Source organism: Ammospiza caudacuta, chromosome 6 (assembly GCF_027887145.1).
Source record: "Ammospiza caudacuta isolate bAmmCau1 chromosome 6, bAmmCau1.pri, whole genome shotgun sequence".
NCBI lineage: Eukaryota > Metazoa > Chordata > Aves > Passeriformes > Passerellidae > Ammospiza > Ammospiza caudacuta.
Genome location: NC_080598.1, coordinates 7,685,618 through 7,757,706, shown reverse-complemented (window position 1 = coordinate 7,757,706; position 72,089 = coordinate 7,685,618). Strand labels below are relative to the sequence as shown.

The 72,089-nt window shown below is 40.2% G+C and overlaps 1 protein-coding gene across 3 annotated transcripts; it reads left to right on the top strand.

Annotated features, from left to right (window-relative positions):
* The first annotated feature begins 37,163 nt into the window (after positions 1–37,163).
* Positions 37,164–70,910, top strand: FAR1 (fatty acyl-CoA reductase 1). Of its 3 annotated transcripts, none has more exons than XM_058806396.1 (12): positions 37,164–37,268; positions 47,694–47,888; positions 51,248–51,423; positions 52,760–52,939; positions 55,072–55,249; positions 55,799–55,843; positions 55,951–56,069; positions 56,547–56,614; positions 58,131–58,302; positions 64,448–64,577; positions 65,850–65,977; positions 67,954–70,910. In XM_058806396.1, the coding sequence occupies exons 2-12, from the start codon at positions 47,700–47,702 to the stop codon at positions 68,114–68,116; spliced, it is 1,548 nt and encodes a 515-aa protein (XP_058662379.1). In that variant the 5' UTR covers positions 37,164–37,268; positions 47,694–47,699; the 3' UTR covers positions 68,117–70,910. The 3 variants fall into 3 exon arrangements, with proteins under 3 accessions (XP_058662379.1, XP_058662380.1, XP_058662381.1); XM_058806397.1 differs by lacking the exon at positions 37,164–37,268 and adding an exon at positions 39,292–39,506; XM_058806398.1 differs by lacking the exon at positions 37,164–37,268 and adding an exon at positions 47,553–47,571.
* Positions 70,911–72,089: the final 1,179 nt, after the last annotated feature.

Genomic DNA, 72,089 nt, shown 5'->3' with positions numbered 1-72,089 from the left:
TGCAGCACAGGGGAAATGTAAGTCACTGTGCTGCAGCACCAAGCAACACAAGCTCTTAATCTAGCACCCAAAGAGCTGAGAATATTTTAGGAGTTAAGGTAGACTCAATGGATGCTGATGACTGGAATCACTGCTGCTGAATGGAGGACTTCAGGTGCCCTCCATCCCCTCCAATATTCCAGATGCAATTTCAGCTTTGGCAGCCTTCTCACTGTAATTCTATGCATACTCACTTGTGTTCAGGACTATGTCAGAGCAGATGTAATACAATTTCTTCTGCAATGAAGATTCCAGGGCAGGATTTTGAAATGCAGTCCATTATTATCTCTTGGGATCCCAAGATACTCCATCCCAATTCTATTTAAATTACACTGAAATTAAAATTATTTCAATGAGTCCGCTTATTTTAACGAGAGCCACATGATAAAGTGTTCACCAAGAGCTGAACAAAGTCCTACAAAGACTTTTACAGAAGTCAAACAGTCTGACTCATGTAATGGCCCACTGGAGCAAATACAATTACTTAAATGTATGAAAATATGTATGTACATAATGACTTGTGGGATTGCATATACTGCTACTGAGACACAGAGAATGCAGCAGCTTTTACAGTAAGAGTGGAAGCTAAGGTACGTATTAGTATGTTTTATCTTAAGCCTTTGTCACAAACAAAGGAAATTAGAATACTGAAAGGGTTCTTCCTTAAAACCAGCACCAATCATATTGTGATCATCAGATATCTAAATGTCATAACAGCCTGCAGTAAATTTCTAGAAGTTGGAACAGGCAAATGGATATAAAATTATTAAAAGCTATGAAGGCCAGCAGGGTAAGCTATCTGATATATTTATCTTAAAATATGTTTTGCACAGATTTGATCGCAAAAACTCTTCTGCACATTTTCTGGAACAAATAATCTCATATTTTGTATTGTGCTAGTATGTAGAGCAGTTTGAGGAAAATAAACACAAGCTTGTTTCTCAGAGACAAGTTTTTCCTTATATTGGTTGCATTTATATGATCGTCAAAACATCCCTCAAATCTGAATATGTTCTGTTTTCATTACTCAAGTAAAAGGAAAAGGGAAGCAAGTATGGAACAATTCTTACAGCTTTCTCTTTCAACTCCTCACCCCTTTAAAGCACACAAAACCAAATCCAGTTCTTGGAATACATTTGCACATATATTAGATTGCCTCTTCCAATATTTTTCATGAAACTACCCTTGTTGTTAGACATTTCATACTGTAGTACATTTATAATTATTTATCCTCTCTGCATTCAAAATATAAACTAATAAAATGTCTATTTTGGCCTATCAGATATCATAGGCTGCTTGCTCTGCTCAAGAAATTAAGTGCAGTTGAACTGAATGCCTGATGGCTGATTAGGCTCAGGTTTCACAATTTATTGAAATAAATAGAAGAGAAGGAAAATATAAAAAAATTCAATTTAATTCTAAGAACAACAAGTTTATACAGATATAACAATAAAACCATAGTAACATAAAAAGCATAATTAAACTATAGGTGGAAAGTCTGATACTATTTTCAATTATTAGAAGGGGCACCAAGCCTAGAATGGAGGCTGTAATTTTGACAAACTTTGATACCAGTTACTCTCACTTATTATTAAATAGCAAGCTTTACTAGACCTTTTGTAAGTTAAAAAAAAAAGAAGACAACAACTATGAAATCACAGAAAAATAAGAAAGGGATTTACATTAAATCACATTTCACTTCTTGTAGTGAGATTGCTACACTGTATCACTCTTTATCTCCCCTTTGAGTCTGATTAATCCCACATTTAACATCCTTAAACTCTGTCATTCATTCTCAGTGAGCTTGGGATAGAACCTTAATTGCTAAAGCAACAAACCTTGGAAGCCTTCACAGCCAATAATGAAATTTGCAAGAACGGGACTGGTTTGTCAGCATAAAGTGTTTAAATTGCTTCCCAGATAAGAGCCACAATACTTCCTTGAGTCAGAACATGGCAGCAAACACATTCCAATTAAAACCAAGCAAATAAAAAAATAGAAAAGTGCTATCATTAGAGTGCAAGGGTTCCATATTACCAGAGTTTTGCACCTCCTTGATGTTTCTCATAGGCAGCTCCTCTAGGCACTGACTCATCCTTGTCCTCACAGGAGCCAACTGACTGCAGTACCCTCAACCAACCAACCAACCCACTCTTTTGTGACACTCTTCTTATTGGCTACAGGTGCAGCCTGCTAAAATCAGGCCTGCTCCTAATCCTGAATAATTGGCTCAGCTGTAACTCTTTAGGGGCAAGATTACTTTCTATACGACCTTTATTTACTTATGTTCTATCCCCCTAGAGAAAAGAAAAAAAAAATTAAAAGAAAATTGGATATAAAGGAAATTTAAAATATGGGCGTACAGAAACATGGACACAAACAAAAGGGAAAATACAAAACCTCTCAGAGGCTGTCAAAAGCAGAGAGAAGAACTATACCACAGGGTCTGTGTGAACTTGGGCATTGTTGCTCTGAGTGCTCTGAAACAATGGTGACCAATTAATTTACTTTCCATGGAATCACTGAATGCCTGAGGTAGGGAGAGCCTCTGGAAATCTTGTTGTCACCTGTTTGCTCAAGCAGGGCCACCTGGAAAAGGCTGCACAGCACCATGTCCAGCTTTGGAGTATCCTCTAAAATGGAGACTCCACAACCTCTTGAGGTAACCTGTGCCAGTTCTCAGTCACCCACTGTCTATTTAAATTAAAATTTCATATTAATGCAGAGGAATGTTTCTTACTGACTGTATGGTTAACATTGCTTTGTGTGAATGAACAGGAAATGTTTCTTTAAAAAAAAAAATAGCAAAAAACCAATACATGTTCTTAAACATTCCCACTTGCAATCAAAGTTTTTAATATTTATAGAAAAATAGATGTCATAATTTTTCCTGAATTATTACCCTAAAGCAAGAAATCACATTAAAAAAATTTGACTGTCATCAAATCAGAGAACCTCTGGATGCTGGGGTCCTGTGAATATGCATTTTCAATTAATAATATATTAAAAAAGAAAATTGTTAAAATCTTAATATTAACATCTTTCATTAAGAGGCCGCAGGAAAAGAAGAAAAAAGTTCACAGGAAATATTCTGAACACATCTAGACCAAGTCAAGGACACTCTCTTTACAACTCAGATCCACAATTCTCGTGGCACCTCCTCTCCAGGCAGTGTGCTCACATTCTACAGCAAGGACTTTTCAAAAGGTGAGAGTGGCCATTAGTTAAGCTTGGCTTCTCTTCCTTATTTCTTCATGCTCAGAGTAATTTCCACCATTTCCTCCCGAATTTCACATTCCCTTTACCATATTGGAAATAGTCTAACCCAATTGGTTTAGTCTCTTCATAGACACTCTCCATGAACATCATCTGTGGAGGTTTGGCTTTGTCCCAAAGTCTCTGCAAATTTTGTGCCCTGCTGGAAGATTATTTGGTGTCTCTTATCCCCTCAGCTATAGGAAATATTTCAGTTTTTATTTATATTGTGTCCTTTAGGTTAGCACACTCAAAATATGGGCTTAGGATTGTACTTTCACAAGTTTTCTACTTATGATAAAGCATTTACATGCCTATTTATTCAAAATCCATGTTAAATTACAAATGCATACATTGAAGTAAAAGGCTTTTTCATAAACAGAAAAATCCTTATATTCATCTCCTGTTTTTCTGATCTGCATCTCAAATTGAGTAACTGTGAAAAAATCATTTCACCCAATACAAAATCCTACTTAAGTTGCAGTACCCATCTTACTTTACTGTGCTGCTTATCTGCTTACCTGCTGCTAAAAGAAAGGTTTGCTCAACCTAATCCTCTCATCTTTGAATCATGACAGGATACCAAATATCAAACCAGTCAGTTGAAAACCTGAAATAATTTATAATTGAAAATGCTTCTCTGCACACGCAAATTTTTCCTCAGAGATCAAGGAAAGACAAGCAGAAAGCCACCCTTGTTTCTAAGCAATTCTGTCCAAACTAACAGAACTCAAATGATCTCTCTACGGGGCACACTGTGTGGGGTTTCTTATTTGTATTTCTGGAGTGAAGAGGACACAATATTTTTTAACAGGAGCTTAATATTTGCAAAAACATTGGTGCATGTTTTTGCAAAGCCAAAAAAGGTAAAAAAGATGTCAACAAAAGATGTCAACAAAAATGCTGTTTCTTAAAACCTTGAACCTACAACATCAGCAGTTACGTCAATGAGGAGGGACAATTTTTACATTTTTTAACCAAAATGCATGAACTCAGAAGAAGTATGCAACTGCTGACTTAAAGCACACTTGTTTAAATAATAATCCAATTTTAGAAACCTCCCTTTCTAACCTAGGGACGGCTTCACAGCTTCCTGCTTTACTGGGTTTAAGATTCCCTTGGTTGTAAAGATTTCTTTAAGCTGCTTCTCTTCATGAACAATGGACTACAGTGAAATCATTTCTCTGCAGTATTTTCTCAGTGAAAAGGTCCACAAAATGATTTTTCACCCTTTGCCCTCCCTTTCAAGATACAAATTCAAATCTAAACATGGCAGACTATCACTGACAGTATATACATCTTTTCCCTCCAGTGACTTCATAAAAAGGCAACATATACAAAGTATTAGACATCCATTGATAATGGATAAAACCTACATGGAAAACTTAGAGAAACATTGTGAGCTTTCATAAAAATTTCAAATAAAACCTCTACAAATCTTGAATGAGAGCCCACTATACTAAAGTGGGAAGATTGAAAGTATTTCCTCCCTCTGAAAATTATAAAAGGAATTAAATCTTCTGTTCTATGGGAATCCAAAACAACAAAAAAAAAAACCATTTCACAACCATATTGTTAACATTTCAAGATTTATAAAAATCTTCTTGCACTGCGCACGTTCCATACTCAAAATACATCATCCTGCCCCTGTATTACAGGAAAGAGTGCAAGCTGGGAGAAAACCAGGGCATAAACTATTAAAACACTTCATAAATTTAAAGAAATTCCTTGAATGACACCTTGAGATGAAGCCCACAGGTAGAGTACATTCCCTCCAGGAAAAGTACCTGTAACTGTCAGCTGCATTCTGCTGAACTTCCTGACTGCAGCCTGGAGAGCTGATAAAATCTGGGAATGAAATGTCTATTTTTAAGCTAAAGAGCTATGACAACAAAATGCTTGGAGATATTTTCAAAATGCATGACGTCTTCAAAAACAGAACCATTTTTATTCAAAAGCAAAACCCACCACATTTAGTTATGGATGACTGACATCTGATACTTTATTTTAAGGTAAGTGTAAAAGGCAAATTAAGTTTCTATGTTATTTTGCATAAGACTTTTATGGCATAAAAGACATCCCCATTTTATGTAGCTCTGAGCATCATCCTAGCAAAGGTGAGCTGAAAATTGGCACTGTGCTTGTTGGGGTAGAGATGGACACAGGACAAACACACACACTTGTGCAGCCACAGCAATGGCTTCTCTTTTATTACAAGCTGTTCTTAAGTTTTATACCCCTAACAAAGCGTGATCTTAAGTCATTAGCTTCATCAAAGCAGTTCATTATATTGATTGGACAAAACAATAGCTTACTGTATTTTACTGGTACAAAGCAATTAACGCCAAGAATTAATTGGCAAGAGTTTGCAACAAATTATTAAGCCACATATGCTGCTCACTAAGGCACCTATGCTCTAATTGCAAATACACTTGTGTGTCTGTTTTATTGGTTTCCATGCTAACAGCCTTGCTTTCTTCTGTGCTATGGATAAACCCATATTTTATCAATTTCTTCTTCTGCTAGCTCAGTTGTTTGGCCTGCAGACCAGCTGCTAAGCCTGTCTCACTGTGATTTTGGCCAGGTCATTCTTCCTTGAAGAGTGACTGAACCCACTTGCAAAAAATGAGGTCACAATAAACAAATATTTGACATTAAAGGGAATTGGTGTGACTCAGTATAGCATTTGAAAAGCCATTTTCAGTTCTAGAGCATTTAGCAAATGCTAAGTCCCATTCTTTTCTTGTTCAGAACATGAAGGGGTGACCTGCAGTACTTGTGAAGAGAAATAAGTGAGGCCACAGCTGTGGGCACCCACAGCTTCAAAAATATCACGTGCCATAAATAACTATAAGTGGCACTTTGCATCTTTTTGACCTCCTCTTTTTCCACTTGATATTCCAAATGGTTCCTTGCCTCAAGAAGAGCGTCTATTTGTAATTTGGAGTTTGCTGAAATATCTTCTGATTGCAGCAGCCTGACGTGGTCTGAGTTCAGCAAATTTTACAATATGACACTTTATTAAGCTGAAATACCCCAGTCATTTCAAACATTCATTTTCATAAGCTAAAGATTGGATTCTATACAGGTTTTTTTCAAGATTGAGCATTTGCATATTTATTAATCTTAGATCAGAATTTAGAGCTCTGTCTGAACTCCAAGCTGTCAATCCTTTGATACACAGTAAAGAGCTCTTTGGTCTCTTCATTCTTTGAACTGCAACAGCAAAATTGAAGATTTCACTGGGATAATTCCTTCCTTTCCTCTTTGACATTAGAAAGTTATTTCAAAACTTGCCCATTTTTTTTAGTTTTTGAGGTTTTTTAGTCCTTATTTTTCTTTAAAGCTACCATGCATTTCATTAAGAAAACATTGATTTTGTTTGAATGCTGATTCCCCTTGAAATACGTCTCCCAGCAGAGAAATACCATAAGAATAGCGTTAAACATTTTTCATTGTGAATTAGGAAAATTATTGCAACTGTATCTGCTGTCTTTTAAACATCCTACACCTTGTGGGGATACATATCCTTTCTGGCATATAAACCAATAAATACAGAATTCCAAAATGGAAAGATTATACAGTGTTCCTTTCATAGACTATTAAATTAACATTGTGATACTCACTTGCCTGCCACCAAATTCTACTTTGACATTTCCTTGTTATTAAATGTTGACAGTACTCTAGAGAGCAATCCAAATTTCTGCGACTGCTTTCAAAAGTTTAAGGCCCCTGTGCACTGAGGCTCCCAAAAGGCTGTCTGGTTTCCACATTTCAAGCCTTTGGGAACAGATGTATGACCCTTTATGAAATATTTAGCGTTCCTTTAGTTCTGGCCCAAGATTCTGATGGGAACAGCAACCATACACATGGAGGAGCCTTGCACACACTTCCCTTCACTTTGCTAGTGCACTGCCTCATTCAGATTTCTCTTTTGGTGGCAAACCTCAGCAGCCAAACCTATGCATTATTAATAGATTCCCTGTGGTTTCTGCAATATCACTGGATGCCAGTAATTGCCCAATCTACAGCAGTAGATGTCTTAAAATACCATGAGTCCCCCTGTTATCTAATTATTTACCTGGAGCCAAGTTCTGCTGTTAAACCCATGAAAACATTTTCCCAGTACTGATTTTCACCTTACTCATTTTCATTTACTTCCTGTGGCAAATAACCAAGCTGCTGATCTTTACTTCCACTCCCCACTATCAATTGTCTTGACTCCAGGACAACAAAGGCTGTGATTCAGAGGCAAGTGGAGCATGTTAAAAACATGCAGAAAGCCTGTTTTAAAGCATGTTCTCACACCAATACTCTATACCCAAGCATTATTTTAATCAGGTGAGAAAAGGAGAAAAAAGAAGGAGGTTTGTTTGACCAATTAGAATTAACTAACACTTTTCAGTGTTAGTTATTGAATGGTAGTTGCTGTACATTGAAAAGTTTAAAAATCAGACCTTATTCCTGGATATAGGTAATTGCTATTGAAAAATTGCTAATTTCAGGGAAATACTGCACTTCTGCCAAGTGCAGAACAAGACAAATGAGGTTACAATAACTAGCTATAGGGTAAAGTGTGAATTATTTACCAAACTTTATTCAAATTCATAATTCTTAACAGACAAGCATGCAAATCAGATCAGACAATTCCACACAATCATATAATTACTAATTTCATACCCAATTACTTCATCAGTGTCTGTAATTGTATTATTTAGAGCTACAGATCTGATAATATTCTTGTTTGCATATTTTACAGACAGCTAGGACATTTTTGGAGCCTATGTAGATACTCAGCATAGAATTTTAAACCCCAATTTTTATACTTCAGATATAAAGATAAGGCCATATGCTCATAACAAATATTTTCATCTAACTGTAGAAGAATATCTAAAACTTCTATCTTTCTCTGGTTTGGAAGGCACAAACTGTACTCTGTTACAAATCAGAGTGATTTTTTCAATGGCAGAAAACATAATTCAGTATTTGTTTGATAGAAGGCAGACAGAAAATACAGAGCAGCCTTTTACTTAAGCAGTAACCATTGCTGCCATTAAGCCTTAAGTAACAATCAACTTGCTGCTGCTATACTTGACAGATTCAGGTAGAAACTTAAGAAAATTCTATTCAATATTCAGAATTTCTACTGATGGCTATCTTCAACACACTGTTCTAATTTGCAGTTTCTATGACAACTGGAGCAGCACTAATTTCTTCAAATCAAAAGGAAACATAATTCAATTTTTATATTTAAACAAGAACAGGCACAATTTTCTTTGAAAGCTGTTCCAGCAGATTGAGCATATATACATCTACATATATATCTCCATTTTAATGCAAAAACCATAGCCAAATATATTCCATTCCAAAGATTTACCAAAGCAGAGAAAAGAGAAATCTGTTTGAGCAACCTATTTTTTATGCAACATTAGGAAATTTTAGTCAGTACTGAAAGAATTGTACTTTTAATTGTACTTTTACCTTTTAAAAATATTCACTACAAACCATGTGAATTTCTTTAGTTAGATGGAATAAAACAATGGAAAAAGCAGCATAAATACTGTGTTTCTTTGTCAAAGGGTTTCCTATACATCCTATATGATTATGAGGCATAGGATTTTTTTTCCCCTACACCTGTTGCTTAAGTTGAACTCTCTGAACTTGACAAAGAGAAGCACAAACATCTATACAGCTATTGTAAGATTATGACTCAGTGTATTGATTTCACTGAAATCACTCCTAAAACAGGTCTGGGCAAGCTAAAAGAAAAAAAAATTTAAAATTTTGGGAATGGATAAAAATAAGAATGTTTGTTGGGAAACAAAGAAAAGCAAAACTCAAATATGTTACAAGAACCTGTATTTGTACTTAAGACCTTCCATCCACGTTAATGGTAAATGCTTCAGACCAAGTAGCCTAAATTTTATCTATTTTTGGCAAAATTAATATAAAACTCCTCTTACATTCTTCTCCCTTCTGCCATCTCTCCATCATTTAATACCCAAAACCAAGAGTAGGCTATATGATTATGGTCCACCTTTTCCTCTCATGTGCTACTTCCCACTTGGTGATGATGAGATAACATTCAATTGATTCTTTTTTCTCTGTCTGCTTTAATGAACAGAAAACTTGGCAAGTGCATTGGAACATTCTCTCCCCTTTATCATGTCCATCCATCAGCATTATTCCAACTAAAATGGAAAAGCAGCATTTAGCAAGAATCATCCATAAAGTCTTGCCCCCTTCTGTAGCTGCTTGGAGAAGAAACTCTCTGCAAGTGACATTTGTAACCACAGTGTGTCAGAACTACACACTAAACCACAGTGTGAGTCACCATAGCCTCCACAGACAATGAAGTATTTTTTTCCAACAAAACCAGAAAAAATAGCTTAATGATGGAATTTCCACGATTTTACAGATTATTATCAATATATACTTATGCTACCATCAAGAACAATCAAAATATGTAAGTATATCTGCACATGAAGACAGAGTTAATATGGCCATTAAGACTTAAATATTAATACTTTTCCCCTGTGTAATTCATAGCAAAATCCACACCTTTCACACCACATACTTTGAGCTTTGGAGCCTCAATCCAGCAAACATCTGTTTACAACAGAGGAATTGTCCCATTGATTTTTAGGTACACACATTAAATATTTTTATTGGATTGGAAACTTGTTACTTACTTTTGTCGGCAAAATCCATTTCACTGGTTATCAAATAGCTCTTGGATCTGGCAGTTCTTTGGAGAATGAATCAGATAAGGGTTATTACTTGTTCTGGGGAAGAAGGCTGCTGGTTTTGCCTGTATGATGGGTAATACATGAACTCCGTTAAGACCATTCTAATTATGTTTCCAAGATACACACAAATATTTTGTTAGCATGGGCTTATCTCTGGCTCAAGGCCTAAATATAATTAAGGCTCTAGGCCAGAAATGGAATAGCTGTCTTTGAGCATTGCAATGGAAACACAATGAAGAAGATGGCAGAAATCTTGACAAATATGAAATACAAGGACTAGTCAAGCAATGTTGTAAAGCACGATGTGATTTGTTTATATAACTTTTTATACAGGTTTTATACAGCTAAGTCCCTTCCTCAGGAGTCAACAATAATAAAACTGACTACTGATTAGAATTTGCCACCATAGAAATCAAAATAAAGTAATGTGAAAAGCACAAGTGTTATTAGTTACAGTAAAAAGTAACTAAATGTGTAATTTCTGAGATCAATCTAATAAAGGTGATGCTACACTTTATGCTAAACAAATCCTTAAATTCTCCCCATTTCATTATAAAACTTCATACTGGAATTTCATAGTCAGGGAAACCCATGACTGTTCAGGAGAGGCAGAGACAAAAATTGAAATTTAAGTAAAGAAACAGGGAAGTGCTTGCCTTTTTCCTAGGCACTGTCAGTGCTTGTCAAAAAGAAACACACGATGGCACTGTCTGCTCTTAAATGAGAGAAACACAGCCAGCCCAGCTCAGAAACACAGCGAGTGCAGAGCCCAGTTGCAAACGTCTCAGCTCTCAAATCTATTGTGCAGAAAAAAATATTTCTCTGCTCTTCCCCTTCTAAATGCATACTCTTCTTTACACCACATGCAAAGAAAAAAATGAACTCCTTTGCCTTAACAAGTATTTTCGCCCCAAGTCTGCTAACAGACTTGAAGATATCGGGCAAAAACAGAGCTCACAAAAGTGCCAGCTGAGAAAGATGCTTGCTGCCTACAGTTTCAACTGCACCCATTTGTGACCATGGTCACAAGGGTTTGCAGGTGAAGAGAGAACGTTGATTTCATGTTCAGAAAGCTTGATTTATTATTTTATGATATATATATACTACATTATAACTATACTAAAAAGAAATAGAAGGAAAAAGTTCTCAGAAGGCTAGCTAAGCTAAGAATAGAAAAGAATGATATCAAAGGAGCTCTCTCCGACTCTGTCCCAGAGAGAGCTTGGTCCTTGATTTGCCATTAATTATACACATCCAACATAGGCCGATCACAGGTGCACCTGTTGCATTCCACAGCAGCAGATAACCAATGTTTACATTCTTTCTCTAGGCTTCCTAGAAGGGAAAATCCTAAAGAAAGGATTTTTACTGAAAAAGATGTCTGCGACACCCATTAAACTCCGAGCACACGCCTGCTATGGGCACTTTCCTTCTCAGCCCTCGGTATTGTCCTAAGCTTTCAGTTTCACACAGTCAGGATCCAAACAGAACAGCAAGAGAGAAGGCTCACACATGGAAGTTTAATTCTTCTCCATATGTGATCTGGACAGCACTGAAGCCCAGCTTTGCTGCTTCTCAGCACGTCTACTCTACAGAACTACTGTGTTTTGTGCACGGTTTTTCCTCAGCTCTAGGTACACTCGTGTGTTTTCTGCAGAGCCCAAGCTCTCCTTGGAGCTTTCACTCAGCAAAATGTGGCAGGAGCAAAGCACATGCTGGATGAGTGGTTCTGTGTCTGAGGCATTCAACACAGCACCAGAATCAGCAAAAGGACTATGAAAGACAGCAGTGGCTTTTCACTGTTGTAAGACTTTAAAAAAAAAAGTTTCCCTTTTTTTGCGATAGAACTCTCTTGCAGTCTTTTCAGTCTCTCAGAGCCCACTAGCAAACATGAAAACTTCAGGCAAAAACGGTGTCGCAGACATCTTTTTGTGAAAATCCTTTTCTTGGGATTTTTTCTTCCTGAGAAGCTGAGAGGCTTCAGGAACAAAATGTAAACAATGGTTATCTGCTGCTGTGGAATGCAACAGGTGTATCTGTGATTGGTCTCATCTACTTGTTTCTAATTAATGGACAATCACAGCAGAGGTGACTTGGAGAGGGAGTCTGAGGCAGCTGCCTTTGTTATCATTCTTTTTCTTTCTATTCTTAGCTTAGCTAGCCTTCTGAGATGAAACTTTTCCTTCCATTCTTTTTAGTATAGTTTTAATGTAATATATATGATAAAATAATAAATCAAGCCTTCTGAACATAGAGTGAACATTCTCGTCTCTTCCCTCACCTGAAAACCCTTGTGAACACTTACAAAAGTGCCAGCTAAGGAACATCTTGCTGCCTACAATTTCAACCGCACTCACAAAACTGCAAGCACACACCTGCTATGGGCACTTTCCTTCTCAGCTCTAGGCAGTGTCCTAAGCTTTCAGTTTTGCACAGTCAGGATCCAAAAGGAATGGCACCACTCACTAATGTTTCATTCTTCTCCGTCTGTGATCTGCCCAGCACTGAAGTCCAGCTTCAGAGGCCTGTGGCCCGGAGTGGCTGGCTGGCTCCTGAAATTCCACGATACACAGGATGCCTCCCAGACCCAAGGTGGCACCAGTGCCAAGTCGGGCTGGTTTGACAGTGCCAAGTGGCTCCTGCAATCTGCCATCCAGAACTGAGGCAGGTGAGTTTTGTTTGCCAGGGAAAAGGGCCGAGGTTTGTGTTCAGGGCCTGTGGCCGGGAGTGGCCGGCTGGCTCCTGAAATAGTGCAATACGTAGAATAGAAATAACCTCTGTTCCAGGGGACAGTGAGCAGGTTGCATCTCTCTTTGAAAAAGGCTGTTTGGGTAATCTGGTGTGTTATACAACACTCAGATTTATTTAGGTACATTGGTTGCCTGAATAATTAAAATGGAAACCACTGCAAGAATAACAAACATAAACAAAGGAGTTTCTGCCTCACTCATCTCTCAGAATTATTTGAACATGCTAATAAGTGGCAGACAGAGAAGAAGGATCTTGAATATGACCTGATTTATAAATTTCTGTATTCCTAAGAATATCACATGTCAAGAGGTATCATCCACCCGTGCATGAGTTTCCTTCAGGGATTTTGTTCCCTCACTTTCTATTTTCATCAGAAAAGGAATCCAGACGTGGAAAAAAATTTTACATGAAAGTATTTATGTAAAGAACACTTGTGCATTTAAACAGCTTTTCCATCAATGTGTTTTACCCCATTTAGGATTTTTATCATGTATTACTTTGGCTGTAAGTTGGCTTTGGCAAGTTTCATAGAAAACTACTGCAGCTCAAGGAGTTTCAGCAAGCACTGGCAAAACATTTGGACACAAAAGCTTTTGAAAATCTGATGTATTAGCAGCATCTCAACAACAAGTGCTCCATTATAATTAAAATAATGCCATTAGTCATGAATATTTGCAATCAAGGGCGGATCTGATTAGGTGAAGGTATCACAAAGGTCTTTTTTTGCCTACCATGCCCTTTTCTTGCCTCATCTTATCATTACATCTGTACATCTAATTGATTTTTCCAGATATCTCCTTCAGAACCAGAAAAACAAAGCAAAAGGACAAAAGATTATGCGGGAGGAGGTGCAGTTTGAATTTATCACACCAAATCACACACGCAACAAGGAGAAGCAGCCCTTTGTAATGCTTCTCTCTTTGCTCAGTGTATGCACACAGTGCCTGAAATGTTCAATAATTGTTTGCTGACCCAAAACAACTGTGACAACACTTCCAAGAGCTCAGTGGCAGTGGCTTCCTTCAGTGTACATTCAATGGACCAGATTTTCCAGGGTGGTTCTTGAAACCAGACTGCCAGGGTGTTGGGGTTTTTTATTGGTACAGTTTTAAACAGACTCTTGTGTGAGGTTCCACTGCTCCCACAAGCCAAACGTTCTTGCTGGGAAATGTTCTCTGTGCCAGTGATCTCAGAAGGAGAATCTGGCCCACAGATCAAATTCCCCAGCTCCCAGCTTTCTGTTTTGGGAGCAGAGCAGGCATTCCCTAGTAAAGACAGTTCTTTAAATGCTGCAGAGGCAGGGGTGCACAGCAGGAGCTCAGCCTCAGCAAAGGAAGTTTTTTATTAAATCCTGATATCTGCTGTGAGTGTATTGATGTCATCAATGGACTCACATTGTTCAAAACCACACAAGTTTAAATTTAATAAAAGGCCTATAAATTGTGTCCCTGAGGAGCTGGTGACATTTTAGGGAGGACACGGGTTTCTAAGAAACTTCCTCTAACTCTTATATCTATAAAGTTCTGGAACTTAGGGTTTAACTGATGTTTGGCCTAGGGACCTTCTTTTCAATGGTTGTTTCTTTTGATGACATCCACAATAAAAGTTACAAGAATCCCATCCTACCAACAAGGATGGGGGTTTAATTGCTGGGGAAATGAGGAAGAATGGTAAGAATCTTGAGGGGAAATTGCCTATCAGCTTTACATGGGTATTCGTCAATCCTTGAATACATTACAAAGATATTTTTCTATCACTGCTGCCCTCTCCTGGGCACGGGGGACCAGCAGGTGCACAATGAATGGGTTTGCTTCTGCTGCTGAAAACTGGTAATATTGGGTTTCTTATTCATGCCATTGAGAAACAAATCTCTCACATTTCTGAGAACAAAACAGCCCAAAACCCTATTCCTAAGAAAAAAAGAATCTGAGCAATCTGCTCAAATAATACAGAATACAGAATTATAGAATCGTAGTATGGGTTGGGTTGGAAGGGACTTGTATAGGTCTCTAATCCAAGAGCCCAGCCAAGACAGTGACACTTTCTACTATCACAGGTTGCTCTGTGCCCCATCCAACCTGGCCCTGAGCACTTCCAAGGATGGGCAGCACCAGCTTCTGTGGGGAACCTGTGCCAGTGCCTCACCACCCTCACAGGCAGGAATTTCTCCCTAACATGCAATCAAACCCTGCCCTTTTCCAGTTTGAAGCCATTCCCTGTGTCCTGTAAATATTCTTTCCCCACCTTTCTTGCAGGCTCCCTTCAGGTACTGGAGCAGCCCTGCAGGCGGGGTCACCTCTCAGCCTGGGAGCCCAGATTTAAGGCTTGATTTTTGGATGCAGCCCTGCAGGTGGGGTCACCTCTCAAAGCTGGAGCAGCCCTGCAGTGGGGTCACCTCTCAGCCTGGGAGCCCAGATTTAAGGCTTGATTTTTGGATGCAGCCCTGCAGGCGGGGTCACCTCTCAGAGCTGGAGCAGCCCAGATTTAAGGCTTGATTTTTGGATGCAGCCCTGCAGGTGGGGTCACCTCTCAAAGCTGGAGCAGCCCTGCAGTGGGGTCACCTCTCAGCCTGGGAGCCCAGATTTAAGGCTTGATTTTTGGATGCAGCCCTGCAGGCGGGGTCACCTCTCAGAGCTGGAGCAGCCCAGATTTAAGGCTTGATTTATGGATGCAGCCCTGCAGGCGGGGTCACCTCTCAGCGTGGGAGCCCAGATTTAAGGCTTGATTTTTGGATGCAGCCCTGCAGGCGGGGTCACCTCTCAGCCTGGGAGCCCAGATTTAAGGCTTGATTTTTGGATGCAGCCCTGCAGGCGGGGTCACCTCTCAGCCTGCTGCTCTCGCTGCCTGTGGTGCAGCCCAGGTGTGACAGAACCTTCCCACAGTCACTGTGACAACAAAGGGAAACTGGGCCAGGTTCACCCTGCAGGAATCCTGATGGAGCCAATGAGCTGTGGTTGCACAAAGGCTCAATCTGGACTGAGATGTGGCTGATCTCTTGTTCAATTGAAGGGTTGACAGGTGAACTCCTATGGATTTAGAAAGAGTGCTTCGGGATGTTACCACCTTCCTGTTGATTTCTCCTCCCATACCACAAATACTGAGCTGCACTAATCAAGCACAGGAGTATTTCTAATCAGCTGCAGAGCAAAGACTGACAGATTCCTGGACAGAAAAATCCAGCAGAAACTGGGCCTGTATGAAAATTGTGTAAGTGTTTGAGAGAAATCAGATGTAAGGAGCAAGATGCAGTGGTAGTGATTCACACAGTGCCTTACACAATAGCACTTACATCAGGATTCTGATGCGGTAGTGAAGCCTTAACCTCAGAAATCAGCAATGTCCAAAGATCTGTTCAGTCTGAAACAGATTGTGCCAAACTGTTCCTAATTCACAACTGTCACATGGTTTTTGTAAAAATATAACTTTTAATACTTTTAAAGCAAGCAACTGACAAGCTTTTGAAAATGTTTTTTTCTCCACTTTCTCATGACTTGAGCTATATAATTTGATGCAATGTAGAAAACTTGAGAGCCACTGATCTATGTTAAAGTATTTTTCCCACTTTCTTCTTAGTTCTTCCTTAGTTCCAGTAGAAAAACCATCCCCTAAAACCCAAGGCATGCAGAAAACAAATACCCTGACAGTTTTTGTTTCCCAGTAAGAATAAAATTTTAGTTCAGCTGGAGTAGAGTTAATGTTCTTTGCAGTGGCTGCTGTGGGGCTGTGTTTGGATTTGTGCTGAACACAGGGCTGGTCACACAGAGATGGTTTTGTTGTGGTTGTTGCACAGAGCCAAGGCCTTCTCTGCTGTCTGTGAGCCCCATGGTGAGGGAGCTGGGGGTGCCTGGAGGGGACACAGACAGGACAGGGGACCCACTGACCACAGGGACATTCCAGACCATGTGGTGTCATGGGCAGTGGATAAAGTGGGGGGAAGAGTAAGGACAAGGGGGACATTTGCAGTGATGGTGTTTGTCCTTCCCAAGTCACCTTTACTCATGACAGAGTCTTGATCTCCTGGGGAAGGCTGAACTCCTGCCTGTCCATGGCAATCAGGGAATAATTCCCTGTTTTGCTTTGCTTTGTGTGCATGGCTGCTCCTTTCCCCATTAAAGTGTCCTTATCTCAGCCCATGATTTTTGTAGCTTTTACCCTTCTGATTTACCCCCCAGTCCCACTGGTGTGGGAGTGAGCAAGGAGCTGTGTGGGGCTGGGCTGCCAGCTGGGCTTAAACCATGACAAACTTTTATGTTGGTTTCCCTGTGGAGAGCCACAGAGATCCTCAGGGATAAAATCTGATCCTTGGAAAATCACAGAGTGTCCTGGGTTGGAATGGGCCTTAAAGATCATCCAGTTCCACCTTCCACCAGACCAGGCTGCTCAGAGCCCCATCCAGCCTGGCCTTGAACATTTCCAGGGATGAGGCAGCACCAACTCCTCTGGGCAGCCTGTGCCAGTGCCTCACCACCCTCCCAGCAAGGAATTTCTTTGTAATATCTAATCAGAACCTACTCTCTTTCAGTTTGAAGCCACCCCTCCTTGTTCTGTCACTGCATGCTCTTGAAACAGTCCCTTCCAATCTGTTTTGTACTGGAGACCCTTGGTTTCAGTGATCTTCTGGTATCCTCAGACCTGGAATTATCCTTCAAACCTGGAATTATCCTTCAAGTAAATTGCAACTGCCATCCCAGAAAATGCCTAAATCTCCTGCAACAGTCAAAGTTAATTTTGTTCTCTGCTGGAATTACCAGGAGTGGGGACAAGTGCATGTTGTGACATTTGTCAGGTGATGTTTGTTCCTAGCACAGGAAGTTAAATCCAGTTTAGCCACATATTGAGCTACATCTTCAATCCTCTGCAGGTACTGTGTGCAGGTCACAGGATTTCCAGGCACAAAACCTAAGAGAAAAAGAAATCCATGACCACTTAGATCTTATCCTCCTTAGCAAACACTAAGGAAGCACTAGAAATACAAAGTGTAAATACTTTAATAATCGTATTAAGACCTTTCCTACCTTAGGATTACTACATTACTTTGTGATGGCAGAAAAGGAGATACTGACATGCAGAGGATGGAAACAAGAGGCTCAATAATTCATCCCCCTGATTTAGAGAAATCTTCAAAACCACTGAGAAATGCTGTATCAGTGTCAGTGGGAACACTGAGTTTATAAAGCAGACTGTAATGCCATAAAATGTATATCTAAGGTATCTCTGCACAGCTAGGTGAAGCTGCAAAAGCAAAAAAGCTTCATTAAATAATCCAGCTACTGAATAAAGAGGCATGGTGAAGGCCTTGTGGCACGAGCTTTACCATGCTGACAGCTAAAAAAAAGATCTCCTCAGATGTTCCTATTGATGCCAGGATGGCTTGGGCCAATCATTCTAGCTGGTGTGGATGAACATACCAAGCTGAAATGATCCTTTCTCTGCCTGGATAGCTGTAGGTAACTGGCTAACTGCAAACCTCAAACAGCATTGTAATGGCTTGAGAGTGCTTTTCAATTTGGGATTATTTATTAAAAGCTTATTGAACATAATTCTGAAAGTCCCTAGAATTCTGGAGGAAAACATAATTACCTAAGGAATTAGTACAGATTTATGCTACAGTTTATGTAATTTGCCTCTAGATGGTGCTGTCACGTCGAGATGAAACAGCTTTTTATCACAACTCTCAAAATTAATGAATAATAGCTAAAGATTTCTCTCAAAGTCAAAACGGCCAACGTTTTCAAAAGAGCAAGGAAACAAAACTTGCTGGAATGCATATGGGTGTGCTATATGGTAGTTTCAGATCACTGGTGTCCCCCACATGGCTTGAGGAAGGGTTTTTAATTCTAGGAAAACCAGCACTAAAGCCACACAATACTTCATAAAAAAGGTAAAAAGTCTTAAAAAATTTAAACATTTGTCAAACAATATCTTTATGGTTAAATACCATCATTCCAAATGGGTGATCATCCAGCGTTACAAACTGGGGTTTAGCTGTGAAGCTCAATGTTTTACTGTAAGGACAAAGCCCACTGTTCCCTGTGTGGTTTGTGCATATTTCTACTCAACATTGCCCTTCACATGATGGAAGCATTATGGCAGAAAGTAGAGGTGATTTATGTGTCTCAGAGATTTCTCACCATGCCCATTGTGTTTGAGCAGGAGGCAAGGTTTTACATCATTTATAAATGATGAGGATTCTTCTGGACCCTTTTCTATTTTCAACAAGCAAGTCACCTCACTCGTGCACATTCCTTTCCAGGTGTCCTTCACCAGTAAGAGGCTCTCTCAGTTCCACCATTTGCTCCCTAATTCCTCTGCCACGTGTAGCTGTGACACACACAGGAGCATTTTGGTTAACATTGAAACAGAGGAACATTTTGGAGGCCAGCACTGTCTTGCTGATGACTCTGAAATTGAAATGACTCTTACAGAGTGAGAACTTTTCCCTGCCTTTTGTAGTTACTTAATATCCACCCTAAACTCTTTTTTTTGCCCTCCCAGCCCTGTATAGACAATTATGCAGGGCTCCTCTGGTTACTTTCCTCGCAGATTTGATCTGGTTCCTTTCCTTCTAGGGCCACATTAGACTAAGCCCTATTGAGACACACCATTCTTTATTCCTTTGCTTCTTTTCCTGGATTTAAGCTTCTGTTCCAGTTCTAGGTAAAAAAGAACACTCAATTGCTTTTGATGAAGACCAGGATGTGGCTGTCACTGTTTCCACACAAAAAGAGTCTATTTGTTTTCAGACAGCACAAGATCAGAGCTGTGAATTATACAAAGCTGGCATTTACTGTGCCCTTTACCTTTAATACACAAATGCATTGAACAAAAGCAACAGAGACTCCAGTCTGTGCTAACCCTGGTTAATAAAGAAAAGAAAGATGAAACTTGAAGATTGTGAGAGATTCTAGAAAATACTGTATGAAATTATTTCCTTTGTGAGAAATCCAGGCTCACGAGCTGCTCTTCTTACTCTGCATGACACTGCTGGTGAATAAAGATGTACAGAGAGAATGCTCAGGAATATTTGTTCCCTATGGCTCTAGGATTGAATTTTTTTGCTGTGTGACCTGACCTCAGGAATAATTTAACTTCTGTTCTCCAGTATCTGCTCCACTAGCCACTTTTCAAATCAATCACTTTACAGAAAATCGTGGAATCATCATAGGGTATCCTGAGCTGGATCAAGATCATCAAGTTCAACCTCTTCTCCCTGAAATAATTCAAAACACTAAATCACCTCAACATAGTAGAATTGTGAAAGCATTCCCAGCAAAGCCCCAGACAAAGTTCTGGCACAAGAAAAAATTGTATGCTTCTTGCAAAGATAAAAGACATCTTAAATCATGACATCAAATCTTTTTCATCTTTCGGAAGTCAAACACATCAGGAAATCAATGCACACAGAATTGTGAAAATCCATGTTCCAATAATAATATTCCGTGGTGACTTTGATGTTGGAGCAGCTACTATCCTGAATTCTTTGTTTGAAAAGAAAAATAAAATGGAAGGTACAGGTCTGTTGAAACATTTCCACTCCTCATACAGTCTCATCTGTAGAATTACAGATCTCATTAACTAAATTTTTTTTTTAATTAAACTTCACTAGGAATAAGAGGTACTGATTAGATTTTTTTTTTTTTTTAACAGGAATATCTTTAGCATATCTTCAGTCCACCCATGACTCCCAGCCGCAATAGAAGGGCCAACCCCCGTATCCGCCTTACTCCACTCCAGCACAAAAGTAGTTGCCACAATTTTCCTACTCATCCCAACCCACCCTCTATTCAACAATAACCAAACCACCCTAACTCTATGCCTCTGCCCAGGAGCTTTATCCACACTATTTGCAGCAATGTATCGCAGTATCCTCAATAACAGAAATTTTATTTCTCTTTCAGAAATGGTTCAATAGCTTTCTGTGCATGTAGAACTGAGGCGGCAGATAGCACTCATTGTGCAGGGGGAGAGAGCAGGAGAAAGGGAGCAGAGGTGAGAGTGAAAAGCCAGGAGAAGCAAGGCTGTGCAGCTGCCCTTGCACTCTCTCCCCACACTGACAGGCTCAGAGCTGTAATCCCCTCCCTGTGGCACACGGAGCTCACACAGACAGGGGGAATGATGACTTGCAGGTTTAAGGTGCAGCAAACACGGGCAGAAAGCACTAATGAGCAGAGCTCAGCTGGAGCTGCTCCTGCAGCTCCTTGCCTTGAGGGATCACACTGCGCGCAATGTGCGCCTTTCTCTGGGTCAGGGCACTGTGGTTAGCGCTGCCAGGGGCAGTTTCTGGTGGTAAACTGCTCTTAGGCTAATGAGGTGGTTTGAAGGCAGTGGGAATGAAGGAGCTGAGGCCTGTAAACCACGTCAAGAATTGCATGAACATGCTTTATGACATGCACAGTCATTTTCTGAGTCAGCTTTGTGAATTGAATGGCATTTCTTTCCTCCTTTCTAAGAATGAGCTTCATTGTTTCCCTGAGAAGCATAACCTTAGTTTAGCATGACTCTGACAAATATTGGCGCATCCATTTCAGTGAATTCTGTTTTCTAGGGTCAGTACATAGCACAGAGCATCCTTGATTGTCATAAACATCAATTTTTTCATCAGTAACAATCTCACACATGCACTTTGCTCTGCTTGTGGGTGGCTCATCACAAATATGACATGATATTCCCTTATGTGGATGGCTTTATTAAGTATACAACTTCTTGTCGACAATAAATTGGATGGAGCAAAATGAATTAAAGAAAACTGACATTTCAGCTACTTTTCTGCTCTCTGGACAAAACCTGCCCAGCACTGTCACTGTTTGCTGGGAGACAATAAATTTTTCCAAAAAGAGTCACCTTTCAGACTGAGGCTAACAAAAAATACATATCTTGTGTGAGAGGACACAAGGTCAGTTTTGATTCCACAGAGCAGAACCAACTCAAGTGCCCTACTACCTCCACAAAAGAGTCCTTAAACTACTGCAATTCTTGAATAAGTATGCTACACACATTTCTTTCTTCTAAATACAACTTCTCTCCAAGGCTGTAGGACTTTCAGCTGCAGCCTTTCCGTGTTTTCAGCTTTTCAGGATTCATGGCTCCATTAGCTAAAGCCTTTAGGTAAACTTAATGCTCTAATGTTTTTATATGTATGTAGGACAGAGTCAGATTCAGTTTGGCTTAGAAAGAAGAGCAGCAGCTGTGGGTTTAGCAGCCTGAATCTTATTCTTCCCAGGCTGCTTAGTCTTCAGCTGTGAAATTCCCTGTACCTCAGCTTTACTACCAGTAAAACTGAAATATGAACCTCATGTTATTGAGTCCAAGGACCCAAACCTACCAGAAAGGATGAAGATTTGCAAGCAGGTATGTGCTGGCCATTGCAATGAATGACACTCTCCTCAACCTGTGATCCTGTCCAGCCCATTCCTTCAATGTGAGCAAACCAGCACGCTCAGAAAAGGAATTTCATACTTTTCCACTTGTCTTCCAGTGAGTGTTCACTCTTTACTATTGAATGAGCAGAGATGGCAAGTGGGATTGTACAGAAACACAAACACAAACACACTCACATCTGTGACTGTGGCCTTGTTTGTATCAGCCAGTGCCATGGCACAGCAGAAAGGGATCTGTGAGCAAAACTGCTCATTCTGAGCCTGATTTCATTTCATTTGTCTTGGGAACCTATAAGTCACATGCCATCAGCCTCCAAGTTATGAAATTAGTCTGCAGCTCTTATTAGGAAAGTGGGCTTGCAGGCATCAGAAAGCAAAGAGCTGAGTTCTAGCACACCATGAGCAAATCTTAGTGAAGCTCCAAATGTGTTTTGGCTCTTGGATTACCTTCAGTTCAGACTCTGCAACACAGCTTTGGATGTGGCATATAGGATCCTTTCTGACTCAGTTTTGATATTTATCTTTTTCTTCCTGGCAGAAATAATCAGCTTACTCTTATTTTCTAACATTTCAAGCCTGCCAGGAAAACAAGGATCTGAGTCCTCCCTAACATTGTCACTTCTTCCCTCACAGAAGGGCTTAAACACAGAGGAAACATTCTGTGAACCAAAAACTGCCTCATCCTCATAGAAAAACTAGAAATACCTAAAAAACCCCCAAGTTCCAGCAGCTCTGTGGGCTCTGTTATTGTTTAGAGCTTCCTGTACCAATTGTTCTCCCCAGAGCACTCTGTGGCAGTTACATTTGTACACCTTCCCTCTGTACCTAGAAACACTGAGAATTTCTCTCCAAGTTTTCTTTCTCACACCTAAAAGCAACTTCTCTGCATTTCCCTCAGAGTGTGCTGATTCCATCACAAAACCATTAGCAAGAAAATACATCCTGACCCATGACATTTTCCTAAAGGATTAAAATCCTAATGGATTTTACAAGAAAATTAGATCAGCTATTTTATTGAGCTTTTTCTTTTGTTTATTAAGGATTATGAAAGAATTCATAATTGGAGTTTTCCTTCTAGAGAACTCCACTCTACAGTGATGAATTCTGTATTTTTTGAGATATTTCTATCAACAAAATTACTGGTTTCACCCAAAATTATCTCTTTAATATTTACCAAAGTGTGCCAAGTAACAACTTTCTGAAGCATCTGTCACACTCAAAGAACAAGATTCTCTGTTTCAAGGCAATAGTGCTTTATTTAACACCAGCAGCCATCTGGAGTATTCCAACAACAATTTTACACTTTCAAATCAAATTTTCACTGTCACAATCAGTTTCAAAACACAGCATTTTCATTTCACTCAGGTGAACCATCACTGTCAAAGTTTTACAAGAAGAAATCAGAGTAAATATGATCCAGATGGGGGTTTTCTAGACACAAGTTTTAACAAATGGGGGAATCAGCATAAATGCTTCTCTAATGCATTTTAAAATGTCAGTGGGAACAAATGAATATTTTATTACTTGAAATATGAACTCTTCAGCATTCAGCTGGCATTTTATAACTTTAAATTGCATCCAAGACCAAGTCTCCCACCACTAGAAAGGTGGAAAGGTAGAAAGGACAGGCCCTGAATCCCAAAAGCACGACATTGCCCATCATGAGGAAACCACAGTCAGAAAGGGTTCAGGACCTGCAAATGCAGTGGGTTTATAAACAACACAGCATTGTGGAGAAAGCCCTGCAATAATCAGCCTCCAGTATGCAAGAATCTATGAAATTCAGATGGACACAGCTCTGGAATAACATAACATCCCAGAGAATCTGAGGGTGGCAGCTCAGGAAAGGACAGAGGATGCTGATGGGTGTAGTGGGATTATTCCAGAGACTGGAGTAAATGAACTTGTGAGGGTTGGGTGTTAGTCATTTGGGTAACCTGGAAAACACTGCCAAGTGAGGCTGACTTGGTACTAAGGAGCAGGGCTGCACTAATCAAACCCAGCAGCCTGCAGCAGAAAACTCCTATTGCACCAAAAGGGTGAATACAGCCAAGTCCAGCAAGGCAGACCTTCTAAAATGAATGCCCTGCAAAACCCTTGCAGAACTTCAAAAGCATTTGCTGAAGAGATAAGCTGTGGCCCTAAACATAAATTATGAAGAAGATTAGCCTGCCCAAAAAATAACATAATAATAAACACGAGCAATAGCATGTTTGACTGGATGGCAACACGGAGCACTCATGAAGAAATATTGTCCCAGTATGTCTGGGATAAAGAGCAACTGCAAGCTGTCCCAAAAGAAGATTAAAGAGCTACATGAAAGAGAAGATGGGTAAAACTGTATGTTGCATATGATAGGTGAAAGCTAAAATGAAAATAACCCTAACCAACACACAAACATTTTTCAGCCTGATAAAGCTGAGGTCATCTAACAGAAACTCACTGTGTTTTGCATTAGAGCAGGGTTAAAAATAAGCTCTATCGTGTTAAAAGATGGTCTCACATGTTTAAATAAGGAAAGAAGGATAAACACAGGTTTTCTCTTTATTTCTTTGTACAATTTTGGGTACATGAGACTAGAAGTAGGCTTTCATATGTGTTCTGGACAACAAAATTAGTCAAAAAATTTTGAAAGAACTGATACATAGGAATGAAAATGTTAAAAAACACATAGGGGAAAAGCCAAGGAGACTGTTCCAGATGTCTTGAAGATGTGCACGTGGTGGAGCTCAGAGCTCCTGCCCACTGACTGCACAGACAGAGAAGCTAGAGAGAGCTGCAGTCTCACATCTGTGCTGTTGGGTCCAAAGGCATTCCCAGACCATCCATCCCCATGGATGGGGATACTGAAGAGCAGCCAAACCCTCCAGCAGCTTGACCAGTGGAGAAAGCCTGTCACTGTTACTTAGCTCCAGTATGAGTAAACTTTCGTTACCTGATTTTTTCCTAGATTCCGTCATGTTGAAGAGAAAACGTGACTTTGTCTGGACTTTCAACTCTTGACTGTTTCTGCCGCAGCATTTACAATTAAAAGACAGATAAAACTGTTTTGTTTCAGACTTCCAGAAAAAAAAGGCACTCCTTTGAGTTAAAAACTGTGAGGAGAGATAATTAGGCCAGCATCCCTTAGAAGGTGCCTGTCTGTGTGCGCTGCAGAGCCTGAGCTATCGGGTAGCCCAGCCAGCTGTGCTAACCCTGGGACTGGAGTTGGTGTCGCTGCACCCTCGTGGCACTGCACTCAAACTAATTACTTGGGTGATGAGAGATGAGGCTTCTTCAGCTTGCCAGGTGGTCTAGAACATATTGCACATTAGGCTGCTCTGCTCTGCTCCACTCTGCTCTCCCCTGAGCCTTTCCCCTGCTGGAGCCTGCCCAGGGGTCTCTGTGAGGGGTCCCTGAGCAGGCACCCCAGGGACAGGGACAGGGACAGGGACAGGGACAGTCCTGCAGTGGGCAAAGGGCTCTTAGAAGAACAGTGAGGAGAGCACAGCTCTGCCTGGGCCTCAGACTGGAGGCACAGTGCTGTTTAGTGGCATTCCTAAGGGGAAGAAGCAGACATTGCTGTGCCTGTGGCTCCCCACACAGCTGGCTGATGTGCCCTAACTCTGACAAGCATTTGACCCTAGCAACAAAGCCACCAGGTCATGCTTTGAGAACTGTCTGCAGCCTTATCTTCCTCCCATCAGTGATGTAGCACACAGAGGCATTTCATGCTTCACCATGGAAGAGATCCCAAACCCTGAAGTGTCGTTACTGCCACTCCCCTGATTTCTGCCTGGTGTCACCACTGACACCCAGAGCTGTGTTGGTCTATCAGGACATAGTTTGTTTCTCTATTTTTCTGAGCTTTCTTGTTTTGTAATGCTTGGATTGAGTATTCATTTCAATATCTCTGTAATATATTTTGTCCTAAGTTAGTGCTGCATGCTCTTACCTGCATTGTAACATAGGGCTTAGAAATTCCAGAAGCCACAGAGGTATAGCTGTACACGAGCCTGTGCTCACAGAAGCTCATCAGAACTCACCACCTACACACAGAGGCAAAGAACAAAACTAAACATTTGGGCTCTGTGCTTGCAGTGTCTAGTTAATGCCCAAACAACTACAGCTCCTTTCTCATGCATTAGCACTTACAGAAACAATAGATGGGATCAGTGTAAATCAGAGGAGCAGAAGGAGGGGGGTTTGCAGCCACAGAAAACAGATTTTTTGAAGTTGGTCAAAGCTTGGGGTTGCTTCTGCTTTCGGGGGGTCTCAAACCAGATGAGGTCCCTTCCAACTAAATTTTCTCTGTGATTTTAAGAGATTCCAAGAGGTTGTAGCACCTAGTTTAGTAAGACAAAGAGAAGATAAGGGAATGAAGAAATTGAATGAGACATGGAGGAAATTAAAGAAAAGCTTCAGCCTTTTTAAGACAATATGCAGACTTGATTTATTTCACATTTTATCTACAAAATGGACTGCTGCCCTTCAGGTAAAGTTAGTGAATCCTAGTGCTACAGCTTTCATTTCTATGAAACTCCAAGAAATATGAAGATGTTTAACTAATGGAAATAGTTAAACTAAATGCAGCTGATATCATGTCACAGAAACCAGGGTTTGACAGAAAAAAACTCAAGTACAAAATAATGTTTTATGCCGTAAGAGTTTTGAGAAAAAAAAATGTCCTGAGTTAAGCAGCAATAAAGAAAAAGAAAAAAAAAATCCAGTATGGCCAAAGACCAGGGATACTGACCCAGTGTTGAATAAGAGCAGCTATTAAACAGTTCCACAGAAGAAATGCCCAGTTTGATTTCTTCTGCTGCTGAGCCTCAAAGCTCACCAAATGCATCTGAATGAGGTTTACAGAAGTGTTGCCTTTCAGGGCCCTGCCTGCCTCAGCTCCTGATTGCAAGCCCTGCCTCTCTAAGCAATGCATTCAACTTTAATCCCACCGGCTGCTCCTGCCAAGAACAGAGATAAATGTAATTGACACCCCAAAGAGCAGAAAGGTGCTGCTCTCCTTAGCAGAGTGGGATTGGTTTCTCTCCTAGAGGAATCCTAGTTAGAAGGAGAGAAGTGTTTTCTAATCCACATTCTGTCTTCTCTTCCACATCCCTGCTCTGAAGAATTTCTTATATAGAGGCAAACAGTGCAGTGAGAGGTTCCAGAAGACTGGCACGCTGGGTGCATGGCAGCCTGCTGTCAAGGTCACTCTCATGGACAATGGGACAAGGAATTAGCACTAAAGCCACTCATCATCTCGACTGAGGACTGAAATCAGGCCTGTCAACACCCCTGCTGCCACCTTAATCACCGTATTACTGGATATTTAGGCTGCTCCAAAATGAGATCACAGCTCAGAGTTGCTGCTGGCTCAGTCTGTTGGAGAAAGGACTATTGCATTTGGGCTGATATTTTAGGTGAGGGATCTTTGGATGCTGTACATAACCACTGAATTGGTGCTTAAACAGCAAGCCAGGCTGCAGTACACAGCCTCTCCATATTCTTCATGGGTAGAGCAGGTGTTTTTTCTAACTCCAGCACATGGAGTTTGCTGGGTTGTTGAGCATTTGCAGGCAATAGCTGCGGTGAAACCACGTTAGATTTGACCCCTCTGGGAAGTGCCACGGCTACTGTGGGTTTGTTACAGTGTTTGGCATTTCTGAACACCCTGCTGGCTGATTAGGACTGAATGGTGGGACCAGAAACACCTGACAGGTGTCCAACATGTCCTTAACTTCTGCCCCAAAAGGCTGTATCCTTGGGATCTTGAAGACCTGATTGCTCTGCCTTAGTTGTCAAGCCCCGTGAGGTTGCAGCAATATTGTAGTGACATTACAGCTGCTATTAAATCACAGACTGTAAATTCAAGTGTCTTAAAAAAAATAATTTCATGGCAGTGAGTGTTACAACAGTGCACTTGGCAGAGTTTAAATTTACTATGTGGCCAAGAATATTATTTTCTGTTCTAACAGGGATAATTCTAAGGTGAATTTAAACAGTTCTCTAATAGTGGTTCCGCTGAGTGTAACCTATCTGGACAAAGCCTTTTTCAGTGTTGGAATTCATACAGTTCATTGGTTGATGAGATATTAATCTTATCAGGGGTGTCTTGACATCAGTGGCATCTTGCAACCATGCCCCACAAAGAGAGTACATTGCTCAACCTTTGTAGATCTGCTCTGTGATATTAGTGAAGATAATGACTGGCAAATGAGCCAATATTTTCTTTTCTCAATGCTACCCTAAGTGTGGCCAATAGCAGATGCTTAAGGAAGCAGAGTGTAAGAAACAAAGGCAGGGTGTTGCTCTCCTTGCTACCCAACTTCTGTCTTCCAGTGCTACTCACATGTCATCAATAAATTTTCTGGAAACTGCAAATGGCACTAAGGTTGATGGCTCCAAATCAATGTCAAATATTTGTTGGAACTGCAGTAGTATCTTAAACCATGTGTGGACCCTGCTCTGTACAACCACTGGCATAAAGTAAAATGCCACATATGAGTTAATTACAGGTACTAATCCTGTTTGTGGGCCTTCACTATTTTGTTTTGCTCTTGCTGACTTGTGGGTCTCTTTAAGTAAATAAGTTACTTAGATGAAGATCCAGAGTTTCTGAGCATAGTTTTTCTCCTACTGCTACAACTATTTTACTAATTTTAAATTTCAAATCACATCCCAGGTTATATCATTCAATGACTCACATGAGATTCTAGCTAATAAATAAAGTAAATAAAGAAATAAATCTCAGAATGGGTCCTGGGACTGTGCCTAAGAGCCAGAAGTTAAGCATACACCAGAGTGATCCTTTCTTCTTTGTGCTGCTATATCTGCTGCAGATTTTTAGGGACAGTTTCCAGGCCCTGGCCAGAGATGCTGCCAGAGCAACCCCTCCACAGGCACAATAGGAATCACTTAGCACAACACTTGCTTTGTCATGATGTCGTTTCCTAAGGTAGGATTTGCATTTTTCCATACTTCAACATGCTAACACATGGTTAACACACAACCAGGGATCCTGTCTTCAGCAGGGATCTTGTTCTTGTTCACCTTTGAAGCTGCAATTTGCCGTGAGTCTGAGGCTGTTTCTTACAGGCTGTTTGTGCTATGGCAGCCTGGAAACCTTGATGAAGAATAACAAAACTTTCTTCTGTAGATAACTGTATCAATTGAGTGTTGACAGTGCAGCTATGAGAGAAGATGTATTTCTTCCTTATCCATTCAATGATTCATACTCAAAATAAAGGAAAGTTTACATGATTCTCCCTTTCCATGTCTAGTGGGTTTTCTAAACACCTTCTCTGTCTCCACAGCCCAAAAAGTCAAAGGCACATCACAAATTATTTCGAGTCAAGTGTTTTTACAACTCCATTTGCTGTTGATGGCCAGTCTTCAGCTGTTCCTCATCCACCTACACATCTTTGTGTTTGAAATCCTTCTCTGCCCTACTTTCTGTTGCCTTTCCCCCTCTCTTTTTTTAATTACTTTTCTTTCTTGGCTTTTTATCTACTTGCTTTTGCCATCTCGACTATCTTTCCAAGTTCAAAAAACAGAAAAACACAGAAAACTCTGCCAGAGATTTAACTTTGTCCTCACTACAACCAGGATCAGCAGCTCCTTGGGCCACCTGAGTAAAACCAAATTAAGTGTAACACTTTTTGAAATTACTCTAGGGTGGAAAGCATGAGACAATTAGAAGCAGCAATTAGTACAGGGCTGTGGAGCATAACTTTCCTGAGGACAAAGGAACAGCTCTCTGAGCTATCCCAGCAGGCAGGGTTGGCACAGGCAGTGGCACTGCATGAGCAAACTGGTGGCCAGCAATCACAATGCACCTTGTCTCACCAAGTCTGTCCCTGGGCTCAGCAGAACAAGCAGGAGTTTCTCTTCATCCACTTTTCATTCAATGCAGGCTACAAAAAATGAATGAACCCAATTGCCTGCTCTCCAAAGGCACAAAGGTAACATCACTGTGATGTGGATCATCATCTTCAGGATCTGGCTTCACCCATCCCTCTCATCTGATCAAGGCCCACATAACTCTGTCCCAGTTCTTCCAGTGCTGCTATCCATCCTCGAGATGGGGATGGAGACCCCAGGCAACAGAACAGCGGCCTGGTCTCTCTTGTGCATCTTCCTTTGGTGAGGAGGGCCCTCATCCCTGATTGCTTCAGGCTTCTGATCTGCCCCTGTCACACCAAGTCACAAGGAGTATAATGCAACATCACCAAAAGGATAAACAGTACAGTAACCACCAACAAACTCCAGACTTTTGAAACAGTGATTATGTCTGAAGAAGGGATTGCTTCACAGGTGAAAGCATGAAATGGCTTCCTTTGAACAGAGCAAGCATGAGAAATACATTCATAAGTCTGAACCTGCAAAATCAGACAGCTCAAGAGAAAGTCTTTGGAGAAAACACCATTGAGGTGGGATGTTCCGCTTATATGAAAGTATATTATTAAACTGATTATTAGAACATCAGGAAAAATTGTGAAGCAATCATCATGGGCAGTAAGAAGCTTGTAAAGTTTAGGTAGTTACCCAGAGGGAGAAACGATCACCCTTGTTTTTGGGAGCCAGGTGTGATTGTCATCTCCAGGATAAATAATGCAACTTATATAAGAAAAGGGTAACTGAAACAGAAATAAAAGGGAGAGCTGACCATGAATTCAAAAGTATCAGAACTTGGGGTATATTATGTAGTTATAAAGCATAAGAAAAAAGTAGCTTCCAACATTTTGATGTGGAAAACTAATAAATAGAAAAAAGAGGCAAAGTGAAGCGTGAAATGAGCCGACATAAAAGGAAATAGCTGCAAGTAATGTTACTGTTGGATACATGATAATGAAAATTCACTGATAAAGTGAAGAAACACTTGTAACATAAATAATTAATGACTACCAATTAGAATTAATACTGAAAGAGCCTGTAGCTTAGATTGCTAGAAATGATAAGAAATTTTATTTTTATACAAATGTGCAGTTTTGTGTTTGGGAACAAATAGCACCACTATGTGCTAGAACCTCAGTTTGACATGACAGAAGAGGAACTCAAAATATACTCTTCAAAATCACACTTTTTGTGAACTGCTGGCATGAGGCAGCTACGCCAAAACAAATATAAGCCCAAGCTGCCATTGAGAGATCTGATTTCAGTAGAGATATGAAAATATTTTTTTGCCATGCAAGATCTCAGTGAACCTTTACCTGGAATATTGTATAAAATTACAAATTTAATCTGAAAAATATGCAAAGATGGGCCCCTGGAATAGATAAGAGATTCTCTACACAAGAGAAAACTTGCAGATCACGGTTCTTCTAGCCCTGTAAAAGGAAAGCTGAAATGGGGTAAGATTGCTCTCTACAAATGTATCACTGCAGGAGTGGTTTGTTGGCTTAAAAGGCGGGTGCTGGCAGGGAAACAAAGGTGTGTATTGGCAAACGCATTTAGTCTGAGAGCTGAAGGACAATTAAAAGGAGGTTAGAGGCAGAAAAGCACAGCTGTGTAAAAGATCACGCGTGGTCATTTTACAAAGGGGCTTCTGTGAGCCCCTACCTGGGGCAGCTGAGCACCACGAGCCCATTCAGTTCCCTTTAATTCTCTGCTCCTCACAGAGGTACCTGGCTATTATTTTTTTTCAGCCAGTCTGCTGAAAATAATTGAGCAATAACTTTTGCATCTTCAATACCTCTGAAGGTTCTTTCAAGAAGTCTATTCTGTACAAAAGTTTTTCTTTATAAACTGTTTTATTTTAGTCATATGACCCAGAGAGCCCCATGTTTTTAATGCATTACTGAGCCAAGGCTCACATGATCAAGTTATAACTAAACCTCCATCATTCCTCTGAAGGTTCCCTTCCCCCTGCAGCACTCCTGATGGATGTCAGCCTTTCCTAGCAACTGTTTCTATCACCCACACATTTATCAATATACTCAGTGTACTAAACTATAATTAAGTGTATTGATACGCCAAAAGGCAATGAAAAAGAAAGGAGGAAATATCAAACATAAATATCATTCATATTAAACTGGCAGGGCTTGGCACAGTGGCCAGTACAGTTCAGAGGTGTTTTAATTAGTTTTTTTCAAAATAAGAAGAATGAAATGAAGTTTCATATTCAGACCTCGTGGCGGGTATTTCTGCTGCCTGTAAGTGACGTGGCAAGGACGCAAAAGTAGAAATGTTTGTGTTTAGTCATGCAGGAAAAGATAACAATCAGCCAACAGGAAACTTGTAAAGTTCAACAAAAGGCATGCAAAGCCTTGCACTGGGGTGGAAAACCCCAATGCCCAAGTACAGACTGGGGACAGAGTGGTGGAGAGCAGCTTTGTGGAGAGGCCCTGGGGATGCAGGTGCCAGCATACTGACTGTGAGCTGTGTGGGTAAGTCCCTGGGCAAGGGACAGCAGGGACACACTCTTCTCAGCAGTGTCCAGTGACAGGATAGGAGGCTACAAACAGAAATATGGAATTTCCACTTAAATAAAAGAAAACCCTTTTTTTATTATTGCAAAGGAGGCCAAACACTGGCACAGGCTGCCCAGAGTGGGTGTAGAGTTTCTGTTCTTGGATGCTCAATGCCCAGCTGGATGCAGCTCTGATGAACCTGCGGAGAGGGTGGGCTAGACAAGCTGCAGAGGTCCATTCCATTCTGATTGAGTAATTTTTACTGAATATACATCATAATCCTAACAGCCGTTCCCAAACTCTAAAGAATTAGCACATTATGATGGAAAGCATAGAAAAGGTAGCAGAATGCATTCAATTGCAAACAATGTATTTGCTACCCATCCTGTTTGTACACTGATAACTAACAAGCAGGATATTCAGGGTAGAATTTAAAACCCACTCAGATCACTAAATAAATATCCTCAATCAGTTAATTCATTAGTAAAAGACAAAAGAGTCACTCGACAAAAAAACTATCGACTCTTTGGAGAGTAAAATCACAAATTTTCTCTCATGAGGTGCTTGCCCTGTTTTGAATCCAAAGATACCTTTAAATGCACCAACTAGCTTTATTCCACAGCTAAAAATAAATTCCTGCACTTTTCCTAAACTGGTTGAACTAGTTTTGGTCAGACCCTTATCTTTGAACCATAGTGCCTCAAATTAGAAAACAAACAAGCTTTAACTGTGTTAGTTACTGCTCATACTGAAGCAGGTTCTGAGCTCCTGTAGGATGGCTCCTTTCTCACTGCATCCTGTACAGCTGTAAGTTTGCAAATTCCAGCCTATATTACTGTGCAACATGGAGACAAGAGCGGCTAATGCTCATTGCATCACAAATGCATCCTTTATAAACCCCTTCATTCCGTGTGGCTGTTAGCCCCTTCCAGCCTGAGCACAGATGAAATATTACAGGAGTCTCAGCTTGCCGAACAGAACCTGCCTGTGCCCTTTCTTCTGGCAGCACAGAAAGTGACATTTCTCTTGGCTAATCTTTTAATTAAATGGGTTGCATTTAGCAAGGAATTGAAGTGAGCATCCCTGTGGCCTTCACAAGTAGCTAGGCTGGGGTAAAAATGTGCCTCAGTTTATGCAAAACACTTCATGGTGTGCCCACAGGCGACTGAAACAAAGCAACATAACTGCATTTGGATAAAAGCAGCTCTGTTCCTGAGGTAAACAGTGAATGCATAGGCACCTAGAGTATATATTTGTAAAAAGTGAAGTTATGCACAGAAAAACCAAGTTTCCATATGAACACTGTGCCTTGTAGTGCAGCTGTAAGTCCTGCTGATACTTGGTGGCTTGTGTGTGGTGCTCTGTCATTGTCCAAGGAAGAAGATTGGGGAACCTTGTCCAGGTAGGGGGTGCAAAATTAAACATTTCTATGAGCTGTCAATAAAGGACACAAAATTGTTACAATCGTTGGCCTTGCTTAAAATTGGAGAGATATAACGAAGCAGTCTGCAAAGCTCCAAAAGGTTCCTGTGAATGAAGCAACTTGCTGGCATTGGGTAGAGAAGTGGGTCAATTTAAAGATACAATCCAAATCTCTTTTTCCCCCCTGATAGTGAGCATTTAGGGGTTTGTCTCACTCTCATGGGTAACAAACCAAGATTTTGCCTTGCAAGCACTTGCAGTTATTTACCTATGGATTCCCACAACCTTATGTCACGCCATCTCTGTGCTGGGTAATAGAGTTTCAAATAGGAATGGGTTGGGTTTTTTTTTTTTAAATAATTTATTCAGTGTTCCCAGACTAGGCCACATTGGTGTTGATATCTTCTCTTTCCTGCAATGAAAAATTCACAATGCTACCTTGAATAACCAGTTTGGTAGGTTCTTTGAGAAGTAACCATATGTTACTACATTAAAATGCAAATGCATCATGATACAATGTCACTGTGACATTTTCCTGATCATAAATAATTTAGGAGAGATAAATTAATTGTGACTTTAAAAGAGTAATCTTGAAAAAAATCTGATTTGCTTTATTATTATTGTTATTAATAATATTAATAATGATTTATACTGAGAACATCAGTTCATCCACTGTCACTGCATTATAATTTATTAATGGACTGCAATGATCAGAGGATATGGTATTTATTAGACACAAATTTTAAACCACCACCATTTTTAGCTGTTTTCAAAAACCAGACTGGACACTGTTGTTCCCACACTGAAATATTGCTGGGATATTCCCCATGACTTTCATTTGGGGTCATAGACATATTTTACTGAGTGACTTCTGTAAAAGGTACCTAAATTTAACTGCTGTAGTAATCTGAGAAACTTTAATTTACATATTCCAACTAGAGGTTTTTTTTTTTAAATTTTTTTCTTAAGAGTTCATGTGCACGGACTGCAATTCTGTGCCTGTGCTGCAATGGACTCATCTTTTCTTGGTAATCTGAAATGGAAAAGCCTCATCCCACAGTCTGTAGGGCTGCCTACCCCATGTAAGGGTTTCCATACAACAAAAAAGGAACCCTTGGTGTGTAGCAGGGTACAACGAAATGGTAAAACTTTTCATCGGGACTGTGGGAGATTCAGACTCCAATCTTTGTCTGCCTGAGTGAGTTTTCCTATGACTGAATGATTGGATGATGTCCCAGCTTCAGTGAGCAGGTGTTTTCCAAGGGACAGTCTGTGAAAAACTGTCCACTAGACAGTTGTGATGAGGAGTTTGCAGTTATGTGATTCTAAATACTCTGTCAAGAAGTACCTAGGTACCAGGAGTAACTACTCCAGAGTGAAAAAATCATGAGAATACATATCTAAAAATAAGTCTTAAATAATCACTGGGCTGCTGTGGAGGATGTGAGCAGAGCTCTCGTTCTCATGGCCCTCAAGTCATTCTGAAAAACCAACCTGCCCTTGCATAAACCAAGACTGTGCTTACAACAATTCTCATATAATACCTTATTTGTACAGTAATCTGGATAGTACAGGTTACACAAGTTTATAAAGGGTGTTTCCTAATTTTAAATGCCTCTTTTTTTTTTTTTTTTTTTTTTTTTTTTTCAGCTGATGCATGTCCATCTATGCAATATTTAGTTGTGAAACCAATGGCATATGGTGGCAGGGCATGGCATCATGGCAGCACAGCACCAGAACATCACGTTGCACTGTTTGGTAACAAACAGTGAGGCAAGTGGAGCGCAGTGACTTTTGCACACAAATATGGCGCCTATCAATGGCAATCTGATAATCCCAAAATTGAGCTCAGCGCTTTGGGGGTTGCAGCGGCAGTGCAGGCTTGGTGGCAGTGGGCTTGGTGTTCTCAAAGGCCTCTCCCAGCCTTGGTGGTTCCACCACTCCACGGTTCCTCGATTCTCGGCCATTGGCACAGGGTCGTGTCGCCTTTGCCCCGCAGGCTCCGGCAGCCCCGAGTGCTCTGACCCTCTGTGAGTGTGTGTGTGTGTGTGTGTGTGTGTGTCTGTGTGTGTGTGTGTGTCTGTGTGTGTGTGTGACCCTCTGTGTGCACTGTGTCTGTCCCTCTGTGAGTGTGTGTGTCTGTGTGTGTGTGTGTGCGTCTGTGTGTGACCCTCTGTGTGTGTGAGGGTGTGTGTGACTCTCTGTGTGTGTGTCTATGTGTGTGTGTGTCTGTGAGTGCAACCCTCTGTGTGTGCCTCTGTGTGTCTGTGTGGGTAACCCTCTGTGTGTGTCTGTCTGTGTGTGTGACCCCTGGTGTGTGCCTCTGTGTGTGTGTGTGTGTGTGTGTGTGTGTGTGTGTGTGTCTGTGTGGGTAACACTCGGTGTGTGTCTCTGTGTGTGACCCCCGGTGTGTATTACTCTCGGTGTGTGTCTGTGTGTCTGTCTGTGTGTATTACTCTTGGTGTGTGTCTGTGTGTGTGACCCTCGGTGTGTGTCTCTGTGTCTGACCCCCTGTGGGTGCCTGTGTGTGTGTGTCTGTGTGGGTAACCCTCGGTGTCTGTCTGTGTGTCTGTGTGTGTGACCCTCGGTGTGTGTCTGTGTGTCGGTCTGTGTGTGTGACCCTCGGTGTGTCTGTGTCTGTCTGTCTGTGTGTGTGACACTCGATGTGTGTCTGTGTATGTGACCGACCCTCGGTGTGTGTCCGTGTGTCTGTCTGTGTATGTGACCCTCGGTGTGTGTCCGTGTGTCTGTCTGTGTATGTGACCCTCGGTGTGTGTCCGTGTGTCTGTCTGTGTATGTGACCGACCCTCGGTGTGTGTCCGTGTGTCTGTCTGTGTATGTGACCCTCGGTGTGTGTCCGTGTGTCTGTCTGTGTATGTGACCCACCCTCGGTGTGTGTCCGTGTGTCTGTCTGTGTATGTGACCCTCGGTGTGTGTCCGTGTGTCTGTCTGTGTATGTGACCCACCCTCGGTGTGTGTCCGTGTGTCTGTCTGTGTATGTGACCCTTGGTGCGTGCGGCCGCGTGTGGGTGTGAGGGGGGAGCGCGCGGCCCCCCGCGCGCGGCGCCGCCGGGGGCGGGGCCAAAGGCGCCCGCCAATCCGCGCCCTTCCTGTCCCGCGAGCGGCGGCGAGAGCGGCCAATGGGCGCGCGGGGAGCGCGCGCGCAGCGGCCAACGGGAGCGGCCGTGCGGTGCCGCCGTGCGGGACCCTCGGGGCGGCGAGCGCCGGGCGGGCACAGCCGGGGCCGGGCAGCGCCGGGGCCGCGCCGCCGCCGCCCGCAGCAGGTACCGGCAGCCGCGCCCGGCCGCGCCGACCCCGCCCGCGGACTGGGAGGGGGGTCTTGGGGGAGGGGGCGGCCGCGCCTTTCCGGCAAGGAGGGAGGGATGGATGGATGGATGGATAGATAGATGGATGGATGGGGGGGCGCCGCGGAGCTCCGGGGCTTGTCGGGATGGCGGCCGGGCCGGCGGAGCGCGGCGGCCGCGGTCGATGCTCAGCGAAGCGGGGAGCGTGGGCGAGGCCGAAAGCCCCCGCTCCGCCCGCCGCAGGGCCCGGGCCTGGGTACCACCATCCCCCCCGGCCCTGCCTGCCCGGCGGCTCCCCTCGGGCACAGCCCGTGCCGCGGGGCCGGCGCACGGAATGGGCGCGCAGGGAAGGCCACGGGTTCCTCTGGCTCGCAGAGCGGCGGGAGCGTGCGGGGAGAGCCGGGATGGGCCGTGCCCCAGCCCGGCCCCGCGGCTCCGTGCGCCGGGAGCGCTCCCTCCATGGGGAACAGCGGAGCCCTTCCTGCGGCCGGGCCCCGGGCGAGGCTCGCCGTCCTCCTCGGAGCGGGAACCGCCGGGTCCTCCAAAGCGCTTTCCTGAGTGAAGTTTAATGTGTAGCTGATTGCAGGGATACAGTGGTTGGTAGCGAGCTTGTAATCGAAACCAGCTTGATTCCCATGAAAATAGAAACCTTTAATTTCATTTAACCTACTTCAAGGCTCTAGCAACTGGAGCTTTTTTTTTTTTTTAATATTTTAATAACTCTTTCGGTAATAATTAAGAAGTGGAGCATGTAGGAGTTTTACTATCTGTGACATCCATCTGTACTGGGGCAGGCCAGTATTTCTTGATCCCCAATTTGTGTATCACGTCTGTGCTTCTTAAATGAGATACCATTATTTCAGCAATTTGGAAATTATATACTAGGTATATCATAGATTTCTAGGATCTTCAGCTTCTCTACCCTGTTTTTCACTCTTCACTCATATATCGGTGCCTTAAAATTCAGCCATTTCCCCATCAAAAACCTCTAGATGGATAGGAAAGATTAATTTTATGGGTTATGTTTTTATGTTTTTTTTTTTTTTTTATCTCTACCTATTGCGGAGCTATAAAGTAATGACAGATCTCTCTTTACATTTTTTACTGCAAGTACTTGGTCTTTATTGCTGGGCTGTAGGTATAGTGAAGCTTTACTAGACACAATTTTAACAACGAAAGCAGGTTGGGGGAGTTGTTCTAAATTAAACGTGGCTGTAAGTTTTGGACAGGATAAATGTTTTTTTTTTCTTATAGTTCCAGAATAACCCAGCCTGTCCATATCTAAGTTGTTAGCAGCTGATACTTGTTGATAAAATTTAACATTGAAGCAAAACTGTAGCCATCCATACCAAAAGGCCAAACTGAATCTCCTTCTGGCTGCTACAAAGTGAAGAGTTCGCTGTCCTCTTCCTGTTTTCAGTTCTAGCTCTTGGAGGAGCTCCCAGTTCCTCACAAGGGTTATTGTTTCCGGTGCTAGGAAGGGGATGCACCACAAACTAAAATGGTTATACAGCCACGTGGAAGGTTGAAGTGAGTGAAGAAGGTCCTGGGTGTTGTTGGAGACATGAATTGTTGCAGTGGCTTGGTTGGCTTCTTCAGCCGGAAGTTGTGTCTGTTTGGTTTTTTGTCACAAAATATTCAGTGTTTGAGGATGTTCCGTGTAGTTTGCTTGCTACTTGTCTGCAGGAAGCAGAGCTGCTGAGTGGCAAGCTAAAAATTCTGAAAAGGAGCCAATATCAGCAAGAGTTGTGCTTGGCTAGTTTGGTAGGTGCTGTGGAGCACTTGCATTATGTAAACATTCGAGTATTCAGGGGTTTTTTTGTTTGTTTGTTGGTTTTTTTTTTTTTTGTCTTCTGAGTGTTTTGTAGTGAGCACTGTGTTTCTGTTGAGCTCTGTCCAGTAGTGGGGACCCCAGAGATGTCACCTGTCCCTCTGTGCCCTCGCTGTGGTGACAAAGGCCGTGCTTTTAGCAGATGTTGGTGTTGGCATCTGTGTGTGCACAGGACCTCACACCTTTCTGCGCCATTGTTCAGCCTGATGTTTGTAAATTTGTAGAGCTCCTTGTGCAAGAGGCTTAGTTGATAGGACAGGACATCCATTAGCATAAATAGGAGTTAAGATTGGAGCTCTTGGCGCCACACAGGATCAGTATCTGCCATCCTGAACAGGAGGAGGAGGAGGAGGAGGGAGGCTGCCAGCATCCTGTTTGGAAGACAGGTAGGCAATCTCTTGGTACAACTTGCTCTGAGTGTCTGCTTAAGTCACTTTTAAAGGGAAGAAAATGGTGGAAATGGGCTTTTATTTTTTTGTTGTTGTTTGTTCCACATGTATTGGAAGAAAGGAAAGGTAAACTAGTGTGGTTTTTTTTTCCTTTAGAAGGTGATTATGTTTCAAATATGACTTGGTAGAGCACTTGTAAGGTAAATGAGTAATTTTTAGGTTTCAAAAGATTTATTGTGAATTTCTGCAGGAACATAATAGAAGAGAAAATACCATTTAATTGTAAGAGATTTGGAAAAGTATGGGAGGAATCTGGAAGTGTTGTTTCCTAGGACTTTAAATACAATGTGTAATGTCTATTGTAAAACATGATTCAGGCCCTCTGTGTAATTTAAAACATGAGAAGAATAAGAGCTGGGCTTTTTGTTCTTGATTAAGTATTCCAATTGTAATTGCTTTGTGAATAATAAGTTTGAACAGAACGTAATTGCAGGTGCAGGTTTTGGGTAGTTATCCTTGTCTTGTCTGATCAATATATGAAAAGGTGGATCTGGGTTTTAATTACCAAGATTAAGGAGTTAACCCTGAAACAAAGTAGAGGCTGTAAGTCTCTTATCACTGAAACTTGACAAACTGCTGAGCACTTGAATGTTGTGTGTTCTCCCACCCCCTTGTATTTACTTGATTTTTGGCTTTTCCCTCCCAGCAAAATGACAGTATCACAGTGGTAGCTGCAGCAATATTCCTGCTGCTGCTAAAGCTTTCCCCAGTGAGAATCAGGGCTGGATATCAGGTGGGTATATTCCACCTTCAGGTTCCTCTGAAGGCTGAAGTGATGCCTGTGGCCTGTTTTCCTAAGGCAGTGAGTAAAAACTGAGTGATGGAGAGTCAGCTGTGAGTGCTGCTCTGCCCATTGTGTTGTAGATGTGTCCTTCAGACAGGCTCTGTTCTCCTTTAGGGGTTAACTCAAGAGTAATGATATATGCAAAGTCAGAGCCATGATTTATGCAACTACTCTGATAAACAGTGAGGCTTTATCTTGTAATCCTTTTCATAACCAAAAGTGCAAATGAGATTCTAATGCAGATTTCCAATTAAATTAGATAAAATGATCTGGAACTCAGCTTCTGTTCACCAAATCTTGAATTTGCCTGTATCTTGATTTCCTATAATTTGTTTTAAATTCCCCCTGCATGTGTGTTAAACATGTTTTCACATTAACTGGTGATGGAGTACAGTTAATGTTCTTATGTGGGATATGCTTTCCTGGAATAGCTTAATTTCTGACCTGATCTGTGCCTTCTGTGCAATTTTGAGAAATGGGTTTAACTGTGCCAAAAGAGACTTTTTTTTTCCTCTTCACTGTGCACTTGATGACTAGACTCAAACAGTAAACAATTTAGAAAAATGTCAACTTATAACCTAATTATAAAGGGATTGTAAAAACCTCCTGCTTTGTTCCAGTTAATTTTTGGAGAAGGGACTGTCTGTAAAAGAAACATATTTACAGCAAAGCAAGGGACTTCCCTAGTATGTACTTTGTGAACAGATTACTTACTAAGAAGTAATTACAAAGTCATCTGGTACAGAATCCCTCTGAGTATAGGCACAAGTAAGTGGAAATTTGTAGTAAAGTCAGGCTGAAGGAAGGTGTGTGAACACATGCTTGAGAAATATCTGTGTAACCACAGGCATTGAATAGCTCTGACAGAGTTCTGCTGAGATCAACTCAACAGTGTCCCACATTGAAACCAGGTTCTGCTCTGTAAGAGTAAAGGATTAAAAGAGGTTAAACACTCCATGGCTGTGAGCACAGCCCTCACTTCAGAGTATCTTATTTCACCAAAGGGTGTCTTTGGTGAAGTAGTTGATGAGTTGGGCTGAATTCTGCTGGTAAGTTATTGGGTGGCCATGGGTTAGTTGGTCCCAATTCACCACCTTCCCAAAGCAATTGAGTGAATACTGTACTTGGGTTTCGTCATTGTCATCTAAAAGAAAGTGACAGAGCTACTTCTGTGTCTGCTATCAATGTGAATTTTGATATTAATGTTCTGTAGTGCTGTTCAAGAGATCATATGCAGTATTAGCTAAGTCTCACCTAATTCAATTATATAATGCTCCTTCCCTTGAATGCATGTGCTGCCAGAGGTAGTAATGTATGCAGGAGGAATGTAGCTCGAGGAGCACACATTCTAGGGCATGCTTTCAGTATCTAGCATATTTCAGTAGTTAAGAATAGTGAGGAGAACTGTTTGAAAAGCAAGTCTACTTTATTTTTGTACACAGAGCTATACACTCAGCTATGTAAACTTTGACCTAACTAGATTGGTTACTGGAACTGGTGTTGTGTTTCATTAGATAAATGATTTAAAGAGGACAAATCTTTTCATTGGCAGTTGGGAAGTTTCTTTCTAGTCTTCAATCCTGAAGATGTTCAACTAGTTTGAAATGCCTTATTATTTTTCAGAAATTCTCTTAAATCACTGAGTGTCAGCCACAAGTTTGCCATAGAGTTTTTGGGACTTCTGGTGGCGTTCATCCATGCTGCAGTTTTGGGCCTGGTCCTTCAGATTGATTTAGTTTTGTTGTATTTCACATGTAGAGAACACAGTATTACCCTGAATCCATCCCCATTATTGTGTGGAAAGTGTGTAGTGAGACACTTGAGCTCTGGCATATTACCCAAAGACTGGCTAGTTGATGTTGGATTAGTGGGCCTATTTTGATAATTCTTCCAAACTTAGTTGTTCTAATTAGCTTTCAAGCCTGCCAGTATGTTTTCCAGCTCCTAGAGGTGTGTTGCATTTTCTTGGTCCCTGGCTTACAGCTAGTAAAATGAACTTGCAGAGGGTAGATAAGAATGCTGGTGAAATCTAAAACATGGATAAATCTGTCCTTCTGCTAGCTGAGGGAAGAATCCCAAATCTTCCATGTGATTGGGAAGTTTGGAATAGGTATGCTTTAAGGTTAACTTGCACCCAAAGCAGTTTACAGTCTCTACTCATCCTTTAAAGCAGTATCTTTCACAGATAAGGTTTCCCAATGGCTATAACCTTGGACCACAAAGACAAACAGACTGTATCCTTTGGAGATATGCTCTCTGGGTATTGGCCGCATAGGGTAGGTCGTTGGCCCTTGTGGTGCTTGAAAATGTGGGCATTCTGCTGATAGCATTCATTGATTTGCTTTTGTGGCAACAAGGCACAGATGAACTGAGACATGATGATATGATATAATATGACATGACCCAGACTTGTCTTTCTGGCAGTAACCTTGTTTAGATGAGTTAAATATTACTTCTTTTGTTGCCCGAGTCTCTCCAATCTTTCCAGTTCCCAGAGTTTTATTTTTTTTTTGGCTTGTGATGGTGTCCTTGTAATGTGGCAATTGGAGCTCTGTATGAGGGACTTCTGTAATGATTTTTGTCTGGTGTGGGTGCAGTGGGGAGTGTGTGTGGTATTTAAACACACTTGGTGCACTCAGATTTGATGTCTGGACAAATTTCATCTTCTGAATATACCTGAACAAAATACTTCTGCCACCTTACTTTTTCTGCTTTTTACTCCTGCTAGTGCTGGGTTCAAGCTATCAGAGGGAAGGGGCAAATTGATTTGTTGGGCTGTGTTTTTGCAGAACTTTGTGTTTTATTGCCGATGTTTGAGAGGTTGGGAAATGCACATTTTCCATTTCCTGTGAGCAATAATCTTGATAGGATTGAATTTGGAGGGAGCATGCTGTTGACCTAATGTTTGTCAGTGATAAACCAGAAGACAGAGCATTTAATCTCTAACAAGGACACACATGCACACTCTCTGGCTGCTGGATTTAGCATTTAAACATTTAGTGGAACTGCAGCAGGCTTTCCTGGCACTTGGAAAGCACATCTTTAAGCATCTTGATCTGTGTTTGGACAAATCTGGGAACTGATCATTTTCCTGTTAAAAACAGAATTGTCCTTGTTTTGAGAGTCAGAGCCCTCTGAAGCTGGGAGTTAAATATTGCTGCAGTAGCTCTGGAGGCAAACAGAGCTCCTGTTGTTTGCTCCATAAAAGCACTTGCTCAGCCTTGGACACGAGAGTTTTTTGCAAGATGGGGAATGTTGGCTAGGATCCTGGAGTGTTGGTTTGCTGGTGGTTTTTCTTTTTTTTTTCCTGAAGTTCTTATGAACTCTTCACTTATCAGAGGGCAGCATCCTTCACACAAGCATATCTACAAAGTGTCACTGTGGGCTTAGCCCTGAACCTGGGAATTCAGAAGGATCCCAGCAGCTTCAAGTAAGATTCCTCTAGCAAAGGCTGTTTATACCTCAGGGTGATGTGGGGATTTTGAGCATTTTGGTTCTAGAGTGAGAATTCTTTACAGAACTCTTATTAAGCCTTTCAACTATCAAATTTCTTTTTTCTAGACTTTTATTGCTTATTAGCTCAAAAAGGTGTTTATAATACAGGGTTTTAGATATCTCACAGTGTGGATTAGACAATTTTATGTTTGGTAGGAATTCTCTGTGTGTGTTTGAAGAGGTAGGTGTTAACAGATGATTGGCTAACTGGTGACAGTATGTATTGCTTGTTAACAGCTATTGTAAACAAACAAGATGTGCTCTAAACCAGATAGATAAAGTGATTGCTGACACTTAACAACCTTAACATGTTAAATTTGTTTTTGCTGTGATACCTTGCAAGGTAGATATATTTTTTGCACTTGTACCAGCTTGTTATGTGTTAGAGACTAAACTAAATTTCTGATAGGAACTACATTCCTACTATTCCTGTATTTCTTGACAGTTTTGTTTAAAAACAGAATTATAAAATAGTTCTTCCAACCCTATCAATCCTGTGATTCTTCAGTAATTTGCTGCTGTAAAGAACTTTAAAAAGTAATATATTATAGCTTGTGAGTTAGAGATGAGGAGTTGCCAGCAGTGCTGTGCTCACTGGCATGTGGACATACATTCTCGGAGAAGGCAGGGAAAGGTAGGTGGAGAATGGGAACATTCTTTCCTTTCCCTGTGCTTGAGATAACCTTTCTTTGTAACCTAGCAAAGCATAGGCTGCTGGATTCAGGTTTTGATCATTCACACCTAGATTCCATGCATGGTTTTTACCCTTTAAATCCAATTTGGTGCTTTTAGGCAGTTCCCTCACAATCCATGTGTTTATTGCTGTAATGTTGACAACAGTGTGTACTTCTGAAAAAGTCACCAATTATGTTTTCTAGCTGGAATCTTCCAGAGTAATGGAAGTAGAAGACAATCTCAGTGTGGGGAGTTGCTATGAATAAGGTCTACCAAAGTCTGGTTGCTGGAGTACCAGATAAATGGGATTGAGAGTTTCTTAAAGGAAATATTTCTTAATCCTTAAAAAAAAAAAAAATTAGCCTACAAACATATAAGTGTTGCTGCCTCCCAAGTGTGAATGTGAATATTTGTGCATAGTCCTGGTTTTTTAACTGAACCCATTTCATCATTATGGTTCATCGTAGCTCTGGATGTTGATGTTTTGTAGGTCTGGTATTCTGATTTCAGCCTCTTACACAAATGAATATGATCAGAAATGACTGAAGCAGGAAACTTTGATTTATTTTGTGCCAGTTTTCTTTACATTGCCTGAGCCTAAATATTTGTCAGATTTTGCAGTCACTTAAAAAGCTGGACTACAGCAACACAGGTTTTTCCACTGACAGCATAACTTTTCATTGCTTTCATGGCTTTCAGAAGCAGATGTTGGACCATAGCCATGTACTGGGTATTGTCCAAGGTTCTGTGTAGATGTAGCCAAAGACTCTGCCCATGTGAGCAGGTTTGCATTGTGTCAAAGGCAGGATTAAACCTTTCTTTGAGGAAGGACAGGTGAATGGATAGTATTAGATACTCTCATAGGGTCTCAAAGTGTAAAAAACAGAAATTATGGCTAGTTAGGTAAATTAGTAAGAAGGGTATGTAGGAACCATAACAAAACTGATTCTTAGTGACAAAATTGCTGCAGTAATGATTGCATGAGTTTTTGCCTCCCTCTTTGAGGGAACTGAAATCCTGTCCTTTATATGGGAGTGATCATGCACATCTTTAGGAGGAAGTGAGTGGTGTACACAAAGACCAGGAAAACAAAAGTTATGGGGAAGACATACCTGAAGAGCATTAACTGTGACTTTGAGCCACGATAAAGACAGCAGGCCTGTACCTTAACTGAACAGGGAAAAATGACTCATAAGCATGCTGTGTCTTGCACTCCATGCTTTGTGGCAGGAGCTGTGCTTTCAGATTTGCATTAGAGTCTCTTAATTGTGTGGTGGAAGTGTTTTGATGTAAATAGCTTTTTCTCTTGACCTTCAAAGAAACAATTCCAGGTGATGTACTGTGGTTAGTGGAAATAGTAGTGCTTGTTCTGCTCTTAACTTGCTGCTGTATCCTACTATCTGCTGTTAGATGCTTCACTTGTCAAAGAAGGGAGTCAAAAGAAGGATTTGGAGTATCTGACATAGCACTTGGTACCCAGACATGTAGGTAGTAACTCATTTCTAGCAAGTAATCACTTGGAACTTATTCAGAGACTATTGAGATATGAGCACATGAAAAACAGAGCACAATTGCTTCGATCTGGTGGGTACCTGACAAAGAGGTGTTCCAAAAATATTTACTTACTTTTCAGGCAAAAAGGACAAATTAGATGTTCACTCCTAGCATGCATTCTGTGCATTCCCTGGTAAGACCCTGCTTGCAGGATCTTGCTGGCTTGAAAGAACTGAGTTCAGTTCTTTGCACCTTTATTCCTGGGTGGCAGGTGAAGAAAGGTTCTCACCCTGTTAAGGTATTCAGTGTTGTAATCCTTATTTGCCTAAGAAGCATTCCATCTGTGTTTAAAGATTCTCAGTTCTGTGGGTTTTTGTTTTAGCTCCATGGTTTTATGGACTCTATCCCTCAGATGAGCTCAGCTGGTCAGTGTGATGCTGATAACACCAAGGCTGTGGGGTCAATCCCCTTATGGGCCATTCACTTGAGAGCTGGATGATTCCTGTGGGTCCCTTCCAGCTCAGAACATTCTGTTACTCTCTGTGGTCCCTTTCTGGGAGTGTTTTGGTTGTAGCAGTTTGCATGGAACTGCTGTAGAGGACTATAATTACTACATCAGCTCAGGATTTTTGATGAGTGTAATCAGAAAGATTGGTAAAATGTGGTGCAAGTGTATCATAATGCTGCCATCTTATCTAGTGAAAGTAAACTGGTTAAGGGTCACAGTAAAGATGACTTAAAAGAATGGCAGCTCTGGATGATGCACTGTAATTGATCCTAAAGGCCATGTTCTCACTTTATTGTGAGACATACCATATTTGTCCTCAAAAAGAGTTTCAGTTTCTCTTAGCAAGAATGACATCATTTCCAAGAGGCTGATAAAGGGAGGGGAAAAGAATCATGATTCTCAAGGTTAACTTACTAACTGAAGCAAAACCTAAAGCACTTTCTAGCTTTGTGCTGGATTTGAGTAATAATCCCTTACCCTTCATTTTATTAGGAGGTGTATTTGTGGTTACATCTTAGTTTGTTGAGAATTCTAATGACTTTATTGTTTGGTTTTTTTTCCTTCCAAATGACTTAATGGATGAAGCAGTTGGAAAACTCTTATCTGTGGATCTGTTTTTTGTAATCAGTGTAAAACTATCAGATCCCATTCCAAACAACTAACTCAACTTTCTCTCTGGTTTAATTTAATTGGTAGGGAGGCTCATCCTAACAGTGACTGGGGGCTCTGCTGGCACTGTCAAAATTGCAGCAATTGGGATGCTTGGCTCTCTGTCTTCTGTCAGTGGGTTTGAAGAATCCATTTGTGATTACATTTTCATGATACAACCTCTAGTTCACATGGAGCAACCCCTTGGAGTGGTGAAGGACTGTGCACACAGAGGCAGAACTGGACTGAAGTTGGGTTATTTTCCTGGCTGAGTGGATATCTCAGTCTTTAAAACACTGTTAACAGGAGCAGTTTGCAAGATCTGGAATGACTGTAGTGACCCTGTGGGAATCTTTCAGAATGTTGTGAAAAAAGACAACTTGAAGTACTGGTTATAGGTAAAAAAATCTGTTAAGCATTTCTTTCAGGTATAAACAGCACAGATATGATTATTCAATCTTCTGCAAATCTGGAATCTGTAAGTTCTTTAACATACTTTTTGATTTTCTCTTTTGTGAAGGTCACAATGGTTTCCATTCCTGAATACTATGAAGGAAAAAACATCCTCCTGACAGGAGCTACAGGCTTTGTGGGAAAAGTGCTTTTGGAAAAACTGCTCAGATCCTGTCCTAAAGTGAAGGCAGTGTATGTACTGGTAAGAAAAAAAGCAAAACAGACAGCTGAAGCACGAATAGAAGAGATTACCAGCTCTAAGGTATGTGTCATATACTCACAAAGTTCATTTTTGTCCTTCATTATGATGCTCTCATTTCATTTTGAGAACAACTTCAGTCTGTCTAAAGCAAAATGTTATTGTTAATTTTGTTGTTCTAACAGAAATACAAAATCTAAGACCTGGCAGTGCTTCTATAGCTGCTTCAAGATGTTGGTCTCTAACAAAGCCAGTAGTTGAAAATTATCCTGTATTTAATTCAGGAGGAGGATGTTCAGCTGTAATGCAGAAATGAGAAGTAAAAATCTGTGTCAGAGTTTGTTAAGAGAATATAAAATCAAGTAAAAGAGATAGTGGACTGGGAGTTGTAAGACAGATTGAGACTCTTAAAGGTTTCAAGCAAGTCACTTTTTCACCTTGTGCCTTCTCTTTTTTTCTGGAATGTGCTACTGGATCTAGCAGTAAATAAGAATGTGTAATCTCAACGGGAACTTAGATTTGTAAGTGGAACAGAAATGTTTGGCTTAGCAGATTGGTCAGCCTGTGACAGCTAGAAAGGCACTGAAGGTCTGTGCTGTGGAATTCTCCAAGTGGCTCTCTAAACGATTTTCTGTGCAAGCTGGGTCAAATACTTTGCTCCTGAAGAGACTCATTACCTTGATATTTTGGTGAGCTAGGCTGACCTTTCTTACTAAGTGTAGAATTATCCATCTCTGTTGCCCATTCTTCTCCTTAGAGAGTATCCTGTTCATGATGGGAAGGATGAGGAGAGATTTCTAGCATGAATTTTGCTAAAGCAGAGTTTATTTCTATCTGGGCCTTTCTCTTATGAAACACAGGTGTCAGCAGTTTAATTTTTTCATTGAGATACGATGTAGTCTGTAGAAATTGTGTCCTTAGAAGGTGCTAAAGGAGAATCAATAAGGAGCTATGTGCACTTAGAGGTAAGTTGTTTAAAGTACAGCAGTGGATTTCTACAACTCTGACTAGCTGGGATGATAGCAGATATGAGAATGGCTGTTCCCTAGTTAATTATTTTCTGTAACCAGTCAAAAAACTATATCTCATTGCTCAAAAAGCATCTTCGTGTAGTCTTGAGAAATGTCATAAACCAGAATGAGTTACAGTGGGGTTCTGTCTTAAAATTCAGTTGCATGTTCTCTCTATACAAAACCTTCAGTTTGTCGCTGCCCTGAAACAAAGAAAAGATCTCCAGACTAAGCTCTGAGATGCAAAAGGAAACATTTCTCAATCCACTTTTTGTATACACTATTACCCAAAAAAAGGTAGGGAATATTTGGGCAGAGAGAGAAGTAGCACTACTGTGGACTGATTTCAACTTTGGTAAGCTGTAAGGCTCAGTATGGCTTTTAGGAAACCTGTTGTAAAAGGCTTTTAAATTTGAGTCAAAGTCTGCTTGTAGTCTGTTCCAGCTCCCATTGAGATAAAAGTCTGATGTGCTTTGAGTCTTGGTGAGCACTTATTGCTGGAGCAGGTTCACAGCACAAGTCCTGTTAAGCAGTTACTGCTCGAGGCAGGAACGTGCAGGGATGGAGTTGCTCATCTATGCAGAGATGTAGAATAGGGCCAGATGTTTGTTCTGTCTTTACCAAATGATTAGATAAGATTGAAAGTCCATTGTCTAAATGGCTTTGGTGTCATCAAGATTCTTCCAAAAAGTCTATGAAAACTTTAATAAGATCTATTATTTTAAGCTGTCCAGTTGCAGTGGCACTGCCAGTAATTCTTCACAGTTTAGATGGACTCATTAAGTGTTCTGGAGATCTTTCAATGTTCTGTTTCTTGAAGAGTTTGAAGTCTAATTGGGTGAACATGGTAATAAATAAAATAAATGTGAAATAAACTGGGCTGCAAATAGCAAAACAGTGTTGAGGTTTCTACTTTTTTTGGACTTCAGGTATCTTAATTCCTCTGCTGATTTGCCATATGTATTGCATGCAGTCAAGGTATTTCTTCTCCTTAGTCCTGGTGTCAGTGCTAGTAAGGGGTGTGTGGGAATAGTCCATGACTGTGGTTGTGAAAAGAGGTGTAACAGGTGTGATGGATGTATGAAAAATAAAAACTGGCTCTTGAAGAGCTCATCCATGGTACTGCTTTTCTGTTATAAGGCAATATCACACATAAATGTGGTTAACAGGCAGTTGCTTCAGCTCCCCAGGGGAAGGTGCCATCATTCCAACCAAAACCATAGTAGGCTTATTTTTCAAAATCACACAAAGTTTCTGCCCTCAGGTAAGAACTGTTTGTTGTACCCATAAGAGTTGCAGAGGCTTTAAATGCTGTCTTGGCAGCTTTGTCCTATAAAGTGAAGCTTCATGTTTGCAAAATGCAGTCAGGCCTCAGAGTGGAGATGTACCATGTTCTCATGTAGAATTAGCACTGCTACTTCAGGTGGCCACACAAGGAGTTGCAGTAGCTCATGTTTGGGCTGAATAAACATCTCTAAAAATAAAGCTGGACCTTTTTTAGGTCACACAGCTCTGGGGCTTCTTGCTCTTGCCAGTGTCAGAGAAGCAACAGGAATAAAGAAATTAGAGACCAGTCTCTGTGGTAGAAATGCAAGCTTATATTGCCTAAAGTGTTGTGAAACTGCATCTTTAGGTGACTTAATTTATAGTTTAAAATTATTTAACGTCATTCTGTAAGGAAATGTCTTTGACTGTTTGTATTTGGTATAACCACATGCTTGGGCAGGAAAAAGAAAGTGCTGCCATGATTTTAATACAGTACAATTGACTGGTGTTGAAGCAGTTGTAAGATATTGGCCCCTGGACAGTAAAGAAGGGTCTGCTCTTCTGCAACTTTCAAGGGTGTTTTATTGCCACACTACTGTGTGGCTCAGGAAAACTTGCATACTAATGAGTGTAAATAAGATGAGGCAAGAATTTTGATCCGTGTGTTAAGCCACCTGGCTAGAACACAGCTATTTATGAGAAGAATTCTTGATGGAATATAATTTTGATGAGATTTTTTTCAGGGGGAATTGAACACCGGTTTGATAAAGCTCAATCAGATGTTCTAATGTGGTTCTCCAAGACTGGCATAATTTAGGCATAGCATTTCTTAAATAACTTGAAATTTGTAAATCTTAATGCAAGATTTCTAAACCTAAAGTCCAACATGACTTATATAAGAATTTGAGTAGCTGTTATCAAGCTTGGGAAGTGGGTAGACCGTTCCCTTTCCTTATGTTGGAAAAAAAAAATATAGTTTATGAGAAGTCTGTAACATGTTCTTATGGTATTGCTAATGCACTGTTCTAACTTCCTGATGGTCTCGAGAAGTTAGGAGGCATAAACAAAGAATGTGGGATTTTTCTTCACTTAAGTGAATTGTTTCTCTTACCTTCACTGAGTTTATAGTCCTGTTGTTTTTGACAGCTCTTTGACAGATTGAGAGAAGAGCAACCAGACTTCAAAGAAAAAATAATAGTAGTTGTGAGTGAACTTTCACAGCCTGAACTGGATCTTAGTAAATCAATCAAGGAAGAACTTATAGAATGCATTAATATTATATTTCATTGTGCTGCTACAGTCAGATTCAATGAACCACTAAGGTGAGTCTAAAATTCTGTTTACCCTGGTGTAATCAACCAATGGTGCTCAAAGGGAGGGGGTGAATCAAGTGTCTGCCCAGTGTTGCAAATATGGGTAGAAAGGCTGCAAATAACCTGTAGCTACATCTACTGTTCTCTCTAGTAATTCCTCCTGGTGTAAGCACAAACTATTCCTTTGGCCTGCCTTGTTAGAAAAGGAATGCACATTTTCAGAGGGTAGAGTTTTGTGAGAAAAGTTGTGTGTGGGAGGTTCTAGTGCTTTCTCTCTTACCTGATAAGAAAAACAGGAGAATACAGCTCAGCTTTTCTTCCTGGTTTTTAAAAGCCCCTTATTAATAATAGAGGTTTACATTGGAAGAAGTGGGGAGAAGTAGATGCACAGGGAGAGAGATGAAAACAAGTGGAAAAAGTGGTGCACACAGCTGGGATTATGAGCTCCTTTGACTTGTTGAAAGAGGTAGCAAACTAATTAGTTACCGTTGATGTTAATTGCTTTGGGATAATGCTCCTTTCCTGTCCCCCGTTTCTGTAATAATGTGAGGTAAAGCATTCTGGAAATCAGTGATTGTTTGGGGGAATACCGATTTTGTTGTTGTTTTTAATGTAACACTTCTTTTGCAAAGACTTTGAAGTGTTGCTTAGCTGTACTCTTGAAACTTGATAGTGCACTGTGTACAAGGAAGCTGGTGCCCACAGCAAGTCTGTAGGCTGGACAGAAGATGTAAACTATAAAATAATCATAGGAGATAGTCAGCAAGCTGTTATCTGCTGGGAGCTGTAGAGATACACCTACTCTGCTCTAGGGTCCTTAAACATAGGAATGAGCAGTGGTGGAGCTGCAATGGAGGGGTGCTTCTTGGTGGTTTGCCTTGTTTTTTCCCCCTTCCTTCCATCCTGCATGGAGCCTTTTGGTATCCTACAAGAAGATGCCAGTCTCTAACTTACTGGCCCACTAAGCCTCCAAGTTGTTGACCTCTCTCAACTTGAACTTGGCAGTTCAGAGGTACATCTTATGGAAGCTTGCTGTTGTTGCATAATTTCCTTTATGTTTTTTGGAAAACATACAATTGGGATTTAGATTGAGGAAATCAAAGGAAGTTGTTAAGAAAAGGGTGCAAGAAGCATTATTCTGAACATTGGGAGGTGTTCTAGATTAGGACTGTGGTATGTTATTCTCAGCAGAAAATTAGGGCAGTATCAATGCTGCTTTTTTGGGGTTGGTTGGAGAATTCAGGGATGCTTTATATACCCAGCAATGAGGCATTTAGGAATGAATTTTCTTTTTTGCTTGTTTTTGTCTTGCTTTCTGCTAATGACATTTCTATTGAATCAATAGGGATGCTGTGCAGTTAAATGTGGTTGCCACACAACAGCTCCTGTCCTTGGCACACCGAATGAAGAATCTGGAGGTGTTCACACACGTTTCCACTGCCTATGCCTATTGCAATCGGAAACAGATTGAGGAAGTCGTGTACCCACCTCCTGTGGATCCCAAGAAACTGATAGATTCCCTTGAGTATGTGTTATGTTTTATGAATTTACTTGGATAATCTGTATCCTTTTTCTTCCTGCTATTGAATGTCACAGTGGTCACAAGGGTTTTCAGGATGAAGAGAGAGACGAGAATGTTGACTTCACGTTCAGAAGGCTTGATTTATTATTTTATGATATATATTACATTATGACTATGCTAAAAAGAATGGAGAGAAAAGTTCTCAGAAAGCTAGCTAAGCTCAGAATAGAAAAGGAATGAATAACAAAGGAGCTCTCTCTGATTCTGTCCCAGAGAGAGCTTGGTCCTTGATTGGCCATTAACTATACACATCCAACATGGGCCAGTCACAGGTGCACCTGTTGCATTCCACAGCAGCAGATAACCAATGTTTACATTCTTTTTCTGGGGCCTCAGCTTCCCAGAAGGGAAAATCCTAAAGAAAGGATTTTTATGAAAAGATGTCTGTGACAATTGAAGTATCAAAAAATGGTTAGGAGCTGTAAAGATGAAGAGTTATCTTATGCTGTTCCAAAGATCTGGCAGCATGTCCGACACTCCCTTTCTCTGTAAGGGACATGGGTTAAGGTTTATGGTTTCTTTAAGCTGAGCTAGGTGTGGAGGGGTACTGAAGGAGAGGGATGCTCACATGGTGCCCCCTCTGTGCTGAGAGTGCCAGTCTTTCAACTGAATGATTGGCTGAATCAGGAGATGCTGATAACTTGTGCTGGTACCAGCACTGTGAAGGAAAAGATAAAACTGAGATGCCTTAAACAGCTGTCTCTACTACATCCACCTAAATGCCATTGCAAGAGGAGACTGAGATGCTCAAATAATATCACTTATTGTAGAAGTGGTTCTGTTAGGTATACTGAGAGCCCAGACATTAAAAATCTGTTTTCTGTAGCTTTAAGTCTTGGATTGGGCATTATGGGTTGGAAAAATGACTCATTTGGTATTTTTTTGTGTGTATATTAACTGTCCTGAGGTCTTACTTAGTAGCTGTCAAACTCTGAAACAGGTGACAATGTGGGATAAGTGTAATGTAACTCTACATCAGTCTCTTCATTCTTACCTGTTGTACAAAATATCACCTCTTGGAAGAGAAATACGAAACTGAAAAAAACTAATTAAAAATTAAAATACCTACTTTAACTTGTGATTTTAGGTGGAAGAAGGCTAACATTAAAACCAAGTGAGCTACCACCTGGAATGCACATTGAGCCAGCCCTTTCTTATAACATTGACTTTAAATACACTTAGAAAATGAGGGATTGCAAAACAGTCATATTTTTAAATATCTGACTTGTGAAGAGACAAATGTAACTTAAACTGTTTGTTGTGGGCTAAGACAGCTGTGTGTGCTTTAGAACTCCTGAGGGGAGGCTTTTGTGAAGTTATAAAAGAGTGATCCCTAGCCTTCACTACCCCTCTTCCTACCCTGTTCACATCATGAAAGGAGTCTGATGTGTGTCTACTTTGTAACATGACATTGGTGAAAAACAATACATTCCATTTATGTGACCAATAAAAGCAAATAAAATTCAAGTCCTGTTTTGCAGTGAAGACCACCAAAGCAGCAATAGTTGCAGGGGCACAGCTTATTTGTGTGCTATGACTGAAGGTTATTAGGATTTTAATAGGTACTGGGAAGCAAGATGAAATTGTAAGATTTGATTAATTTAAAGGGAGAAACACTGTGACCAGCTTGCTTCAGGGGTGGTATATGATTGCTCACCACCACAAAGGTGGAGGGGATGCTGGTAATGCAGCTGGGACTCCCTTGCAGTGATATCACTTTGTAGATAATACAGTGAGCCTGTGTTCCAAAGACTAATTTGCTGTGTCTGCATTCCATCTTTGAGAATTTGGTTGGCAGAATTTGGATTATTGTAAATGAGTGTACTGCTTGCTCTGTAGTTGGTGTGTTACAAATGAATTCTCAGGGCAAAAAATAAATCCCAGTATGCTTCTTTTGTTGGACACTGAACATGCAAGCCTTCATTTTTCTGAGAAATTTGTTTTTGCTTAGGTGTGTGTCTGTTTTTGTTTAAATGAGGAAAAAATAGTCATGGCAACTACACCATTTCACACCCCACCTCCCCAGTGAAGCAGCATGCAGTAATTTACACTTAATTCTTGTTTTGTTTCTTTAGGTGGATGGATGATGACCTAGTCAATGATATTACTCCTAAACTGTTAGGCAAAAGACCTAATACCTACACATACACAAAAGCCTTAGCTGAATCCGTGGTGCAGCAGGAAGGTGCAAATTTAAACCTTGTCATTGTAAGGCCGTCCATCATTGGTGCCAGCTGGAAGGAGCCTTTTCCTGTAAGTCCCTGAGCTGTCACCTGACCATCTTGCTGTAGACTGTAGTATACACTGGGAGCCTCTTTATCCAGTGAACTTTGTAGACGAAAATCTCTTGGACCATGAAGTTGTGTCTTGGTTGCTTCTGGATGACTGATAACAGTATGAGTCTAAATACTGTCAAAACTGAGCAAGAATGTATTTTGGTTCTAAAGTGAAAAACGCCTGAGTTGCTAGTCTAAAAAGACTTGTAAATTTGAATACTTTGCACATAAAAGTATTTTTATGGGTAATTGCAGTTCCTTCACTAATAAGTAGATAAACGTCTTTCTGTGAAGAACCATGGTGTCCTACGTGTAGATCTCTTGTCTGAGTCATAGCACTTGTTACATCATCAGAATTTGCTATGGAAAAACTTTATTTAGCAACATGGAATTAAAAATCTTTCTCCTCTTTGGTCTCCTTTTCCTCCACCCCTTTACCTATATAGAAACTGCTCAGATTTTCACTTGCAGCTGCTGACTTCAGTATGCTCTAACCAAATCCTTTCCCTCTCTCCCTTCCTAATAGGGCTGGATTGATAACTTCAATGGACCTAGTGGTATCTTCATTGCTGTAAGTAATGAATATACTTAATTTTCCCCCTCCTTTTGGGAGGCAGAAAAGCTTCATATGTTTCACTGCTGGGTCTTCTGTCTCTCTTTGTTGTTTTGTTCTTCAAGGCAGGAAAAGGAATTCTTCGAACGATGAGAGCTTCCAACGATGCATTAGCAGATCTTGTCCCAATAGATGCTGTTGTCAATACCACACTTGCAGCAGCCTGGTATTCTGCAATTAATAGGTATAAATAGTGACAAAAGAGAGTACTGAGTATTTGGAAATGATATTGTGTGTTTAGTAAAGCAGTCTTGTATTGAAATCCTTGTCAGTGTCCTGCTGTTCCCTCAGGACAAAGCAATCTAAGGTTCTGACAGCTTAGTGTCTCAAAGGGTAACTTGCTTATGCCAGAGGAAGATAGCACCTTCTGATATTATGAAGATATGTCTGAAAATTCTCTCCTGGGTCTTGTTTGTAATCAATACAAGCTGTAGTAGTGTAGGTGATGCCTGCTCAGAAATAATAATAAAAAAAAAAGATAATTAAAGAAGGAGAAAAATACTGGAAGATACTAAAGCAAAGAATCCACCATGAGACTGTGCTTTCTGCTTTATATAAATGATGCTGTTGAGGGGAAGCATAATTTTGGGCATCTGTTCTGTTTGTGTTTTCAAAAGGTTGTTTTTCTTCTAACTTGCTCTTTTATCTTCTTTTTCCCCAGACCAAAAAAAGTCATGGTATATAACTGTACAACAGGTGGCACCAATCCTTTCCACTGGAGTGAAGTTGGTAGGCCATGTTTCTTCTTTCTCATTAACCTTAATATAAAAAGAAAATCAAACAGGTTATAATCAGTAAACCATAATGCATTTTTATTTTTGAAACTGGTATTTTAGCCATACCTCTCAATTTTGCAGTGAACTGTGCTTTCTCATTAGCTTCCACTGTTAATTCTTCCCCCCCTCCCCCTGCAGCATTTCATTTAGTTCTTATTGGTATTTTTCTTTGTTACTCTTATTCCATTATTAACTTAAACTATGGGAGAACTGATTTTTCTGTTTGCTTCTGCCATGACCTAATCCACAGAGGGTAGGTAGTGTGTGGAGAGGAGCATTGCTCAGAGGAGCAGCAGTGATGCTGGCTGTAATGCCAACATCAATAAATACATATGAAAAAACATATGAATAAGCAGCCCACAATTAAATGTTTTGTACATCTGCATAATTGAGAGGTCTGGTAATAGTTTTGCCCTTGTGTAGCTCTTTGTGTTTGGCTTAAGCTGATTGTTGGTTGAGGTGGCTTTTTTAATATTCAGATTGTTGCATGACACTTGAACAATTCATGTACAGGGAAGGGTAGCCTTTAAGGAAATATGACCACTTGTTTTCAACTCTGAGATATCCTGACTAAGATGTAACCCACAGGCCAACAGCTTTGTAATAGTGAATGTTGTAAAGAACAATTCAGGCTGTTTGGCATAGTAAAACCTTTTATTAGTTTTCAGTTTTCCTAGAAATTGAGTTCTGAAACTCAGATTTTTTTTTTTTTCTTTCAGCTAACCTCAATACTTAAATCCATTTTACTTGCTTTTGCCCATTTTACGTGGATTTGTAGTTGCAAACATTATTGCTTCAATTAAACTTTGAGAATTGCTGACTTCACTTGTATCCCAAGTGAATCAAGGTATTTAAGCGCTGTCTATAAACAACAGCATAAAGTTATAAGAGGAGATTTAAAGGAGAGGTGAATTTCCACATAACTTTTAAAAACCCTGATCCTGCAATATCTGTTAGGTACTGAATTTGCAGGTGTTATCAAGACTTTCTCATGAAGTCCCACCCTAATTGCTTTTTTCTTAATGCCCAAATTTGGATAAATTGGTTGAAAATATCATTTCAAATCACTTCAGATTACTGCAGAGTCCTCAATCTGTTCTAAAATTCTTTACACAAGTGATCAGAATAACCCTCTTCATGAACTGTAGATAACTATTTAAATAGCTTTACTTGCTTTATAAACTGAAATTGTTGTCAGTGTTTGAAACTACCAACTTCTAAGGTAGGGAACAGAAAGAGAGAAGCTGCAGTGAAATATGAAGATGAGGGCATAAACCATCTCTTGATTATAATGAGAACCAGTTCAAGAGTATTTTAAGTTAAAAGCTTATAACTATGCATTGTAGAAGAGTTATGGTGGTTATTTCAATAAGACCCTCCTGTTGATGCTGTACCCTGTCATGTACTTAGAAAAGCATTACATTTGACATAGTGATTATCGAAGCTGTTGTGCAACTTTTCTTTCTCAGAATACCATGTAATTTCCACTTTCAAGAGGAACCCTCTCGAACAGGCCTTCAGACGGCCCAATGTAAATCTAACTTCCAATCACCTTTTATATCATTACTGGATTGCTGTAAGCCATAAGGCCCCAGCATTCCTGTATGATACCTACCTCAGGATTACTGGAAGAAGCCCAAGGTAATGCTGACTGGCTCTGCCTTGTTTGTTCCTCTGACTTTTAAATGAAGCTATGCTTACACTGTGTTGTGTGTTGATTTTAACTTTTTTGGTATTTTTTTTTTCCCCTGAATGTTTTGTGACTAAAACTCAACCTTTTTTCCTGAGAACAGGTCCTGGAATTCAAAGTGGCTTTGAACTTTCTAGCAAAAATGAGATAGATCTTGGATAGTCTGGGGGTTTGAGTAGTCAAGAAAATTAAAAGATATAGAAGTGATGTTTATTCTTGGAAAATAAATACTAAAAATATGTTGATCCTTATTTTTTCCTACAGAAAGCATCATGAGTAAGAATTACAAGATATATCCGCTAGAAAAAGTAGCGAGAGAACCTGCCTTTAATTTTTCCTACAACCCCCTCTTGTTTTACTGCCGGTGTGCAGAGAACCTTTTAGTGTTTTTCTTCCTTGATGTTTTGCTCATGTTGACAGGTCGGAAACCATGGTAAGAGGGACAGGGCTAAAAATATCTTGCCCATAAGGTGGTGGAGACTTGTAAAGAAGACATGGCCTGGGCACTATCTAGGTTTACTAACTAAGCAGTAAGAATCCAGTGGCTGCATTTTGAAGAGTTTAATGACTGGCCTAACAATGCTGTCCAAGGGATATCTTGGATCAGAATCCTAGTCAGTCATTAAACTCTAGGAGGTGGCTTGTGTTAAGGTTGTTGTTGCTTTTATAAACTGAAAATGGAATGGGGGACTGGTCTTTTCATTGCAGATTATTCCTGTAGATGATACAAATCGACCTGGTACGTTGGTTTGTATCATCTCAACATTCCATTCAGTTTATAATATTTAGGCTAGTATTTGGCTAACTAAAGTGGTGAATATAATAGGCTAAACTAAATCATGTAGAAGGTATATAAGGTACCACTACAATTTGTGTCAGATTTGCAAAGCCACACGGCCTTAACTAATTTCTTGTGTTACATTTTCATAAGCATTTGCCTTCAGACTATAAAACCTCCACTGTCGTGACAGTGTATTGATACAAATGGTATTCATTTGTTGTCCTGTAGTCTAGGTCTGTCTTTACAGCACTGGATGAGTAGAAAGGAGCTGTGTAAATGGTTTGTAGGGGAAAACCTCTCAGCTGCAACAGTGTAATTCTTAAAGCAGCAGCAGTGGCAGTCTGTACAATAATCTTCCCACATTAAAAAGTTTAAAGACTTTCAACTCTAAAGAAGGTATTGTATATAAAACATCCTAGCTTCCGGGTTCTCTTGCATTTTTTAAGTTATTTTTAATAAAAATTGATAGAAATTCCCTGACAGATATGAAAACTTCATCCCTCATTAAAATAGTTATGCTATAAATGCCAGTGTCCTGTCTTCTGCATGGCTGGGAAGGAGTGCTGCCAGAATCTTGTCAGGCTTTGAAAGGCAGCTGGTCTGCTGAGTATTTGACCAGTGGGAGTAAAATGAGGCTGTGAATAATCATGCAGTTTAGAATATTTAGCTTAGGTTTTATATTCTAACATATGAATTGAATGTTGATTCTAGTTTTTGCTTTTCCTAGAGTTCTTACTTGATGTCTAAAGATGGAATTTAGGACTTTTGTCACTCCTGGTACAATTGGTGACATTAATACTTTACAGAATAAAAAAGAGATGTTTACTGATATGAATATTCATACTTAGCTTACTATAACAGTGATTGGATGGGTTTCCTATGAAGAAGGGATGGCATAATTAAAAATGTGACCTTTTCCACTGTGATTTACCAGAACAACAGTATAGTAAAAATGAAATAAAATGAGCACAAGAAAATACAAATACTTTGCTAACCTGCCTTTACATGGGTAGGTGCTTGCCCTCTCTGTGCTGAGTACACTGAACTCTCTACAAGAAAAATAAGTAATGAAATCACTGTGCAGGTTTAACTGCACTCTTGTCATACCATCAGGATATTGTACTGCAATCAAATGAAAAATTTTATCAAGTAGAAGAAAAGGAAGAAGCTAGAAATAGATCAGGTCTATGATCCTTCAGAATTAAATGATTATGTTAGTAATAATAAAAATTAAAACAAAAAATCTTCCTATTTTCAAAGCATTTATCTGTTGTAATCTTTCTGCAATGGGGAGTCAATTTTTTGCACCTCACTTGTGGAAGCAATGTTTTTGATAAAATGGAAATATTTTTGCTGTTTTTGCATCTAGTTGAAGGTTCTTGAATTAAACGATTCTCTGATAGTATTAAAAGGTAAGGAAAGGGAAGGAAGAAATAACCTATGTAGTATTTCTTCCAAATTTGTATAGAAAGAACATGTACAAAAAGGACTGGCATAATGAAGATTTAATATTTTATACTAAATAATGCTCTAGCATTGTGCAGTTATGTAATTAGTGGTAATAAACCTTAGCATTGAAGTTTAAAGGTAGTGTTGTTGGTAGCTTGCCATACATACCTAGTTGCAAAGCAGAGCTTACTAGTTGTCTAGTTATCTTTAACACAAGGCATAGTTTGCTCCTGTAGCTTTCCATAGTGCTTAGCATGACAGAACTGTGTGTTTTTTAAAAGCAGTTTGGTATATTTGAAATGTTAAAGCCTTTAAAAGTGCACACCAAGCAGATCTTCCCAGTTGCTCTGAGAAAATAGCATGTGATGTGAAATATTTAAAGTTGTAGTTCAGAGATTTCTGCAGCAATTCTTCTGTTACTGCTTCTTAGAAAGCTAAAGGAAAGGTGTGGCTGATATATGGAGTGAGATATGAAATTAGGTCTTTTTACATCTTGTCATTTCAATTTAAATCTTCTTAAAACTGGAAGCATCTTTCATGTAATTACTGTCTTACAAACCAGAAATTAATTAGAAGCAAATCATGTTAAATAGATCAATACATTTTTATACCTTGACAGTGCTTAAATTGTGTGCTTAAAGCAACCACAGAGCTGCTGGAAAGATAAGAATTCAGTAGTGTGTCTTACAGTTCAAAATTTACATCCTGGTGAAAATCTGAACCAAGACAAATCTAAAAGCTTGTTTTGTGTTTTTTAGAGGAGTCTTTAAAAGAAAGTAATTATCTGTAATGCTTCTGCAGAGACTTGCAGACTGGCAGCCTGTAGATCCACTGAGGGATCAGTCTGTATTTGGCATCAGGACTGTTTTAACATGGAGACAATAAGTTGTGTGCAAGACTTCTTCAAATTGCAGTTATAGCCTTAAGCCAGGTCACTTTGAATTGTCTGATACAGAAACAAGCCCACCTAACTTATGGTTAATTGAATTAACTTGCTTAAACTTTTAATTCCTGTGATGTGCTTCTCAAACTGTTGTAATGTGCTTGGTCTTGATGGCAGTTAGGACTGCAGAAGCAGGAGGCAAAATTGTACCTTGAATCTGGGCACAAGTCACCCAGACTGGCTGCTCAGGTCTGTGAGATGGTCACAGGGCTGGCTTTTTTCTGTCTTCAGCTGATGAAGAAGCTGTGAGGCAATGCTTGGTCTTGTACTGACTGGTTATATTTGGTGTTGGTATTTATGACTTGTGTCCAGTGGCTGTCTTTGGAATAACTAACCTTCAGAACATGAGGGAGAAAGTTCCATTGTGTGACTTGGTGCTGGGTTTTGAGTCATGTGTGTTGCCATTCACAGGAGGAGCGTGGTGCCATTGCAGTTCCAGCTTAGTCTGCCAGAGCCACACCAGTGTCCACTAAAGGGCACTCATTGCTGACATCTCTCAATGTCACCAGGCTGCTTTTTCCTCCCCTCAAAGAGAAGTGTAGTTTCCTGTTGATTTAGTGCAAACCAGCAAGGTGTCACAGAGAAACTTGGTCCACTTCCTCCAGCTTTGTCATTTATCAAGCAGCTGAGATAATGTGCAGAACTGGATTATTTGGGCTGGTAGAGAAAGAAATTAACCCTACAAAGAAAAATTTTTCCTTGATGAGTTGAATCAGCTGGTTCTATGGTCAGCTGCTAAATCCAATTTGAGTTGGAGAGAGGGAGGGAAAAAAACCCCTCTTTTAAGCTTTTTTTGGCTGTAATCAGCTTAGCTAAGCTCTAAAGTCATATCCATGAGCAGAGGCAAAAAGAAAAAGAATCCCAGCGCAGTTTTGCATTAGTTTAAATTTAGGGTTTTTTTTTTTTTTTTTTGTTAAGAAAAGAATGAAAACCAATGTCAGTGTCCAGAAACAAGTTCAAAACATGCACTTATCTAATCAGATATTCATTTGCTCAGTTGGTATTTTGCAGAGGCACAAGGTTTTTGAACAGTAGCAGCCAAAGCGCTCTAAAATTCAGCTGCTTGTCCAGCTTAGCATAAGGACACAGACTGGGAAGGTTCAAAAGGGCAAGTCAGGTTAAATAATCTTCAGACTGTCAGTGGACAGAGCTCTGCAAAAAGGCTTAAATGCTGTTTGGCACTAATTTTATCCAAGCTCTGAGGTCTTTTTGGCTTATCTGACCAGTGAGATCTTTGCTTTCCAAGTTTTGAGTTATTTTCCTAATTTTTTGACATAACTAACATACATCCCCTTTTTTTTGGTTCAATGTGGTCTTGGTTGCACAGGATATGTTTTGGATGCAGAGTTTATATTCCCAATTATTTCTGCATCAGGGGAGCTCCAGTTCAACTCAGTCCTCATTGGTGTCACCTTGCCCAACTGGTGAAAATCTAAGCAGGTGTTTGAAAGCTCCTAGAGGTGCTTAGTAATAAAATCAGCTGCTGATCTAACACCTGAAGTAATTTCTGAATTGGTAGATATATTTCTATGAGGTTTAAAAAAAGATACGCTTTTTGTGCTTTAGATATTACATTAGTCTCTGTGGTTTGTGTTGCTCTATTCCATTCTGTGAGAAGAAAAAGAGGAAATTTTAATGTTTTAGATACTGAGATGCCAGCTGCTAGTAAGGGACACTAATGCAATGCAAAATACTCTCTTTAGAAGAGTTTCTGGGACAATCCCTTCAACAAGTATGAGGGCATCAAGATGCATTCAAATGCATTGCAGCTTTCAGAGAAAAATAAGTTTGTTTTTATTGCTTCTGTCATCTTTCTTGGCAAAATCTACCTTCAGAAAACCATTTCCTGTTAGTAGTGGGTTCCGCTTTCTTTGCCTCCCCCCTTACTGTTGTGCTTGAAAGGATCCATGTCCTGCTATAAGGATCAAATTGGAAGCAGTTTTCCATTTGTGTGAGATGGAAATACCTTGAGCACTCAAAGCAGGAATTTAATAGCATTAGGCCATGTGGTACTAGTTAGTACTTATTAAAATTGAGTGGCCATCTCTAGCACTGAGACACTTGAAACAATTTTCTTGTCACAAATGTGGAAGCTTTGCATGTGAGAGGCTGGATGACTCATATTTTTTTTTTTTTTGGCCCACTTTGGATTGTATGATCAAAGAGAAACTTGCCCAAATTGATCCTTATAACATAATTTTTCTGTATTCCAAGTGATGATTTTATAGAGTTTCTTCCTCTGCATAATAAAGGATGATGGAAGGTATTTCTGCATATTTTGAAGTAGCATAGAACACGATCTGCTATGATCTGTCTGTGCCCTTAAATATTTTCCTGCCCTTTGCTGCTGGTGGTTTTAAGCCTTGATCTCTTAGTAACCATGATGAAAACCTCTGTTCTGTTACAGAGATGTGGTCTTGCACAATGTGCAGGAAGATCAGGGCAGCTTCCTCCCTTATTTAAGGGAAGGTCCTGCACAGACATTGTGCTCTGTGCAATCTGAGACTTCTGTCAAGTCAGACTCTTGAGTACAGTTGAATATTCCAGTGTGCTGAAGGCAAAATGGTTCCATCTCCCTGTCCCAAACTAAGAGTTACCAGCAGAAGACAACATATTGTTCCCCCTAATAAAAAAGAAAAAAAATGTTAATTTACAATTCCATTGGGAAGTAGGATTAGGAAAAAAAGGACTGTGACAATTTCTGGTTTATGCAGAAATTGGACAGCCAAAGTTCACTTCAATACTATGCAGAAATATCCTATTGATGTAATATCATATGCTTTAGGTACATCTTGCTTTAGGCAAGATGGGATTTTTGGAGGTGGGGTAGGGGGTTGGAGGGTACAAAATGTTATTGTCTATTTCCCTTGTTGGAACTACCCTTTACCCCTGTAACATGTCTGCTCCATGCCTCGGGTTGCAGGATGATGAAGACGATAACACGTCTTCACAAGTCCATGATGTTTTTAGAGTACTTTACCAGCAATTCTTGGACCTGGAACACTGAGAACATGACCATGCTGATGAACCAGCTCAGCCCTGAAGACAAAAAGGCAAGTGGCTGTGTGCTGTGGCCATGGGGGCTGAGAGGGGGCAGCAGCTCAGCAGTGCAAGATAGAATAAGGAGCTGCTGGAAGGTGCAGCTGAGCTGGGAGGAGCTCTCACTGCAGGTTCCTGGGAGATCCTTTCACATGTGCCAGGCCTGTGTGAAAAGCTACATCAGTGACACGAGGAGATGAAGGAGGGCAAGGAGAAGTGAAACGAGGATGACAGTTTGTTGAGGAAGAAGGAAAAGTTGTTTCTTCCCAGGTTTAACTTTACTCCAAATTTTCCCTACCTCCTCCACCAACAATGGCTCAGGTGCCCCAGCTGAATTTCAACTTCCCTTCTGCTATGACTTTGTTGGTTAGTATTCAGCAGAATAAAAATTACCAGTTAAAGTTCTAAAAGCTCAGATTCCCTTATGCATTTGGAACAATTTTGTCATTCTTGAGATGTCTTTGCTGCTGAAGTGTTTTCCAGTAGTTACATTCCAGAAAAGCTGCCAGATTCCTATGTAAGCTGTCTAAATGTAGGAAATAAAATAGCTTTTGGTGATTTTTATGTGGATGGTATTTCCACCCCTTCCTGTCTTCTTGCCTCCTCCTAGCAACTTGAGTTCAGGAAAAACTTGAAAACCAAAATGCCAGACAATTTGAGCTGTTAGTATTTTCAAATTGCTGCATTTTGTTGGGATTTAAACACTGTTACTGTAGAATCTTGAGACGAAGAAATCAATACATCAGTAAAAAACTTTTGTATCAAATTCATCATAGTGATCTTTTCTCCTAAAGAAGGCATTTAGATGTAAATCTGTATTGAAATATATTTAAAATCTAACAGTATTTAAAATATAACCGTACAACTCTAAGCACAGCTAACAGCACCCTGCACTTACCAAACAGCGAACTTGGCACAGAGCAGTGTTTATTATAGAGCTTATTAGAATAATTTTGTTGCTTAAAAATAAATAACCTACTAGGAAATAGTTATTTTTAGAATGGAATTGCTTACAGACAGTTGAAGTGGGAAAACTGAGAAGTGGAGAGAAGAGGAGGGAAAATAAGGCATGAAGTGATTGAAATTTGGAAGAGATTATGTCACGAGCTGGTGGTTGAATCAGAAATGGAACCTAAATCTGGACTGTCTCTAGGATTAAGGATAGAATAACCTTCTTGTGTCAAAGGCAAATTGGATTTATCTGGAATAAAGACATTTATTTTCATTTAAATGATACAGGGGTGAATTTTTAGGCAACTAACAGTGAAAGCTTTTCTCTTATGCAGACATTTAATTTTGATGTTCGACAACTACACTGGGCAGAATATATGGAAAATTACTGCCTGGGAACAAAGAAATACGTGCTGAATGAAGAAATGTCAGGCCTCCCTGCAGCTAGGAAACACTTAAATAAGTAAGTGTAATCTTAATTTTTTTTCTTAAAGTTTAATTTTATATTTTCTATGCCCTGCATAGGTTTGCTTTTCCATGTCATGATTCAGTTGTTCTTCATAGCAACTGTTTAGGTTTTCCACAGTTCTTCTGTTCCAGTCCAGTGGTCTGAAGCATTTTCAAAAACATTTGTTGTTCCTGAGTTGCTCCCCAGAATTAATAGTTGCAGTATCAGTCTGGGATCACTGATGTGGATGCTGTAATTCAGGCTTTTGATTTTACCCAAGCATCTTTTGGAAGGTCAAAGCTACGTGGCTACACAGGTCAGAATGGCTTCTTTGGGGAGTTTAATAGAACAATAGCTGTTCTGGGAATGTGATCTTTTGAGGCAGGTAAATAAACAGGCAGAGACTCTGCACTTCAGAGCAGGACACTTTGTTGGTGCTCTAGGATGACCTCCTTTGGCCTTTTCTCTGTGACTTAATTCCTGCCATTTGGAGGGATTGATACTGTCCAGAATTTTATTAAGCACAATTGTCCTTGTTTTGTTCTTGGCTGATTCATCAAGGCAGCTGTAGTCTTTGATTTCTCTTTTTTAAAAGCGAAATAAAAATCATCTTGTTCTGCAATGCTACATCATGTCTGCAAGCCTGATAGCACACAGAGAAACAATCCATGTTGTGATTTGTGACTCCAGGTTGTTGTCATTCTAAAGACAAGGATTTGCAGCTGTGGAAGAGTTTGGTCTATGTTAAAATGACAAATATACTTCTGAAAGATAGGATCTGTGATAATTGTGGAAATAGCTAAACAAGTGTCCCTTCTGGGTTGTTTTGTTAGGGTGGTTTATTAAATTTCTGTTTAGATACCATTGAAAAGTGAATAGAAATTATCACATGGCTGCTGTTCTTTGTGCAAAGGATCATAGTGAAAATGACTCGAGAAATAATCTTGTATTAGAGCAGCCTTTGGTTGCCCCCAGCTCTAAAGTTTGTAAGTGGATTGTTTAGCAAGAGGTTTAGATTCTGACTTGCGTTTGCTCTGAGGTATTAATTTGGTCTCTTTTATTACCATCTAGTTCTTAACTCTAATCTGAATTTGCAGTCTGCTGCCTTGGAATTAACCAGATTTGGCAGCCCAGGTGACATTTTTCTCTAGGGAACCACTGGGTAGATTTGTTCCTCAAGTGGAAAAGTATGCTTTTGTAACACAGATTTTAGCTGTTTTTCTCTGCAAATAGGATTTGTAAAGGAACCCAGCCTTACCTGTAAACAAGATAAAGGATAAAGATTTCAAGGTTTTGCAAGATTTCCCTGAAAAGAGCTGCCTTTAAAATATAAATTGTCATGATCTACTAAGCCAAAGAGATTGCTCTGTTTCTAAGTAATCTGAGCAAATTCTGGGTGCTGTTTTTCTTGACGTTTCCATCTCTACAGGTGAAAAGTGCTAAAAAAGCACAGTGCTCTAGAAAGGTCACTTAGTTTATCCTGCACTTTCAATGTAGCTCCTTGAGAAGTAAGGAGTTTGAAATTGCAGTGAAGAGGGTGGAAATATCTGGAAAATTTGATGAGTTCTTATGATGGGGTGAGGCATTTTGGTTTTTTTTCTTGTTATTGTTATCAGTGGCAGTTACAGTTATTTTTACGTATTTAAGAAGTTTTAAATACATGGTAGAGAAAAGGAAAGTTCAGAGTGTTAAATATTTTTTGGTTGGCAGCCTTCTATAGGTAAGTTATCACTGTGATGTTGGCTTTAGGAGGTTTCCATCAAGCAGCTCTAAAGCAGAAGTACATGTGGTGAGCAACAGGTTACAATTCTATTTTCAGCAGTGAAAAGCCTTCTCTGTTTGTTATTCACTTCTGTCATTACTCGTAATGTATCTTGAGATGAACAGATAAACAAGTTGTATTCTACACCAGAAATTAATTTTTAGAGTGTTCTTTTTCCCTCGGAGTCGTTGCAGGTTGGCCCTTAGTGATGGCTTTTGTTTCTCCCCAGGTTGAGGAACATTCGCTACGGCTTCAACACGATCCTCGTGATCCTGATCTGGCGCATCTTCATCGCGAGGTCACAAATGGCCAGAAACATCTGGTACTTTGTGGTTAGTCTGTGTTACAAGTTCCTCTCCTACTTCAGAGCCTCCAGCACAATGAGATACTGAGGAAGAGAATTTAGCATTAGGACATCTATGCATATGGTGGTCTAACTGCACAAACCCTGTAACATGTAGTCATCTCACATTTCGTGAAGCATAATTTCGTTTTTAATTGAGGTGAGAAATAAGAGGTATGGTATTTGTAATGTTAGCTGTGTATCTTCCTGGAAACGGAGCAAATAACAAGGGCAAGTGCCACACTGAATTGGCTTAGAAAAGCATTTAGATAACTCTGACCCAGGGAAGACATATTAGACCACTGACCAACATAACTGTGCAATTTGGAATGTGTTTGATTGGAATCTGCCTTAACATGATTTTTTTTCTTTTTAAGTTTTATTCCACACTGAGCAAGATAAATATTGGCATAGTAGATACTAGTTGCTGTAGACCTATTTATTTGAATTCTTCTAAATTACGAAGGGTTTTGCAAGTTGCAAAAGTGTACAAATGACTCTGGATCTCCTGAAATAAAATAATTGAGAGCGTTTGTAATTTGTCTTTAGGTTTTGCCACTTCTTCCCTTCCCCTCAAAGTAGGGATGCAACGAGGGTGCCTCCTTTGTTTTAAAAGAAAAAAAGAAATTAAAAAATGAACAAACCTTCCTTATTTACTGAAAGGCCTTTTGTAGATCTGGGCTTCAGAATGCACTTTGTGATTCGGTTCTGTGCTTGAACCTGGCTGCGCCCAACTTGCATTTGTGTCGGCATGAACAATTTGCTACTCTGAAAGCAGAATTGATCCTTGCATTGAGCACATGAAAGGAAGTGTTACCTAGAGAGGGGTAAATAAAGTCATTGACTGTCTTCTTTTTAATGATTTATTTTTTTTATTGAGAACACAGAGCTAGCACTTCTGACTTCAAAGGGTAAATGTAATGAAAAGGAATTCATTATGCTTGGTTGCTATTTATATTGCTGGTAATAGTAGCAGGACAAGCTGTAGACTTCCATTAAGAGATACACCTGTTTTTAAGTTGTAAGCAATGTTAGCAAATACATCAAGAATTAATATTTTTTTCCAAATCTCTGAGCTGTTAAATTCGATGCATGGTCAACACCAATGCACAAGCACACTTTTTCATCCCTGTCCTAGTAAAACCTTATTTCACTGGGCAAGCAGAGTAAGATGCACCTTGCTCCAAAATGAAGAGATGTTAACAGTTCTTCCATCTGTCTTATAACTTAAATTATTAGGTTTAAACCTGAAGAAATCTGGGTTTTTTCCTGCATGTTACTTTGTTTCAGTAGGGAAGACATTTGTAAAAATGGAAAGTTGTAGGAAAAGATTGAATCCTTTCTTTAATCCAAGGCAATACATGAAGATCCCTTTAAATTTTGGTTGCACAGATTTGAGAACACTGTAGTGTTCCTCTAATTCATGCACTGACCAGTACCCTTGCCCAGTGTTTGTTCATTCAAATCAGTTTGTGCTGATGAATTTGTTCTTGAATCTGCCTGGAAAGGCAAATAATGACTTAATTACACAAGAACTACATTTTACTTGCCCTTGGTAGTTTTTTGTCCTATTGAATTAAATTTGTAAAGAACTTATTTTGCTATTCCTCTAAAAACTCTTACTTTAAAGAGAGCACCTTTCCTGCAGGTGTATATCTCATTTTGAAAAGATAATGGCTTCCTTGTTGAAGCTAAATATTCTGTAGTAAGTAGTTAAGCTGTAATTCCTTTTTTAAATTCCTGGTGTATATACAAAGCTAGTGATGAAAAGCCTAAATGGTCCAGGACCACACCTTGTGTGAGAGACCTCTGAGTGTGGCTGAAATCAATTAAGGCTTCTGTGCTTGGAGATGTTACACTTTAACAGATACAGTAAGTGTATGACATTTTAGCTGCCTCCCCAAGTATCTCGCTAGACCTGAAAGTATGCTTAAGCATTCCTGAATTCTAGACTTTATTCAGAGGGGCCTCCAGTCCACTGACACCCCTTGTCCCATGTTGGCACGTAGCTGAAGTTTGCTAAAGGTAACTTCATCATACTCTGAAAGTTATTCTGTGAAACAATCCACTTAGGAATTTTGGTTGTTTCTAACTATAAACATAATATATGAACATTATAACATGATACTTGTAACCTTGATTTGTTAACACTGAGATGAACTATGGAGCCAATGAACCCATTACTTCTGGTCCAAGACACTGCTTAGAAATTTAGTCTTTTGGATGAATAACAAAGAGAGGGATTACTTTAAGCCTAAGCTTATTTAACCTCTACACTAAACATTTGCCAATTTAGAAATCCATTTTTTCCCCTCTTTGGAGACTGTTCTGTGCCCTATTGGTATTTTACACCACTTCATCAGTCATCCTGTTGAACTGACAGTAGATTCAATGTCACATTTTTTCTGCTGGTTTTGTCACTTCCTGTGGTCAGTCTGTGAAATTCTACCTGGAACTATTGGATTTTTTCCATATGGGAGCCCTGTCCTCCTGCAGTTCTTCACACCAGTGGTTGCACATGAAGGATGTTGGTCAGGAATATACTGGAACTATATTTTGGTCCACGAAGGCAGACTCAGTGTTTTGACTAGCAAGCTACAGGAGGGTTATCAGCTGGTTAATAGGAAGAGGAACAGACTGAAACAACATTATCACTGAACTGTTACTGGTATTTAAATTGGGGACCAGGAAAAAAAAAGACATTTTCCTGTAATGTTTTTCTCTGCTGTAGGAACAGATGTTTGGAAACAAATGCTAAATCTGTGAGCTTTTATATGACATAAACAGAAATATTGGGTGCCTTTGTTTGTAAACCAAAAATAAACAAATCCCTTGAAAGTGTTGTTACAGTGTCCATTGTATCTTTTTATGTTGTTTAGTCTAATTTGTGGAAAATACCAAGATAATTTAAATGTCACCTCAATATACATGAACATGCTCTTTTCCTTTGTGAGAACTATGAAAATCAAGTTCTGATTCATGAGCATTTTGAAAAAAGCAAAACCAGAGAAACTTCACAATCACAAACCGAAACCTAAACCCCAGAAAGTCCACCAAACCCCCAGAATCTAAACCTGGCTTCCAGGATCTAATCCTTCATCAGAACACATGGAGAGGTATTCCTGCTCATGGTGACTGTTTTGTGTGTCAGCCTCTTTTCCCATTGCTTGTTCATTTGTACTGTTAGTTTCACATTTACTTCTTTAGCATGAACCCATCTGCATTTTCATATGGTTTAAAAAAGGTGCTGTGGTTTTGCAGAAGCTTTAGGATTAACATTTCAAGGAACTTCAGTTATTTATGGCATCTGCATTTCGTGGTGAGGGAGGGAAAGGTAGCATTAAGTCAGTGCATCACCAAAATGCTATGGGTTTTTGTTTTCTATTTTTTGGAATATTCATTTTTCACAGATTCCTCCTCTTTTTTGTCAATAATACAATCCTAAAACTCTGCAAGCTGTGGTTGGGGGTCTTCCAGCTTTAAGCTTAACCTTTCCTTTATGACTAAAAAACCAAACCAGGATGGTTTTTGTTGATCTCAAATTCAATCTTGGAAGCAAAGAGCAAAAAGGTTTTAAGATGCTGTCCCCTATGTCTTGTGCTGTTGAACATTTTGCCCTTTCTTCATAGTACAGTGTTAAATCCTGTGTTGTTGAGAAGCAAAGAACAGGTTTGTAAAGGTAACTTGGATTGAGAAACACCCAGCATTGAGCTGGGAAGTAAAACTTCCCATAACTGTACATATTTCCCAGCCTGTTGAGTAGAGCTGAAAGCAGAAATGAAGAAAAGCCACCAAAGAATCCCTGCTCTGGAGCAATGCACTGAAGTGTATTTTTGTTTGTCAATCTCTTTGTGCCGAAGCACGAGCAGTTTTTGTCTGGCCTGGAGACACTGGCTGTGTGTTTGGGTAAATCTCCAGAAGCAGTGGAGCTGCTGGCAATTGTCAGCTCTGATTTTCAAGATGTGCCCTACCATCATAAATGTAGAAGCACAGGTCTCACTTAGCACTTTCAGTTCCAGGTT

Bases quoted from the DNA above. Each gene is read 5' to 3' on its own strand.
- FAR1 (XM_058806396.1), top strand. From the start codon at position 47,700: ATGGTTTCCATTCCTGAATACTATGAAGGAAAAAACATCCTCCTGACA. The intron at 52,940-55,071 runs GTATGTGTTATG...TTGTTTCTTTAG, and splicing joins AAACTGATAGATTCCCTTGA to GTGGATGGATGATGACCTAG. The intron at 56,615-58,130 runs GTAGGCCATGTT...TTTCTTTCTCAG, and splicing joins TTTCCACTGGAGTGAAGTTG to AATACCATGTAATTTCCACT.